This window comes from Macadamia integrifolia, chromosome 7 (assembly GCF_013358625.1).
Source record: "Macadamia integrifolia cultivar HAES 741 chromosome 7, SCU_Mint_v3, whole genome shotgun sequence".
NCBI classification, from domain to species: Eukaryota; Viridiplantae; Streptophyta; class Magnoliopsida; order Proteales; family Proteaceae; genus Macadamia; species Macadamia integrifolia.
Window position 1 is genome coordinate 6,543,667 of NC_056563.1, and position 72,089 is coordinate 6,615,755.

General features: G+C 37.8%; 3 protein-coding genes, 1 long non-coding RNA gene and 2 other non-coding genes across 7 annotated transcripts; 3 read left to right on the top strand and 3 right to left on the bottom strand.

The window, feature by feature from the left end:
- Nucleotides 1-26,690: 26,690 nt before the first annotated feature.
- LOC122085092 lies at nt 26,691-28,954 on the top strand. The gene is made up of 2 exons (XM_042653534.1): nt 26,691-27,022; nt 27,747-28,954. Exons 1-2 carry the CDS (start codon nt 26,938-26,940, stop codon nt 28,616-28,618), a joined length of 957 nt encoding a protein of 318 aa, XP_042509468.1. The 5' UTR covers nt 26,691-26,937; the 3' UTR covers nt 28,619-28,954.
- Nucleotides 28,955-34,998: 6,044 nt separating this feature from the next.
- TRNAN-GUU lies at nt 34,999-35,072 on the top strand. Its single transcript has one exon. It is a non-coding gene; the product is annotated as a tRNA-Asn (tRNA).
- Nucleotides 35,073-37,068: 1,996 nt separating this feature from the next.
- On the top strand, nt 37,069-37,141 carry TRNAE-CUC. The gene has a single exon. It is a non-coding gene; the product is annotated as a tRNA-Glu (tRNA).
- Nucleotides 37,142-37,212: 71 nt separating this feature from the next.
- Nucleotides 37,213-47,064, bottom strand: LOC122085091 (protein BREAST CANCER SUSCEPTIBILITY 1 homolog). Of its 2 annotated transcripts, XR_006142006.1 has the most exons (15): nt 46,798-47,064; nt 46,347-46,400; nt 46,160-46,230; nt 45,113-45,226; nt 42,633-43,123; nt 41,777-41,902; nt 40,527-41,693; nt 40,339-40,439; nt 39,451-39,637; nt 39,243-39,343; nt 38,985-39,111; nt 38,744-38,909; nt 38,521-38,639; nt 37,941-38,157; nt 37,517-37,649 (listed from the first exon to the last, which is right to left on the bottom strand). XR_006142006.1 is itself a non-coding variant. In XM_042653532.1 (14 exons), exons 1-14 carry the CDS (start codon nt 46,848-46,850, stop codon nt 37,302-37,304), a joined length of 3,225 nt encoding a protein of 1,074 aa, XP_042509466.1. In that variant the 5' UTR covers nt 46,851-47,060; the 3' UTR covers nt 37,213-37,301. The 2 variants fall into 2 exon arrangements, 1 of the variants encoding a protein (XP_042509466.1); XM_042653532.1 differs by lacking the exon at nt 37,941-38,157 and having other exon boundaries at nt 37,213-37,649; nt 46,798-47,060.
- A 4,066-nt stretch (nt 47,065-51,130) lies between these two features.
- Nucleotides 51,131-54,977, bottom strand: LOC122083641 (BAG family molecular chaperone regulator 2-like). The gene is made up of 4 exons (XM_042651510.1): nt 54,644-54,977; nt 54,279-54,535; nt 53,747-53,893; nt 51,131-51,386 (listed from the first exon to the last, which is right to left on the bottom strand). Exons 1-4 carry the CDS (start codon nt 54,906-54,908, stop codon nt 51,249-51,251), a joined length of 807 nt encoding a protein of 268 aa, XP_042507444.1. The 5' UTR covers nt 54,909-54,977; the 3' UTR covers nt 51,131-51,248.
- A 7,683-nt stretch (nt 54,978-62,660) lies between these two features.
- On the bottom strand, nt 62,661-64,952 carry LOC122083573. Its single transcript, XR_006141679.1, has 3 exons — nt 64,788-64,952; nt 64,532-64,713; nt 62,661-63,175 (listed from the first exon to the last, which is right to left on the bottom strand). It is a non-coding gene; the product is annotated as an uncharacterized LOC122083573 (long non-coding RNA).
- Between the last annotated feature and the right edge of the window lie 7,137 nt (nt 64,953-72,089).

Here is a 72,089-nt window from a genome sequence, read left to right on the forward strand (position 1 = left end):
AATATCTATTCTGGGCTCAAGACCAGGTAGAAAGTGCTAGAATACCTAACCAGCTACTACGATTTAGCCATCCCAAATTTGGGTCATAATATCGTTGACATGTGAGTTCACACACAATCCACACCACCACAAAAGAATTAGGCTAAGCAGGCCTTATGGTCTCATAGGTTCATAGTGACCCTTCAACATGTCCTATGATTTGGGGTCCTTTCCCCAGGTATGTCTACCTAGTGAACATCCACGTGGCTAAACCTTGCAACTTGAATGTTAAGAATTTAACTGACCAAATTACCCTTACCAAGTGAGCTCTGACCATATTAAATGCCATATAAAGAGACAGAAGAGCCGTGTGGAGAAATGACCCACGTAGGGACGTAGGGTACTTGAGCTATATATGATCAGCCATTAATGGTGTTGATAGACCCACAGATACATATATAGAGGTGTGTAGAGCCCAGAGGACACAGAACACCAAGGACACTTAAAACCCCATAAGGGCTAGATTTAGAGGCCGTAGGGTATTAGGCACAAGTTACGGTGTGTGTTGTGTATTATCACGATCACGGCCACGTGATTAACCATTGCTTTCCCCACTTTCTTCCGCGTGGGAAGCCGACTTTGCCAGAGATCCTTTAAGCTTTCCCAACTCGTGGTTCTGCTCTGACGTTACCCTACGTGACCGTAGATCTGACGCACATTGACGGTACCACCTCCACGGTGACAACCACCGCCGCACACCGCACACCGCACCACCACCGTCCTCCGGGCATCACTTTATCTTATAGCTATTTAGAGTTGACTAGTTGATTAAACATCTCTGCGGCTCTGCCCGAGGTGGTGTGGTGGAGATGCTACGTTGACAAATGAGATGGGATTACGTAAGAAGGGTATGGGTTATAAGCTTAAGCAATTCTTTTCCACAGTATTTCAAGTTCCCATATTTCGGACTTTGGGTGCACCATGCACAGTTTGCTTTCTCGTGGATAGATGATAAACTAACATGCTACATTAAAAAAAGGTTTTAAACTTGGACCAAATTTCTTCCGCCATCGACAGTGAGGATTATATAGAATCTTTCAGGCTATTACATCTAACCATTGGATTGGGCTAAGGTAAGGAACTTTCCAGAACGAATAATAGGTTCAACTTCCCAATAAAAGAGGAGGAAAAAAAAAAAACAACAACAAAATTTTGAATTTGAAATTTGTTTTATTATTTTCTTTTCTTTTCTTTTCTTGATTACCAAACATAATCTTTAGGATCGATCTCTATGGATTTTGATTCAATTTTATTTAAAAAATCAGTTGATGTCAATCAAATTCGATCAAAATCATTCAAATGTGTTTGGACCCAGTCTGACTCAATTGGTCTTAGTAAAAGTAGATATAGAGTTAATCGGAATCAGTCTATCTGCTTCGATTCCCCAATTCTCTTAAATGAACATGTCATCTGCTAAGTCATATGATGAAAAAATGTCATCACGTGATGATTAATAAAAGAAAAGAAAAGGAAAGGAAGGCAAACATTGTAGGGAGAAGGAGGAGGAATGGGAGCCAGACAATTACAAAGAGGAGGGGGAGGGAAATGATGCAAAAAACACAATCACACAATACGCACAAGGATTATGTGAGTCAGAAAGATTGTCTAGTTACGCCCACAGTGGGAAGAGTGGGATGACATCTGTTTCACTATCAATAGAGAATAAGATTACAATCATTCGTCCTCACACCTATCTTAGATTGATTAAAGAGAAAGAACCCTTGCTACATATATATATATATATATATAGAATTCCCTACGCACATCAAGCCACTTGTACAAGAACAGAATACGAGACATCATACCCCCAACAAGAGAGAGCTGCAACAATGAGGTCCATTACTGTAATTGGATGACAAGAGATGAAGAAGAATTACATAGCAATCGACATGATTTATTGAGTGATTGTTTTACCCTCTAATAGGGGAGCCTGGTGCATTGGGTTTGCTCACCCTTTACTTTGCAAGAGAGGTTGTTGCCAAATTTCAAACCTATGAGTATCATGTTACGCAATAATGCAACTTAACCGTTGGGCTAGAGGTTCGCCCACAGGAGTTTCTCTCCTTCCAGAGGTAGAAAGGAATAAGAATAATTTCTTTGAGCGCAAGGAGGCGTTGGTTTCTCTTTCTAGAAACCCGACTTATCCCTCTCCGAAAGTCTCGCCCCTATCTAGCGAGTCTTGTTTTGAGAGATGAAGAACTGAAGAGGGCTATGGAGGTTAAAAAAAAATTGTAGAGAGTCAGAGACGAGTGAGATAGAAGGAAGGTGGAGGTGGGGGGTTTTGAACAAGAATAGGAGAGATGTCTGAAGAAAGTGGTGATGGGCTTGCATCTTGCTCTGAAAACCTCACTGGCCGGCCACTGGATAGAGGGAAACATAACCTGATTACAGATTTTTGGAGGATGGAAAGAAGGGAAGATGGTGAGGGTGCTGGTTTGGATGCTGATGTTCCTCCACCCACTCAGAATGCTAATGGTGTGGATTTCATCGTTATAACATTTCTTGTAGTAAGGGGCCTTCTGTGGCTCCAGGTCCAAAGAAATCTTATGCCAAAGCTGTCAGAAGTTCTTTCCCTAAGGTTAGCGAACTCCCTGGTCCAGCTCATGCGGGGAATTCCACCAAGGTGATCATCCCTCAGGATGCCTATGAGAATCGGCTTGGAAGATATCGATTCACCTTGATTGGTAGAATCAACTTTAGATATGTTTCTTTGGACGACGTTCGAAGGGAGGCTTGCGCAACTTGGAATCTGAAGGGAATCATGAAAATGGTGCCCATGGGTAAGGGCTACACTATCTTTCAGTTTGATACTGAGAGTGATATGCTTTCAATGTGGAGGAGAAGTCCTATGAAGGTTAGAGGTCAGCTGGTGCACTTTCAACGATGGCATTTTGATATCAGTATTCATGAAAAACCTGTAAATAAGGCTCTCAATGGGTGAGATTTCCAGAGTTGCCGCTGGAGTACTGGCACGAAAAAGTGTTGTTGACCATGGCAAAAGCTGTTGGTCGTCCTCTTGCTCTTGATCAACGCACGAAAAATGTCATGTATGGTAACTTTGCTTCTGTTCTCTTCGAGATGGAAGTTGGGGGTGTGCGGCCATATGAGATTCAGGTTGAACGAAAGAAGCCTGGGACTGAGAATCTATTTTGGTTCAAATAGAAATTATTTTATGAGGACTCGATGGGAAGTGTGGTCTTTAAGAAGGTGGGTCACACCATTAAAGACTGCCGAGAGAAAAAAATTAGTAGACTCTAAGGCTGCTTGGCAAGAGGACGATGGTGGTGTCCCAGGTGCAATTTATGTTGACGATTCGCCAAAGGGGATCGGTGGTTCTTGAGGCTATCTCTTCGTCACGTCGATCGCAGCAGCCTATCGGCATTGCATCCACACATGGAGGCGGCTTGGCAGTGCACGGTGGTGGGGTAACTGCCCAGGGAGGCGGTAAATCTGATAAGGAAGATGAATATGATAAGGAAACAAATCCCTTGGAATCAATAACGCCTCAATCAAGGAGGCCTTTGGACACTGAGGTGGATTTCTTTCTGACCAATAAAGATGTTAATTCAAATTTTGAATTAGAATCAAATATGGAAGCAAATGCAGGGTTAGAGATCATGTTGGGCTTAGACAATGAGCTGGATGGTTTGGATTTGGATTTGGAGCAAAACAATGATGACCCACATGGGCCAGCCGACCCATCCCAGGTGCATAGTGTTGGGGATATTGATCAAGCCATGAAAAAAATTATTATTCCTATGCCCCTCGATCAAGATGGTAACCACTTTGACTCTCTTATGGTGGATAACCCACTTGGTAGCGGGTGCCGAGTATGGGTCTGGATCTGATCTAAGTAATTCAAAATACTTCTCCTTAGAGAAAGAATCACAGTCCTTTGCGTAGGAAATGGAAGAAATGCTAGAGGGTGGTAAGGCAATGAACGAGGTTGAAGAATTGGCCCAGATAACCCATGCCTTGCGCCCTCGAAAGAATAGAGTGATGTACGCTGGTATTCACAGTGGTCGGCATCATGCTAGGGGTGGTATCAGTGGCCGTGGTCAACAATGGGGTAGTGAAGACCATGTGATCTTTGGAATGCAATCTTCCCACAATGAGGGTGGAAGAGTGATAATTAAGCACAAATAAGTTGTCAAACTTGACAATGCAATTGCCAGGACAAAGGGTGATATTAGAAGGAAGGGAAAGTATGCAGCAGAGAAGGGTCAGACTGCTAAGCCGACCACCAAGTTGCCTAAAAAAAGTGATCTTATGCAGATTCTCTTCTAGAATATCAGAGGAATTAAGAAGGCGGTTGGTAGACATGCCCTGAGCGATTTAATTAAGAAGAAAAATCCTAATCTTCTATGCATTGCAGAACCGATGGTGCCTGTGAGTGACTTCCCGAATTTATTTTTCAATAAGTTGGGTTTCTTTAATAATTTCATTTATAATACTAGACCTGGTAGAGTTTCTAATCTTTGGATTATGTGGAAAAGAAATATGGATATTCTTGTGGTGGTTTCTGATTCTGAACTGCATATTTTGATATCTCTGAAATGGGATCTCAGCCCTATGCAAGTTACATTTGGCCATGCTAGCTGCTTCAGAGCAGAGAGAAGATCTCTTTGGATGAACTTGGTTGCAGACTCCCCTCACTCCCCTACTCTTTGGGCTATGATTAGCGATTTTTAATGCCATCTTATACTCCCATGAAAAGCGCAGGCCTGGTGCATTCAATATGGGATTTGCAGCGGAATTTAGTGCTATGGTGGACGTTTGCTTCATGGCTCAAGTGCCCTCAGTTGAAAGAAATATATATGGAGCAACAATAGGAGAGCAGGAAATGTTAGCGCGGTGCTTGACAGGGGCTTTTGCAATGAGGAATGGTTGTCTAAATTTCAAGACTGCTCGCAGAAGGTTCTGCCTAGAATAGCTTCTGGCCATACCCCTCTGGTGTTATCTTCTGAGGTAAGCCAGCGCCCTTACAACTGCCCTTTCCGTTTCCATCAGTTTTGGATGGAGCACGAAGATTTCAACAGGGTGGTGATGTCTTCTTGGTCTGAATGGATCTCGGGGTCTCCCATCTTTGTTCTAACATCCAAGCTAAAGAAGTTAAAAGAGGTCCTAAAGACCTAGGCGAGATCCTCCTTTCCCCATCTTGACAAGGTGCTGGATGATGCAAAGAATGCTCTTTCTCTGATTCAAGGCCAGATTGAGAGAGAGGGTATGAATGAGCACCTTTTTTCTCTGGAAGCTGATGTGAAGACGACCTTAATCAAGACCCTGGAGAATCATGAGCGCATATGGGCTGAAAGGCAAAAATTAGATGGTTAAATTTTAGGGACAGAAATTCTAATTTTTTTCATCTTTCTACTAAGATGAGAAGAAATAAAAATATGATTAGATCTCTCAAAAATCCGGATGGGGATATTGGGGAAAGGCAAAATCAGCTGGGAGAAGTTATTGTTGATCATATGCAATTATTGGACTGTATTCCAAGGACTTTAAACCAAGCTGACTGCTATAGCTTGGACTTGTTCCCAGGGAATGCGAAAATTAGGAGGGCGGTGTGGGAGCTTAACCCAGACAGCTCTCCCGGCCCCGATGGATTCTCTGGAGCATTTTTTCAAAAATGCTGGGATATGGTTGAAAACGATGTGTGTAATGTTGTCAGACAGTTCTTTAGCATGAGTTCTATGCCTAACAGGGTGAACAATAATTTTTTGGTTTTAATTCCCAAAGTTGACAGTGCAGATACTTTGGATAAATACCATCCACTTTGTATGGAGAATTTTTTCTACAAAAATAATTTTTAAAGTGATGGAGCTGTACCTGGAGTCTCTCCTCCCTAGACTAATATCAGAAGAGCATGGAGCTTTCCAAAAAGGAAAATTGATCCACGATTGGAAAATTTAATGTTCTCAGCGACTAGAGGGGCGGCCTTGGTCTGAAAATAGATATCAGAAAAGCTTACTACACAATTTCTTGGAACTTCATCTTCCAAGTTCCACGTAGGTTTGGATTCTTTGAACAATGAATTCGTTGGCTTCACCAGCTTATGATTTCAACTAAAATATCAATTCTGCTGAATGGAGGCCCTCAGGGTTTTTTTGGGGTGGAACGTGGTCTTCGTCAAGGAGACCCCATATCCCCAATGATATTTATTATTATGGAGGAAGTGCTTTCTAGGGGATTGTCGCGGTTGGTTCAAAGCAAAGAGTTGAAGGCAATTAATGGACCGAGAGGAGCTCCTATGCCTAGTCATATCCTCTTCATTGACAACATATTCATCTTCACCAACGCCTCTCTAAGGTATGTTAGAAATTTAAAAAAATTTCTGATTCAGTATCAGGACTTCTCTGGTCAGTGCATTAGTTTAGAAAAAAGCAAGCTCTTATTTGGCAAAATTTCTCCTACTCGAAAGCAAAACATAATAGACACTCTGGGAATTCAGATATGCTCCTTCCCTACTTGATATTTGGGGGTCGAGATTTTTAAGGGTAGAGTGAAGAAGGAGGCACTTTTACCTGTGATAGATAAGGTGAAGGGGCGGCTGGCTGGCTGGAAAGGCAACCTTCTATCAATGGCAGGGAGAACGGAGCTAGTTCGTTCTGTTATCTCTGGCATTCCAAACCACAGCTTTGCTATATATTGGTGGCCCTCCTCGCTTCTCGCAATGATGGAGAGGTGGATGCGGAACTTTATCTGGATAGGAGACGTGGATACTGTCAGAAAAATTACTGTGAAATGGGACTCTCTTTGCAAGCCTAAGGAGGAAGGGGGCTGGGAATCAGGAGGCTTAGAGACACAAATAAGATGACGTTGAGCAAGCTAGTGTGGTGAATCAAGAATGAAAAATCTGTGGCCAGCAATTTTCTAAGGGCTCGATTTATCAAGAAGGACTGCAGCTTCCATAAAGGAGGTCGCTCTTCTTCTATTGCCTTAGGTGTGAAGAAGATGTAGAATTTTGTGGAAGAGCGTGAGTGTTGGATCATTGGCAATGACAACCTTGCTAATTTTTGGAAGGATAAGTGGTGGGCTCCAACATCTGTGATAGATAAAATTCAGACATTGCTTGTTCCTCCTCTCAGTTTTAATGCCAAGGTGGGGGAGTTTATTAGAAATGGGGAATGGGCCCTCCCTAGGGTGAATTCGGAAGAACTGAGCAACATTTTAAGCAAATCTAGAAGGTGATGCTCCCTATAGATACAGCTGAAGATAAGTATATTTGGAAATTGATGCCTTTGGGTTCTTTCTCTACTACCTCGGCATGGGAAGACATTAGAAAAAAAGGGTCAAAAATTCAATTGTGTTCGTTGGTGTGGCAAAAAAACATGCCTCCTAGGTACTCTACCCTGGGGTGGCGATTAGGCCATGGGAAGCTCCCTACGGACGAGCAGATCAAAGGGAAGGGGGTATCCCTCACCTCCAGGTGTGTGCTCTGCAAGCAGGCTAAAGAGAGTGCTGATCACATCTTTCTTAGCTATGCTTTCTCTTGCTTGGTATGGAAAAAGTTTGTTGACTGTTTTGATGTAGGCTGGCAGCAACATCAAGTGATGGAGGATTTGTTTTCTTGGTGGAAAGACGATGCCTGTGTAAATCTAAAAAATCCATTGCTTATGGGTTTTTCTATTTTTGCTGCAAATATTTGGTGGGAGAGGAATATAAGATTCCATGAGGACTCATCCAGAAGTGCAGGGCAGATTTTTTATTTTAGCCGCCAAGAGCTTGTGCTCTACATTGGGCAGTCAAAGGGGGAAGTTAAAATGCCCAACGATGTTATTTACTGTAGGAGGTTGCATCTGCCTATGGAAAATCCAAGGTTTATCCTGCCCCTGGAAATTCACTGGTGTAAACATCTGAGAAACTAGATAAAGATTAATGTTGACGGTAGTTCTCTGGGAAACCCAAGCAGGGCAGGTGCAGGGGGCATTGCCGAGACAGTGAAGGGCAGGTCTGTGACTCTTTTAGCATTTTTCTAGGCATTAAAAAAATTTATGAGGCGGAATTTGAGGTGGTCATGGAAGGGATCTTGATGGCCAGGTTGCTAGGAGTTAGTGGTCTGTGGATTGAATCGGACTCGTCCACGGTGGTAGCTGCTATTCAAAAGAATCATATCCCGTGGTTCATTCTCCAAAGATGGCTCCACGCTTCCCCCTTATTGAAGTCTATCCCTTGGAAGATTTCTCACTATTTTCGTGAAGCTAACTCAATAGCGGATTTTCTGGCTAAAAATGCGTCAAAGTCTGGGATCTTTGAATCTTCGATGTCCTTCCCAAGACACATTGCTGAGGACTTGGAAAATGACGTTTTGGACAGGCATAAATATCGGTTCTGTTAGAGCACTGCTTGCTCCCTCTGTTGATGGCCATGCCGAAGGTGGAGGGTTTAAGTTGTTGTAATGGTCCTAGCCAGTCTTTATGTAATTTTACTTTTTCTATTATCATTTAATGAAATAATCTTCTAGCAAAAAAAAAAAATGAGGCTCGCCCACTAGGGCCTTGGTTAGGAGATTAACTGATATATCTCGAATTAAATTAAGCCCAAATTCGATCTGATCTATCTTAGTTTGGCTTCAGTTGAGAGTTCCACACCTAGGTGGCACAGTCTTATTATCACTACATCATTACCGTTCATCAACTATCACATGTAGGGAGTCCTAGGGGTGTCAGTGGGCCGGGCTCTTAAAACCCCAGCACAGCCCAACCTGGGATACCTCAGCCCAATTGGGGTGGTCTTTAGTATTTAACATGGCTTTGATTCTTGGAAAAAAAATTCATAATTATTAGTGGATCCTGTATGTCGGTGATTGGAATAATAGATGGCCCATTCGGCCCATACCAGTTTTAAGTTGACCCTAACAAGGTTAGGTAAGGCCCAGCTCAATCATATCTTTGTAGACTTGGATGAGACGCCCAGTGCAGTCTAGAGCTAGGCAGGACAAGCCCACACCTATAGCAGACAAAGCTTGGATGTAGGATGATATTCTACTTCACCCTCCGCGGAGATGTAAGTTGGACAATAGGGTCTCAAAATCTAGTCCGAATCGGCAAAACCAATCGAACTGAACTGGAAATAGTTCAGACTGAATCGAACCGAAGTCTTATGGGTTTGTTTCGGTTTGGGATATTATGATCTCAAAATCAAATCATACCACATCAAAAAGCGAATGAACCCAAAACCAAATTGAAACCAGTTCAAAACCTGAAATGAAACCAAAAGCAAACCGGTAAGAAATCGAAATTATCCCAAAACTCATCAAAAAACTAGGTTTTTGCCACCCGATTGCAAACTAATACAAGAAACTAAACCAAAAATTCTTATTGGTTTGATTTTGATTTCACCATTTTTACATCAAAACCAACTCAACCCAGCCGAAACTGAACCAAATTGACTGATCGACAACCCTATATGGGCTAGGTTGAGTTACTTTAACCCTGGGTAGTACAAACATGGTTTAAGTGCACAGTATGTGATCGGGATCGGTCACCTTTGAAGCCAATGTCATATCAATACAGATCAGCTTGGATCGGATAGTTTTGCTGTTGGTTTTTCAAATCATGTATTGACAATTTTACCCCTAATCTGTACCATTCCACCAATACAGGATCAACCAGTGTCAATATTGATTAGGATCTCCCATACAACTGATTCGTCTCCAGTACCTCAAATTATGAGTACAAACGATATAAACCTAGCCTATTTAGATTTCAAATAAGGGTAGAAGATGAACCTAACCTTTTTATCTTCCACAGGTTATAGTTAATTAGAAGAAATATCACTCTCCTCTTCTGAACTATGGCGAAATATCAACTTGACCCCACATATTACCGAAAATATCACTCACATATTGATTAGGATCAACCAGTCCCGATATTGATTAGGATCTCCCATACAGTTGATCTGTGTCCAATACCTCCAATTATGGGTACAACTGGGACAACACAAACCTAGCCTACTCAGATTTCAAGTAGGGGTATAATTAATGACCTACAACCATATTATCTTCCATAGATTATAGTTAATTAGAGGAAATATCATTCTCCACTCTTGAACTATGGTGAAATATCAACTTGACCCCACACCTTTCCGAAAATATCACTCACCTCCCCTCCAAGAAAAACATTCTATCTAACGGCCCCAATTGTTAGAAATCGCTGTTAAGTCAGCTGTTTTTTTTCTCTAAATGCCTAAAATACCCTCTTAAACATGAAACACCCAATATGCCCTTAATGAGAAAAAAAACCCATCTTCTCCCATACGGGTGATGAAGTAGTGGAGACCATCACGGCTTCCCAGTTCCCCCATAGTAAACAGAAGAGAGCGGAGCGAGCCAGAGTGTTGGGCTACTCGCAACAAGACGCCATCTGCAATAGTCCTACAAGTTTGGAGCTCCAATCTTGGAGACCAGGCAAGCATCAGACGAAGGAGGAGAAGGCAGTGCCATCACCGGTGCCTTCACAGCTGCGCAACTGCAACCTGCGGAGCTTGGTACAACTCCTCCACAGCCAACCGAGGCCACAATCGTCGGCCCTGATTTTAGATAAGCAGAGGCTCTCCAAGGGTAAGTCCAAATCTTATTCCGATTCGGATTCGTAGTCATTGGAGGAGTCGACGCCGCAATCAACGAGGGAGAGGTCCTTCTGGGCAAGGAAGAAGGTGAGCCAGCGGAAAAAGTGAGAACGGATAGAGGTGAGGCTGAGGTAGGAGAGGTGCTTGCAAGAAGAAGAAAAAGAGAGAAGCGCAGTTGGGGGAGACCGGACCTGCCAAGTATCGGAAGTGGCGAAGATGGGGCCAATTGGAGGCCACCACGAGAAGGATTTGATCGGACAAGAGAGAAGAATTGGTTTCTTCTTCGTTGTGGTCATAATCAGGAACAACATGGAAGGAAACAAGGATAGAGGATTTGTCGGAAGGAGGGACGAGGACGACAGTGAGAGAACGAGTAGAGAATCTAAACAATGAAAAATTGAAGCCTTCACAGATCAAACCCACTAAAACCCAACCCAGAAGATGATCCCACGACCAACCCTAATTAATTATCTGTATCACAACCTCATAAACAGACTCTGAAAACCCTAAAAATTACATGTTCATTGGAAACCACGCATACTCAATATGACTATAATCACAGATTCAAGATTTTTTTTTTTTTCTTTTTTTTTTGGTAAGAACAAATTCAAGATTCACACAAAACAATGTTGGAAGCCACGAATACAAGTGTGACGAAACGAAGCAAGCAATACCCTTGTTATCCTTTCTACCTATATATTCTCCGAAATCTTCTCTGGAGAGAAAACCATCATTAGCCAACTGATCGAATCGTGACTCAACAATACGCCAGAGTTCATTAGCATCCTCTATTTTGGTGTTTTTACTGATGAATCTGAGACCCTTAAGTGCTCGTTGAGCACTGGATCTTGTCCTATCGAGCTTCGTTTTGATTTTCCGGGCATCACGAGCAGTGATCGTGAGCTCATTCGTCTCCGATACTGATGTTCATGCTCACGCCTATGAAGAACTGAGCCACAAAAATTTTCAGCGAAGCATAGACGTAGCAGACAATCTCCGGCTAAGGAGACCGTTCAGCGAAGCTTAGACGTAGCAGACAATCTCTGGCTTAGGAGATCGCCAATCCCATTGAAAACAGTTGGATTGGCTCCGCCAGTGGGAGTAACACTGCATATGACGATGGAGTCATCCTCCAGCTCCAACGTCAGTTGCACGTAATCATCATCATTGTTGTCACTGAGATCAATGAGGAAGATAGGCAACATTGCTCCTCTGAAGCCATACTAGCTGGAAAAAGGCAAATCCTTATTAGGAAGATGGGTTTTTTCAATCAAGGGTATACTGGGTGTTTCATGTTTAGGAGGGTATTTTGGGCATTAAGAGAAAAAATCAGTTGATTTAACAGTGATTTCTAACTGTTGGGGTCATTAGATAAATTTTTTTTTTTTTGGAAGGGAGGTGAGTGATATTTTTAGAAAGGTGAGGGATCAAGTTGAAATTTCGCCATAGTTCAGGGGAGCGGAGTGATATTTCCTCTACTTAATTATTATACATAGACAAATTTCATGCATTATATGACATTGTGTGGGAGCATCCTTAGTGCAGGATTGGATAATACGATCTTTTTACACCTACTATGTTGAAGGATGGGAAAACAAGAACAAGCAATTACATAACACACATAGATTTCTGAGATTCGACAAGATTTCCTATGTCCTCGGTAAAATAAAATCCTACTTCACTATAGAGAATAGAGTGATAAAGCTCGTCCTCACACCTCTTTTAGATTGCTCACAAAAAAAGGAAACCTTGCTATCGTCCTCACACCTCTTTCAGATTCCTCATAGAAAAAGAAAATCTAGTTACAAATGTATAGTGAAACCCAAAATAGATAATTTACAAAAATACTCTACGGTCCTCTTGAATTAGCCCACCTTTACCAAAGATTGACTTTAAAACATCATATCACCAACATGTGTCTAGGCATAGACACAAACTAGCAGATAGCGTTCTTTCTTCCTTATATTGGAAGTAGAGTTGCAAATAGATAGAACATAATTTGGAAATTGACAAATCTTAAACCAAATAAGAAGAAAGACCCAGAGAAGAGAAATGGCATTAAAGCATGCCCAGTGCCAAGAAGTCAGTGAAAAAATAACAAGAGAGAGTCAATGACTGAAGCCCTAGTGAATGAAGATTAATTTCAGATTTATAAAAATTAAAATTAATATTTATATATTGAACTCAATTAATTGCTGCCATTAATCTTCATAATTTTTTTTAAGTATGCTATAAATCTATTCAAATTGGATCAGTTATAAGTTTTTAGATTTCATTGTAAATCTAATTAATTAGTTTTAATAAGATAAATTTATGGAATGATCTATGAAACAAAGATAGAAAGCATATTATGAATACCCAACTAATTTAAGCACCTCAAGAGTCCACTTCTTACCTACACTATGAGCGATTATAAAATGATAAATAAGTAAATAGAATACTCTTCTACCCCAAAAAAAATAATGAAGGGAGTACCATCAAGTCAGGTCCGAACCTCCAGGTAGTCGGGTCAGGTCTGGGTCGACCCTATTCAGGCCGATTGGCTTAAATCGATTTTTTTTAATTGGGTTCAATTTGGTTTAGTCTGAGTTGGATTAAAAAAAATTTCCCCTTTTTTTTTTGGGTAAAAAAAAATTCCCCTTTATGAGCTTCATTAATGGGTTCAAGTCTTTTTTTTTTTTTTTACATTACATAAGCTAAGCCCATAATCGGGAAAAAAAAAAAAGCCAATAAATAGTGTTCCATTATCAATTTTTGTAGTTTTTTCTTTGGGTGAAGAATTTTTCTTTGCACTTGGTATGTCTTCACCCATGAGAAAATTCCCCTTTTCAAATTCAAAATTCCCCTTGGGAGTTGTAAAATTTTCTTTTGTTCCGTCAAAAATTTTATTGTCAAAAACACAAGAAAACATGAGAAAATATGAAAACATAAGACAAAAAATAAATGATTACACAATGATTTCCTATGTGTCTATCTCTCTCTTAAAATTCAAATTTTTTTGAATTTTTTTCTTTTCTTTTCTTTTCTTCTCTTGGTAACCAAACATACATACTCTTTTTATTTTCTCACAATTTCTTCTCTTTTCTTCTCTTTTCTTTTCTTTTCTTTTCTAGATTATTTTTTCTTTTCTTTTCTTCTCTTGGCTACCAAACATAGCCCTACATACAAGAGGAATTAAAAGTTCATAAGCAAAAGCAATAATGACATTTAGATCCCTGTCATCTTCCATAAGCCAATGAATAGAACATAACAAAATGGTACGGGTTCTGTCATTCTTTCAAATGGTTAATTTTAAACTATGACATAGCTAATTTCAACCTCTTAATGGTTAATCTCATTCATATATAATATGATTTCATTCCAAACTCAAAATACCTAAATCAAAATCCTCTTTAATGAGGATTTGATTTTTTTGAAGAAATGATCTAGAGCCTATTGATAAACCCAACCTCTGGTACCACTGAGGAATTCAAAATATGATGATTCTCAAATTATAATAGCGATCTTGCCAATATACTATGAATCTTTGCAATACAAAAAGGCAAATAACATATCGTTCATCGTTGATGACATGTTGTTTCTCATGGAGTTTGACGTAGCCATTGATTGTTCCTCGTATGAAAGAGCAATCTTCTTCTTCTTCATTAGAGATAGGTTTATTTCTTTAGTATTTTCTCAATGCACTCCTCTAATGGGTAAAATCAGTACTTAATCATACAATGGGGGACCTAGTATTTTTAATAAAATAATATACATCTCCCATTAAAGTAGGCCAATCAATTAGAGAATAAGACTTTCTTATTTAAACCCAAACTATTATGGTGGGAACCCCTAATAGAATTCAAGAAATTTTGCAATCAAATCAAATACTGTGTTTCCATAATGGAACCTAATCCATGGTTATGCAAAAAATTTACAATTAAATCCACACAGAGCACTTGAACAAATGTGCATGTCAGTGCAGGCAAATAAAAAGTGGCACAACTGCCTTCCACAACCCACCCCCGCTTGTAGCCATAGAAATGAAATAATTCACCTTCCCTCTTGATTTCACAAATAACCTCCTAGGTTGTATCTAAATTCCATTTTTTGGCTGCGAGTAGAGGTTGCGACAATTTGCAACATGGGTAGTGTTGCAGTAAGAAATCATCCTAGATTTCTCGTAGAACATGCAAAGAGGAACAAGCAAAAGAGAGTGAGCATTTGGCTGATCCCACGAAGAGTTCTCTAATGCCCAAGTCAGATCTCTCTACTAACAACGTAAATCAAAAGTAATAAAAATGGTTGATCCCTCTAAAAGGGGGTTTACATAGTATTTATAGTAGTAGCAAGGTGGTGATAGAGAATCCCAATTTAGTAACCGGTCATAAAGTTGATAAGAGTCCATAGGAGTCCATACATAGTAAGAGTTCAACTTATCCTTGGAGAGTGCAAGATATCCCACGATGCGAGGGATTTGACTTCCTTTTAGGGATGATTATGAGTCCTTTGTAAATGATATTTCCTAATTATGATTGGTTGCTCTTTGTTGAAGGTCACGTCTTTTACTAGGAGTGAACTTCTTTATAGTGAGCAAATTTCCTTCAATGATTCTCCACATGATGGTGGCTAGGCAGCTCGAAAGCCCGATTGCTGAGCTATAATGGATTCCTATCGCTTGAGGCCAAGTTCTCTAAGCATCTCAATAGCCTAGGTTGGTTTCTCAGTTTTTCTTTTAAGTGGTTCAGTCACTTGGTTGTGCCTGTGGGTGGTTCGGCAGTCGATGATTATGCCACAGATGTCATCCAGTAGCTCAGTCGACGAGCTACAGTCATGATGATCTTCAGTCTGAGGCCTCCTGAGCACCCTTGAGTAGCTCAGTCACTTGGTTACACCTTTGAGTGGCTCGGCTACAAAATTGATCTACGGACTACTCTTGGTCTATCTGTCCTGATTCCTGACTGGTCCAATGGTTTAGGTCTAGTGATCCAGCCTTCCATCATCTAGTTCCGACCCTAGTTCTACGTGTCGTGATGGCATTGGTGCATATATTTTTACCATAATAGGTAGTTACCAATTTTTGACCTTCTCAGCCTAGTGATTATAAGAGATACGGATGCCACACATGCCATATGTTGATGGCACAAGCATTAATGAATCAATTTCAATTGGTCAAATCAAGGAACAAGGAGATAAGAACTATCAAAGATCCTTCGTGTCATGTATAACTCTTTCAGGTGATAATGTCTTCAATATTCTTGAAGAAATGAGGAGGATGGAAAAAACATGAGAGATTATGAACGCAATTCCTATAATTGGAAAACCCATACGAGATACAGAGGAATAATTTTTGTAATTATGTTGATTGAAGGTGAAAAAAGAGAATTCTTGGTTTAATTCTCCACTTTAACGATGAAAAAAACTTATAGATCCTATTAAGTCTAACTAATGGTGATAATTTATTGAAGAATGACTGATATCAAATGATTTAACAACCAGGATCCATTAACTTGAAGAAAAGAAGAAAAAAAATCAGGATCCATTTACTTATGGTACTTAGTTGATATTCATAAAAAGTATCTAATAGGGGAGAAAGAGAGCTAAGAATTTACATTTGAGGGGAGGGACCATATGTAAAACTTGGGTAAGATAATTTGAATAAATAGAAGGTAAGCACATATCACATAAAAAAAAAAAGAGGTAAAGTACTGGGGAGTGATAGAAACTTTCTATAAAGAAAAATATCCAATAGCAGTGATTGCTACATAGACCTATGTAGTTACCTTGAATAGAAAATAAATTGTTCTTTTCATAAGCTAAGCAGTTAAAAAAATATGTTAGGCCTAGAAGTCCTTTCCCCCCCCCCCCCGCCAATTAAAGATCACATACTTTGTTAAAAGGAAATTAAAAAGAGAACATCAACCTTATTTCTAAGCAATTCGTTATCGAGATTTTTTTTTTTTATGGAACAAATTTGCAAGAAACTTTTGATACTATTATGATATTCTTTAGGGTAAGTGTTTTCTGTCCGCAAGAGGCCCTGTACCCTCACACAGGGGGAAGCACAACCCCAGGTAGGGGTACGGTGGTCATTTCAAAGTAATTCATTATTTGAGATTTTTTTTTTTGAACAAATGCTTTTGCAAGAAACTTTTGATACTAGTATTATATATTATTTTAGGGCAAGTATTTTCTACCCACGAGAGACCCCCTGTACAACACACAGTACGGTGGTCTTTAGCATAGAGGCCTCTCACGGACAGAAAATTGTGTCCCATTCTTTTATACTCTCCTTGCACATGCCCATGACCTATTAACATTACATCTTTCTTTGCCTCTACCTGTTTCATTAAATGTGCACATGATATTAACTATTTTATGTTTTTAAGAAAATTTGGTGATTTCACTAACCCTTGAGTTTCTTATGGATACGAACTTGGGAGAACTCAACCCCATAAATCGACTTACAATGTGAGAAAACCCAAGATCATATCAATCCACATCAAATCTCTTTTGAATCAGATGTGGGATCAACCCTCATTTGACTGATATGGTATTGCAATATTTATACCTTAGTTTTCTAGTATTGTTGTCATAAATAGTTGAGATAGCATAGCATCACAAGAAATATATATTGTTCTGTTCACATGAAATAGCATCGGAGGCTATTTAATCAAATTTTGGATTCTTTGGCCTATATGTCACATACATGGTTTTACATTTCTTCTATTGTTTATACATTTATTGCAAACCCCTAAATGCAGACAATTGGGTATAGTTTATTAGAGAACATCATTTGGAAAACTGTGATGTAGTTATCACATTGCCATAAGTTGAGTTGAATTTATGAAACTGAAATCAGGACATGAAAAGCCATCAATTGCATATATTTTTAAATCTAATTAGTGAAAGAGCGAGTTTCATTCCTTTGTTCTATTCATATCTTCCAATTACGGGGTTACGATACTGATCCAATGTTTGGGTGCTCGATTAAAATGCCAATATGGAAGCTCTTGTATTCCAGCATTTGTTGATATGGGTGTAATCCAAGGGGTTTCCTATTTATCTAATGGGTGAGGTAGGACAAAACAATTCCCTACGTGGCAGAGAGAGTATGGATTCTTCTCTAAATGTGAATGTATGGTTAAGGGTTCTTCATTTTTTATTTATATATTTATTTTGTTAAGAAAAAGGGGTCCTGCATCATCTTGAATCAAATATCTGCCACATGAAAGATCCGATGTTCAAATTTGTGGTTGGATTGACCTTAATGTCCTTTACTCACATGATAAGCTTCAGCCTAAATCAAATTAACCATCAGGAAAAATAATCATATTACAAAGGGGATGTGAAATTGTACATGGACATACATACCTTAGGGCTATGTCATTATAAGGAAACGTATATTATTGGGTTTTTTAGGCTGAAATGTGACATGTGGTTCATTTAGGTTTTTAGCCCATCTATCCAACAGTCAAGATTGTTGATGTTATCCATACTATCCCCGAAGTAGCAGAAAGTTTTCAATTTTGTAGCAAAAATTTGGAAATTGTTAAGAATTAAATGTTTGGGAAGAGTGAACAACTAACAAAAAAGAGGAAAAAATCTTATGCATGATGGACGATATGATAGATTAAGTTGGATCATCAAATTTGGCATATAGTTATCTTGAGATTAACATATCTATCCAATGAACATTAAGAAGAGGAAATTCAGTAGAATGATGCAGCATATGAGATGCTCACTTTCCTAGTTTGGTTATGTCGCTAGTTGCATGACAAGTTAATGTACAAGATTAGAATTAAATAGAGGAAAGGAAATAAATTACATGAAATAAAAAATTATTGAGGAAAAAATAGTGGACTGAAAATACAAGAGACAAATTCAAATAGGATAAAGTTTTCCTTCTAGTGGCTAAATGATGAGATGATCCAGATGTGACCCCTATCATTCACCACCTCTCCCCCTATTGTGTACATGCTTGTGATTCCATTCACTACAGCCTTAAGAAAATTTAGTCCATTCAAATATATGATTAAATTTGAGTAGGTGAGTTTGTTCCCACGGGGTCCCTTTTTTGGTCTCATTCTGATTATTATGCTTGGTTAAATCTAGACCGGTACCCAAAGATTAAAGTATCGGTATCGGTCACTATATCGATCGACCAAAATTAAGATATGTATCGGAGGGTATCGTATCGTATCGGAGATACACTAAGATACGCTAAAGATACACACATAAATGGATAGGAAATATTTTTTTAAACACTTTTGCATAAAGAATTTGTTAAAAAAAACTATTGATAACATGTATTATGCATAAACACTAAATTGAGGGTATCGTACTAAGAATTCAAGGTCTGTAGTTGTCCCATAAATGTAAAATCCTTGTTCCCAACCTTGATTTCCACTTTAGTTAGAGAGAAATATGGCTAACAGCAACTTTGGAACAAAAACCCTTCAAAAAATCGTTTTTTTCTGAAAAATTACCCATATTGGCCATTTTATGATCGTGGCGCCGATACGTATCGATACTCACCGATACGTACTGATATATATATATATCGATACTCATCGATACGTGCTGATATATACCAATACGTATCGATCGATACATACCGATACGTACCAATACATACCGAAACGTAGATTTTACCTCAATTTTATATTTTTCATAGAGTCGTATCGAGGCATGTCGTATCGTATCGATGTGTATTAGTGGTGTATTGATGCATATCGGTATGTATTGTAGGATATATATCGATACGAAATGATATAAAAAATTCAATGTATCGTATCGGTGTGTATCGTATCGATCGACTAAATTTAAGATACGTATCGGAAGGTATCGTATCGATATCGGAGATACTTAAAACCATGCCGGTACCTTTCCTTGTGATTATTCTTGGGATTAGTAACTATGGCAAATGAAGACTCTGGGACTTCAACCCTTCAGTGGGTGGGACTCATGGTTCTAATGTCAATTACCCAACCTTTCCTATAGCTCCATTAAGTTGGATGGGACAACTATTTGATTTTGTCCCTCTCCTACTACATGTCTATTGTTGGTCGTGGCTATGCCGGCTATCTTAGAGGTATTTTTGTTCGCCCTACTACTATTGGTGCCACTCAGGAAAAGTTGGACACTGCCACATGGTAATATCTTACCTTATCAATTCTATGACCCCCTCTACTATTAGGGGCTATTTATTGTTTAATGTTGTTGCCCACATTTGAAAGGTTGTTAAGGGAATGTATTCTTAAGTGGATGTTATTGCCCACTGCTTTGAATTGAGGGGAAAAAAAAAATTATAGGGGCTACCAAGAAGGAACTCACAGTATCCCAATACTATTTTGAACTGTATGGTATGTAGAATGAAATTGACTATTATGAGACTATCAGCATGTGTGTGATGTTGATGTTGTAGGATTTAAGTAGTGTGAGGAGATGCTTCGTGTCTATGATGTTTTGGCAGGTTTTAATGTGCATAGAGTACGATTAGATCGAGACAAATTTGCTCAATCATGATCCCTTCCCTAGTCTCAAACACGCTTTTTCTCTAATCATGTAGAAAAAAATCATCGATTTAAGATTCTCTAGCCTGTATTTCAGGATTGCTCTGGCTTACTCTGTGCACAAAGTTCTATTGGTTCCGGTGCTAGGCCCACTGCTCCTCCCTCCACTGACAAATCAACTGTCAAATATAACTATTGTGACAAGGAATGCCACAGTAGGGAGACTTGTTGGAAACTCCAAGGGCAACCTGCAAATATATGTGGCTGTAATCAAGGTCGTGGAAAGTCCTACTAATAACACTGATTATTCAGGTGCCACAAATTCCTCCTCTAACAGATGACTATGTTATGTCGTATAATGTCTCATATGGGATCCTCCTATTGCTACTACTGCCTTTTCTCATGTAGGCACTGTTGCCTCTCACTTTGCCTATTTAGGTACTACCTTTTGTGGTCATAGTGCATCTGTTGCATCCCAGTATTGGATACTTGATCACTCCAAGGCTATTGATCACATAATCGGGTTGCCCACTTTTTTTCTATACATATTGGCCTTCTCCCTACACCCACTGATGCCTTCCCATTAAAACCTCAAACACCTGCTCCACCCCCCCCCCAAAAATAAAGTAAATAAATAAAATTATTTTCAGGCTTCACACTGACCCTACTGTCGTCGTTTGCTATTGCACTATATATGGGTTTAGGCAAGGCGCTGATTTTTGGAGTGCCTTGAGTAGTAAGGGACATCTCTACCCTTAACCTCTTTATTTTATTTTGGACTATTTTTATTTTCTTTAACCCTGGGAAGTTTGAACATGTAGCTGCTTTTGACTACTCTATTTTTGTCTCTGTTCTTGGTGTGCGCATGCTATGCTATAGGTGGGTAGTATCATATATGTTTTGCAGGCATATTGTGTCGACTAGTTGCATGTTTGATTCTTAGTACTAATTATTCTAGTATCTAAATATATCTATATTTGCATCTCTACTACTGGTGCGTTAGGTAAACAATCGGCATCGTATCTATTTATACATAGTCAATCATTCTTGCACGGATCCTATTTCTATTTTAATACATCTCTTTTAACCGCTTAATTCTATTACATGCCTTGTGGGCCTAATCCTGGGGGTAAGCGTAGATTTAGATTTGCATCATGGAACATTGGATCTTTAACGGGTAAGAGTATGGAGTCAATTGATGTTATGCGGAAAAGAAGGATTAATGTTGCATGTATTCAAGGAACGAGATGGAAAGGTAGTAAAGCTAAAGGGTTGGATGACTTCAAGCTATGATACTTGGGAAATGGAAGTGGGAGGGGGGGAGTGGGCATAGCAGTTGCCAAAGACCTTAAAGATGACGTTGTGGATGTTAAGAGACTTGGAGATCGGATCATCGCCATTAAACTGGTGCTTGGTGATGAGATTGTTGACATAGTTTGTACTTACGGTCTCAGTCCGAGGGAGAAAGTTATTATTGGTGGAGACCGTAATGGTCATGTGGGTAAGGACCATAGAGGCTACAAAGAGGTGCATAGAAGATACGGAGTTGGGGAGAGGAACACGGAGAGGACCTCCGTGTTAGACCTTGCTATAGCATATGACCTCTGCATTGCAAATATATTTAAAAAGAAAAAGAAAAGAAACACAGTTAGTCACTTATAAGAGTGGAGTGCATGCAGAAATGAGAATGTTGAGAGGTATGTATGGCAAGACAAAGATATATAGGGTACGGAATGAGAATATTAGAAATGAGGTGGGGGTTGCACCGATCCAAGACAAACTCCACGAGAGCTGATTGAGGTGGTATGGTCATATCCAACGGAGACCTATGGAGGCCTCAGTACGGAAGATTGACTAAATTGTTGTAACCCGGCAGTCACTGAGAGGGGGGGTGAATCAGTGAGTGCAATTCTGATACCTAAAAACCTGTCCGATGTCTGGCCAAGAAGAACCTGATATACCTGTCCCTGTTTACACACAGTCGTATGCACACTCAGCTTCTCATAGACACTTCCAAGTATGCACACCCATTCCACATTCCACGCACTTCAATATCAAATGCAAACAACAAGCACCCACAACACAGGGTTTTTACGAGGTTCGGCAATTTGCCTACATCCCCGGAGTAGTGCCTGTAAAGGCTTCGTACCTACTCAATGCACTACTTTTGACTGCACCCACAGTCGGGAGCACCCACACCCAATTTTCTCAAGCCGAAGCTGAGATGGCACTCGTAGTGCCGATACAATGTGTAGCACCCACTACACGGGAGCACCCACTCCCGGTGCTTAGCACCCACTAAGCACACAATAAATAATACAATTAAATTGGGCTTATATCAATGCCCTACAGTCAAGCTCTGCCTAGCATATGCATCCACAACTAGCTAGCATGCTTACAGTTCATCCACAACTAACCTAGCATGTATACATTCATCCACAACTAACCCTAACATACATACATACATGTAATGTAAAATCCAAGGTTAGAAAATCTCACAACCGATTGCCTGGGATGACTGGAAACTTGTACTGACAAGTTTGGTGCTCACACCTTCTCTCTCCTTGGCTTCTTGCTCTTCAAAGCAAACACATCCTTGCTTTCTTCTCTTCTTCCTTGGCTTTGAGTTAATGTACCATTAACACACTTCAACCACCTCTTTTACCTTCTTTAATGGCCTAAGAACATTTATCATCAAGAATGTATGTTCATTCAAGGACCAACAAAGAGGGGGAAGCTTCTCCTACCAAAACCGTAGCTTTCTTTCACTCAAAACCCATTTTTCTTGCTTCCATGGTGTAGGGCTTGAAAAAACAAAGAAGCTGCAACTTGGTTCACCCAAATCCGACTTAAAATGAGGGAGATATGACCTTTTGAAGTTGGAGCAATGAGATAGCCCGAAATGGAATCTTCGTACGGGTGGCGTAGGCTACACCGGCGGCGCGCGCAACAGGGGCGAAATCTGACCGTAGATCTCATATAAGAGATCTTATAATCCAAGCCGTCCGATTAAACCAACGGACAACAGATCCAAACCGTTAGATTTGAATCTCGATGATGTCATCATGACGTAGGCACTGACATCGTCAGAAGTGTTGTCGATCTATGATTGGTTGCTTTTCCGGATTTTAAGGGAGTTTGTCTCCCATTCACAAAAGTGAAAATGCATATTGACCGTTGGATCCGAATCTTCCATAATGGCTTTAATCAGATTTCATGAGATCATTAAGATCATAATCTTTTTTATACCTTCTATACACGCGCGAAACACAATAACATACCTTGATATAGTGTAGCGCCAGTGCATCAAGAATTATGCATCTAACCAGTCAAATCCCACGCGCAAGCATCTATCTCGTCCATATCACACCAAAATCTCAGCAGCCTTTGGATGGGCATCAAGCCTACGTGGTCGAATCTTGGCCGTCCATTTCACTTCCCTTTACTTCTCTTTATTACAATCAAGCCCCTGCCTCCATATGTTTCAGTGCTTAAAGATCCCTTGCAACTCAGACCTTCAAAATATTTAAATTACACAAAAGCCCCTCTAATTTCAAAAATAAATTCCGAAAAATCTACCCAACACCGAGAGCAACTGATGGATTTTCGGTTTGGATTTTCGAACCGATTTTACGGAAACACTTATAACTTTTTCATACGATATCCGATCGAGATGAAACGAAGTGAGTTGGAATCGTAACTGGATGCTCTACGACTTTTCAGAAGATTAAATCATCTGAATCATCCATGTAAAAAGACCAAAATGCCCCTACTCATTTCCAATGACGTATCTTTCTCATACGGAATCGGAATGAGATGAAATTAGAACCGTTGGAAATATTGTATTTTTGTCGTATTGTTACATGTAGAACGCTTCCTTTAAAAAATTCATCTTCAATGCCGAAACTGCCCTTGACTGCCATAAATGCCGTAACTTCTTCATACAGTATCGGAATGTGACGAAATCAAATGCACTGGACTAGGAAAATTACAATCTATCTTTTTCATGAAGAACCGATCTTCCAAAAATGTCATTTTCATTGCCGAAAATGCCCTCGATCGTAAATAGACCAATTTTGCCAGTTTTGACCCAGAAACCCGCACCACCTATTAATGATGTATTAAACCACTCCATGCATACCAAGCTGCTCTGTTATCTCATCGGTGACACTGGATACTGTCATGTCATCATTTTCATCCACGTCACCCAAACTGGCCACGTCATCACCGCCACATGGCCGAGTTGCCAACAAGGACAACCATAAAACAACATAGATTTGTTGGGAATGAGCTAGAAAAGGTAAGGGCAGGCCTAAGATGACTATTAACGAAGTGGTCCGAAAAGATATGCAATTAGTAGGGCTCGACCCTAGTATGGCTTCGAATAGAGTTTTGTGGAGGACAAAAACCCGCGTTGCTAACCCCATATAAGGGATGTTTTCATGATGCATATCTTTTTTCTGCGATACCCTCTTAACTTATCCCCACGTTTCTCTTTTTAACTTATCATGTATACTTCCTTACTTTCTATTTTCCTGCATTGGATTCATATAGCCGACCCCATTCAGTTGGGATAAGGTTATTGGTTGTTGTTGTTGTTGTTGTTGTATTGCCCTTCCTTAAGGTAACACTAACTAAGGTTTGCATTGCTGATGGTTCCCTTTCTTCTATTGCTAGAATGGGTTCCGTTAGATGCTCACCTATTATGTCTCTTTCCTTTGTCTTATATGTTCCTCAAATCTCTACTAATTTATTATCAATTCATAGTATTACTAAAGATTTAACTATAAGGTACCTTCTTTCCTACTCATTGTTTGTTTTAAGACTTGGTGACGTGGGCAAGAATTGGCAATGATAGAATGGAAGGTGGTCTCTATTACCTGGACATTGGACCTCCACGGGCACTTCACACATCTTTTGATCTAACATCTCGGAGCTCCTTAGTTTTGCATTGTCATCTAAGACACCCCTATGTGACACTTTATCTAGATTATTTCATGCTTTAGTTAAACATTGTACTTAAGCCTAGTTTCCTTGTGATGCTAGTAAAAAAAAACTTGGAATATTTTTATCTTATTTTTTATAATAGCAGTATTATTCCCTATGCTTTAATTCATTCTACCATTTGGGGCCTGCTATTTGTATCTCTGTATATGGATAGATGGTTTATCACTTTTATTGATTATAATACTTGTGCTACTTGCATTTATTGCATCATAAGAGTGAGGTGTTTAAGTGCTTCTGAGAATTCCATTACATGGTGAGGACTCTTTAATGCTAATAAAGGTTAGAAACTTGCTACTGATAATGGAATATATGGATGGTTCCTTTCGGTCCTATTTGGTTGATCATAGGATCATCAATCAAACTAATTGTATGGTTACCCCAGAGTAGAATGGGGTGGCAAAGCATAAAAATAGATACTTGCTCGAGGTTGGTCACTCCTTGATATTTGAAATGCAGGTGCCTGCCCTTATTGGAGTGAAGTTGTCTTTACTGCTTCCTATCTCATTAATAAGATGCCCTCACGTATGTTGGAGATGATTCGGTGTCATGTTAATATGTTATCTGGTTCATGCACCTTTGTTGTTCCACCTGAGGTATTTTACAAGAGTCTTTGGATGAAGAGATTATCTCCTCACCTTGGTGGTGGAAAAACTATCCCCCTTTATAAATTATTAAAGAGAGGGTTTTATACATTTGGATTTCTTGACTTGATTTGTCCGATGAGAAATGTGAAACGAAAGAAGGATCCTCCTACTGGGAATTAGATCCTACTCTTTATCCCCCCTCCCCTCTTCACAAAAAAATGGAGAAATGAATTGATCAATTCATCGGATCCTAGGTCGGGACTGATGGGGCTCGAACCTATAGCTTCCGCCTTGATAGGGCGATGCTCTGACTGATTAAACTACGATCCCAGAAAATTAGGTGACACATGAGTGCATTTTTGCACCAATGGGAGGAGAGATCCAATAAGAGTGGACATTTATTGAGAAAAAAGAATGTGGGACTCATGGGTGAGATGTGATGGTATCATGCACTTTTTTTTTTCTATTATTAAAATATTAAAAATAATTAAAAATAATAAGAAAAATAAATCACTGGAAAGAAATCCAAACCAAAGCAAAGTTTACAATTATCATCCAAAAAATGTAGGGTGGTGAATTGGTGATGGATTATCATCCCAACCCCGCTCCCCACCCACCAGCACCCCAAAGAAACCGAAAACAAAATAAAATAAAATAAAAATTGTAAGGTGGAATATAAAGGATAAATCATGATTGGGCCACAGCCTCAGCATTGAGAGCCACCTGAAAAAATGGGGTCCATAGCTAGATAGCCAGCAAATGTATTTTCCAAATATAATTTGTGATTTGATGGTCAAAAATCAACCCCATCTAGATGTGGGGTGCCTGCCGTTGTGTGTGAATGTGAAGGAACCCAACTGCCAATGAAAGGGTCAAACCATCACCCACGGTTTCAGGTGAACTTCACAATCCTAAATCAATCCCTTACTCCCCAAATGGGTAAAACACTAAAAAAACAAAGAAAACAATGGGAAGAGAAAGATATAGAAGAAGGTTGAGGCAAAGTATGCAAACACCAGAGAAGGAGAGGAACGACTTTCCTCTCTCTTGGGTATCTCTCTCAATAACAGAAAAAGAATATTCAAGAATTTTCACTGATCAATCAATACTATATAAATAAAACCCTTTTTCTTTTATTTCTGCTCCTCCTTGTTCCTGAAGGTGTTTGCCTCTCCTTGAGGCACCAAAGTTTTCTTTCTTCTTCTTCTTCTTCTTCTCATCTCTCCATTTTCGTGATTATTATGAGCAATATCCGTGCGAATTCATCTCCTGAATTACTCCGTCCATCAGCTCCTATCATTTGCCACGAAGATCACGCTTTAGAAGGTAAATTCATCTATCTATGATATTGTGATTCGTAATTTTGAATATCAATTTCTCTCTGTATCTTTCAATCTCTATATAGAGTCTTGATAGATCTTCTCTTCACATGGGATTTCATCGTCCATTAGGTATTAAATCAAAATTCAATAGTATATTAAGGCACCGTTTGACAACGTTTCATTTCTATGTTTTCTTGTTCCCATAAACGGAGAAACAGTCTAAAAAGCGTTTGATAAAACTATTTCGTTTCCTCCGTTTCTAGAAACATAAATCAAAATTTATGCTTATTTACAATTCTAGAAACGACTTTAACAAAACAAGCGTTTCTAAAAACGAATTTGAGAGAAAAAAAAACAAGTTGTTGTGTCTAATTAATCTCTCAACTATTTAAACCTAAAAATAGGCAACCGATCCCTCTCTCCCTTTTAGGCATCCGATGATACTAGTGGATTTTTTAGTGACATTATCTCTGCAAAAAACGTTTTAAGAAATAGGTTTATTAAATACCAAAAAATCTATTTTTGTTTCAAAAAAAGTGAAAAGCAATTTCTGCTATTTCTAGACACAGAACTACAGAAACATTATCAAGCGATGCCTAAATGCTCTAACTCATGGTTTAAATACCCTTTGAACAGTGAGATCCATATGAGGAGTTGGTCCATACTCCCCACTACTTATGTCCTTTACCCAAGTTTTTTCTTTTTTCGGAAATTATTGTGTTTGTTAGGTGTTGCAACAAATATAAAGCTGCTACTGAAACTATTCCAAGATCATAATGAGGTGGGTCATAAAGATGATGGCCGGAGAATGCAAAGAGTTGCAGGGATGATGTCCATCCTTGATGATATTAAACATCGGATCCAGAAATCTGAGTCTTTTGGAAAGAAAAGGGCAGCTGAATTGCGGCGGTGCAGTACTGACATTCGCCGGAACGAGACTCATGAGTTCAAGTCTAACCATATACCAAAGGATCACAAGAGGCAAGCACCACCGGAACCGATAACCAACGAGGAACAAAAGCTAAGGAAAGAGCTCAATGCAAGCTTGGCAGCTCGAAAGAGCCTTGAAATGATGTTCTCAAGCTTGGGGAAGGAGAAAGAGATCATTGCTGCTGAATTAGCTAGAAAGGTTCAAGAATTGAATGATACTGAAGAACACCTTAATGATGTTAAAGCACAGAATGAGAAGTTGTTAGCAAAGGTGAAGTTTTGTGCTACCGAACATAAGGAGAGAAGTAGTGAAGCTCTCCAAGAGAGAAACAAAATGCTTTCAGAGAAACTCCTCAAGTCCCTTGATGGGTATCGATCATTGAAGAGGAAATTAAAGGATGCACAAGAGGAGAATACAACAATTTATACAAAGATGGCTGAGATGGGTGGAGATGTTAGAGCTGGGCTTAAGAAGATTCATGAGTTTCAAGAGAGGATCTCTGAAGAGAAGGAAGAAGCAATGGAGATTGAGGAGGAGGTATCTGCATTGGAACATATGTTACAATGTTTTGAGTTGAAGATTTCAAACGATAATTGGGAGAAGAGAAGGGAATGTGTTAAACCGAAAGCCGAAATTAATGTCGGAAATCCTTCAGTCGTTCTTGCCTGAGCAAGCGGTGTGAAAATCGTCTGCAGCCACTGCACCGCTGCAGTGAACATCGGGTGGCTGAGAGTTCCTTGGAGTATTGCCCTGATTCTCTCAGCCGTTCGATACTTATCGCACCTCACCACTGCAGAGGATGTGGATTCGAACAAGCGAGCAAGGAGCTGTAGTGATTCTAGTATAGTGCATTATCTCCCATGTGCCTTGTTATCCCGGATCAGGATTTCTTGTTTGATCCGTCAAGGCCAAACAAAACACAATAGTTTTGCTGTTTGGGAGTACTATTATTTGTAATGTATCGAATTAACAGTTTAACCTATATGGTTTTACTTTTCTCTCTCTTTCTCCCTCCAAAAGATTGTTGGGATGCGTGGCCTCTACATCAATGCGAGCTAATGAGAGCGTATAAAACATATCAATATTAATGAGATTTTTTTTTCATAAGAAATGAGATAGTAATTTTACATATCCTTATATCAAGGTGCAGGGACCATGTGAACAGGTAGCATTTTTTTTCAGTAACTTCAATTAACTTTAGGGTAATTTACAATGCCACCCCCTGGAGAATGCCAGTATTATTGGAACACCCCCTCTCTTTTCCCAAATTAGACTTAGATCCCCTATCGTTAGTCTACGTTAAAGAATATACCTTATATGCTGATGTCAACTATTATATTTTATTTTAAATACCAAAATGCCCTTACTAAATGTAAAATACCTAAAATGTCTATGTAATAAGTCCCTCTAGGAACTTGCGACGAGGAGGTGACCCATGATGGTGGCATCGTTGGAGAGGCTGACGGTGACAATGAAGGCATGGGCATGTTTGTTTCCAGCACCGACAACAACGGCAGTAGCGATGGACGGCGACAACAGGCTCGTGGCAACTAGCAGCAGACTTAATCAAGTCTCGATTTGTTTAATCCAAGCAAGATTTTTTTTGTTCTGCAGCAGTTATTCTTTGTGGATCTGCCTTAAAATGTTCAAATCGGTGATTTATTAGGGCAATTCTCTGGGGCAATTCTCTACTCGAGGAAGTAGAGATATACCCTCAGAACCAGAAAATCGACATGACAAAAAAGGAAATCAGAATCTCTCACTTCTCACATCTGAGTGAGAGGTGTCCACCACTCGCAGTTCTTCATACTATTGCTGGAGTCGTGAGTGCTATCGAGTGAGAAATTTGCACACCTCTTGTTTAAGAGAGAACAAGGTACAACCAAACTCAAAGCGAAAATCAGCTCATCGGAAGAAACTCGCAGTAACAAACCCGAGAGGATTTTGAACTTCACTGGAACTGTAAACCCTCAAATTAACATATGAGTTCTGACAGTTCTAGTGAATTAAGAAGTTGCTTCTGGATTAGCTGTATCAGAAGAAACTCATTGTAATTTAACTCTTTCAATCGGCGTCTGGATTTATCGGTGTTTGTATAAAATCGAGGGTTTCTTTACGGTGGGAAATATGTTGGATCCTCTTGGTGTATGCGGATTTCATCAGTGCAGACCTTCAATTTTCATACCTGAGTTCTTTGGTATGGACACAATTGATAATCAGTTTCACTTCACCAAATATGCAGATTTCATCCGTGCGGCACTGGAATATCTCTGAATTTGAGTTGCAATCAGTTCTCCGGTGAAATCCCACCTGAGTTCTTTGGTCTTGACAAGCTCGACATTCTAGACTTTTTTTTTTTAAAACACCCAAGTTGGCCTCACGGTTCAGACTTCTGTGAGAGAGAGAGAGAGACTCCACTGGAGAAGAAGCTAGAACCACCGACAGTAGCTGCTATTGCGAACGGTCAGTGCGAAGTAACTTAGGTAAAATATGTTTTATTATTTATTTTAATTAAAAAGGTAAAAATGTCATTTTAAATCATTACTTAATGGATACTGACGGTAGAAGGTCTGAGTCTAATTTGGTGAAAGAGAATGAATGTTCCTATAATATTGACTTTCTCTAATAGTGGCGCTATAAATTACCCTTAACTTTATTACATTATTTTAAATAATATTAAGATGCAACTGACAGCAGAGTTGGTGTCATTGAGCTGAGCATCAAATCCCAAATTATTATTTTTTTTGCCAATTGATAGTGAGTGGATCCATGTGATAACATACACCACCAATCACAAATCTCATTGGTCAAACCCCAACTCCAAACAAGTACAAGATTTGATTATGAAGTAAAGATAAAGTCTCTTAATATATTTTTACCAAAAAAAAAAAAGAAAGTCTCCTAATATTAAAAAAAATAAATATCATTCAATGTCATTTTATATTTATTTTTTCATAACGAATGTTATTTCATATTCACAACACTCATAGTGAGGTAGGGGTGTCAATCCCAAGCAAGCATCGGTTGGATCGATTGGGTCCGATTGTTTAAAGACCGATTCGATTTGCATCGATATGATTATTAAACGTGTTGGATCTAAGTCTGGCCCATTTATAAATAGGTAATATACGGTGCAAGGGCTAAGCCCGATGGGCCTCCTGAACAACCTGACCCTTTAATAAGCCCAACTCGGATAGACAAGTTTTGCCTGACCATTTATATATATATTTTGATTTTTTTTTTTTTTTATAGAATAGGGTATATATTGATATTCTTATCAATATTGAATGTAATTAAATGTAATATCTTTTCAAATTTGTTGATGATTTAACAAAATAGATTAAAATATCTTAAATCTAAGAAAATTAAAGACCATTTAAGGCTTTATGGTACATTACCCTGATTATGGTCCAATTAGCCCGATTAAGAGAAGCCCGATTAAAGCTCGAAACCCAATCAAACCCGACACAAGACCGATCGAAAATGACTTATTCCTTAAATAGGTAGGTCATGATCCGAAGACATAGACTCAACCGAGACCGACCCAACCCAACTGATTGACATCCCTGATGCTATGTAGTGTGTACTCTAATTTTGAAGCTTAAAAAGAACATGTATATCCCCACCAGCACAAAAGGAAAACCATATGAGCAAACCTATATGCTTTCGTAAACAAGATCACCGGTATGCTTTCTCATTCAGCAAGTCCCTTCCAATCCACTTTGGAGTTGGCTCGTCTCCAATTCTTTACCAACTCCTTAGTTACAAGTGCAACACATGTTCTATTCCAATCTAACGCCTGTGGATCAAACCACTTTTTCAAAGCACTTTTCCCCTCAAACAACCATTTCAAAAATTCGAATGCCTCTGGCTTCTTCCTTCTCATTCCTCTTCTCCACCTTCCCTCTTCTACCCCATTGCCTGTGAACTCCATCCCTGCTTCTTCTTGCAATCATCGTCCATTTGCACCCCACCCTAGATTCTTAGCTCCTATTAACACCTATGCTGTGAGAACCAAATTGGAACTCAGACCTGGTTCTCCCTCTTCCGCTGCCGGGTTAATTTTAAGTTTTTTTTTTTTTTTCTATAATTGATTGTTTGATATGATTTAAAAAAAAAAAAAAATTATAGGCACAACTCAGGAGTCCCCCACACATACATGACAAAGGGAAAATGTCTCTCCAAAAGACTTGTGCCCTTAAGTAACAAATCCATATATATATATATATATATATATATCCGCACTTCCACTCTTCTACTTCCAATGTGGGACTAAACAACTTGTCCTAAAAGACAAGTCTTTGATTTTTGCTTTTGTGTTTTTAAAATTTTTCATTTAAAAACTTCACTCCAACACTTTTGAGCTCAAGACCCAAAGGTTAAAGTGAAAGTAAAAGTGAAAAATAAAACAAGGGGACATGTCACAATTTTGAAATTTTATGCTATAAAATAAATACTTATATTAATACAACAGGAAGGGAAATCCGACAATGAGGTCAGTGTGACAGAAATGAAAAGCCCTATGGTGAATGCTTCCGAAGACGACATGTTGATGATCGCTTTGTGATTTCAAAGTCGACTTGGATGCCGCAGTCCACGAAGTTGATGGAGAATCCCTACTTCCCTAACTTTCTTCTCCCTTCTTCTTCATTTCAAGTTGAACACCTTCTTTCGAGTTGAGATGGAGGAAATGAGGATGAAGGGTAGAATCGGGTCACATCCTGATTTTTTGTTAGCCAAATGGTTGTTTTGGGGGGAAAAAAAAAAAAGAGTTTAAAAAAGGGGTTCGATCCATAGCCGTTGGATTAAGATAGGACACACGTCCCACATAGGCAAGGAAATGGTAGAGAATCGAAGGATGAAGAATGGGAGATGAGCCAAATCCACCACATACGGATATTACTATCCTAGGAGTAGTGAAATGTTATCCTTTAATGCCACATTACAATCCTACATTCTCTCGATTTTGCACCCTCCCACATACCATGATATATATCAGCCACTATAACCATCTAATTGAATGTGCACATCCCCATCCCTTGATTTTCTCCATGGAACATACAAATATATTAACTCGGCTGCTTTTCTTGATTGATTTGATATTTTATTCTTTTTAAGTTACAATTTACAACTACTTAATACACACTATGTAGTTCATTACTTCATTTGGAGGGAAAAAAAAGTAATATATGCTTGAATTGATCAATAATTGAAAATTTATGTGAATTAAGATAATAATATTAGACAAAAATGTTCAAAAAATTTAAATCCAAAATAGTTTGATTAGATATTTTCTTTGTCAGTCACCTAACAATTGCCTTGCTTACACTAAAGATATTAGATCCCATAATTGTATGGCCCTTATTACGAAATTACCAGAAATCTCAAGCACTATCTATCCCCACAAAAGCAAAGCCCACAGAAAAATTACTAGCATATATATATATGTGTGTTTGTGTGTGTGTGTATGTAAAAGCAATCAGAGGGGAGGGACTCTTCCTTCTATCATGAGTCAGGGGTCTGTGGTGCTTATATACTCCACTACTCATTGTTATTTACTGCTTTTATTTTTTTCACAGTTCTTATTAGTTGAATTTTTACCTATTTATGATTAATTAAGTTTTACTAGACAGGAAAGACATTGTGTGCTAGGCTTCACACAGTGTGAGTCCTTGCTGACTTCGGTGATTTGGTAGCACATTTGATACTCAAGTTTTGTATTAGGCAGGAGAAAAAATTCCCCTATCTACCTAAAATGTTTAAAATTTTTCAAATTAATCTTAGTCTAACATGTGGTGAAAACTGTTAAAATTGCTAAACAATGTCAAGTTATTGGTCAACACAAACATGATATGATAAAGAAACCCATAATCTAACTAGAGAGAGGCTTCTCAGCGCATGCCGGGTACTCTATATTCTCTCACATTGATTATTTTAATTTTTATTTTTCTTCCTTAAAAAAAATTATATAATAATCCATGTCATGAGGTGCAGTGTATGCCTTAGATTTAGAGAGCCTTTTCTCATCTAACTATATGACACTGAATAACAAATGGATCATACTTTTTTGCTAGCACAAGGCATCTCAAAACAACATGAAATGACACAAAAAGGACTGAGTTTTCCGGAATCCTTTGACCAAAGGATTCGGAAGGTGTTGAGAGAAAATCCGGGAATATTGGGAGGATATTATCGACTTTATACAGTAGGGGGATAATAATGACCTGAAAAGGTAGATAAATCATATTCTATAGGTTAAGGAAGACTTTCGCCGACACAAAAATGTTAAAACAAGGAGAAAGTTTCTAATAAAAACAAGGGAAAAGGATCAATTGCATTTCCTAGGGATGGGGCGATAATTCGACATGCCCCTATGTCGGACGCAATGGCCACGCAACCAAACAGCTCTCTTTTACCCGAAAAATAAAAAACAAAAAAAGTAGTAAATGGGTCAGATGGTCTTTTCTTGGGTTTTCATTGGTTAAACATGAAAATAAAATATTTGATAGATGCATTCGTATAAACTCAAAGCTATCTTGAACAGGTTTGATTGTAATCACCAATTAAATTGGTTTGAGCTGTGACATGGTATCTATCATAAGTACTAAATAAGTCATATGGAACAATTTTTTTCATGTTCTACATTCCTTTAGATTTGGTAGTAGACCTTCCTACACTGCTTTAATATTTGCCAAGTGGCAGTTTCAATAGAGCCTTAAAAGAGCAAATAATTTTAGGGCCAAGCGTAATTATCTACATGACAAAATAAAACTTTCAAAATACAATAAGAAAATGGAATTGTGAGAATTTATTGTAAACAAACGAATAATCATCCAAATTACAATGAAAAATATATACCATGAATATAAAAGACAGAATTTTGAAAATTGATATCTCACCTTCAAGCTTTGTTTCAATTTAGAAACACATTAGTGTTATACTATAATAATAAAATTTACCAAAAAAAAAAATTACTAAAATAGTAATGGTAGGGTAGTAATGCTATGAATAAGAATTTTTACTTAATTTTGCTTAATATGCTACCACTGGCTGGAGTAGCTCAGTTGGTTAGAGCGTGTGGCTGTTAACCACAAGGTCGAAGGTTCAACCCCTTCCTCTAGCGATTTCCAAATTTGTCAGCTTTTGGATTTTTGTTTTTCAAGTTTGTTTGTCTACTCAAATTCTGCAATAATGAGAATGGAGACTTTTTTTTTTCCCTTAAGTAATTCACTATTTATTACACATGATACACCCCAAGGTTAGACTATACCATGTGTTTTACAAATGCAAAAAAAATGTTTAAAAAAGTGAAAAACTTTATCTGGGGCTTGAAATTTGATTGGTCATGTGGCCATTGTGCCCAAACGTTTTGGGGCTTATGAAATTACAGGTCCTGTAGAATAAAAAATTTGATTCATTTTTTTTTTTCAAACAAAGAAAATATATTACTGAAAACTAGGAATATTACATAGCATATCCAATTTATATATATATATTGTCTTTTCGCTAATGCCTCTCTGGCTAGCAATTTTAGTTTCCCTAGGTAGCTAGTATTAGTTATCTTACAAAATTTGGGGTAAATAGCTTGATTATCAAGTTCTACATCTAATGATATCAAAGTTCTTGGCCATAAATTTAGAATAGTTTTGTATTTTTTCTCTATGGCCCATCCTTTTTCTTTAGCATCACTTCAGTCTGATTCAATCTTCAATTGTCCTGCTCTTGCCTTGGTTAGTGCACATAGCAGTCCTATAGCCACCGCCTCACCATCCTCTCCTGTCAAGCAGTAATTAGATTCCATTAGTGCACATTGTCCATTCATGATAAAACATAAAGCCCATGCACCAAATTTTGATGTTATGTCCCTAACACTAGTAATTATTATGGATGATGTATATGTGGGTGGGGATTCAGGTTTATATGGATGGGATGAGTTTGATATCTCCTATGATATGGTGTTAGCCTTGTGTAATCCAAGGAGATCCAAAATTCAATCTGCTTGATTGTGTGTATGATATCCGATTTTATATCAGAAAAAATAAATCGGTTTCTATGTTTCCAAATATAGTAGCTAGTGATCATGAATATTGTGAAAAACCACCTCAAATCCTAAATTTGATTCATGTTAATGCCTCATGTGTGTGCTTTTTCATTGGCCCCCCTCGGTGCTAAGCCACAAGATCAAGTAGCAATCTCTTGCCTATTTTTATATTGAAAAAATGTTCTCTAAACCTAAGGTATTTCTTGCACCTATATGCATAAATATTTATTACTAGGTTTATCAAGCAAAGAAAAAATAATAATAAATAGGGATGTGAGTAGACATAAGATACGCCTTAGGTTCGGAGGCTTTTCCCACTTAAATTGATCTAAAATCTATCTATACCTAATTTTTAGAGGGTGGACCTCGAGACAACAAAAAGTTTGCTCCATTGCAACTTAATAATCGCAGATTCAAGTTGAGAAACAACCTCTCAACGAAACTGGGGTAAAACTATGTACATTGTGTAAACCACAACCACATATATATTACATTCCATATGTTGGTGATAACCTTAGTAAAAGTAGGGAGTTATTTGGGAAGGGGAGGGGGTGGGGAGGGTTATGCTTTTGAATAAGTCAAGTGGATGATGAATCTATTAAGCTTTTTTAATTATTGAAGGTTGGTTCCCTCGAAGAACCCTATCTCTTCTTATCTTGTTCATTCTACATCAAAATAAGGAAGAACAAGCACATGAGTAAGAGTAGAGAGTTGAGATGATTGACTCAAGAGAAATATCTTGGACCATTGTGAGTCATTCATTCGTTACACTAGATCCACTGACCAAATACGTAACATACACCCTCTCCAAATTTTGCAATAGTAAGAGCCTCATGAACTAACTATGGACTTTTATTTATGCTTATTTTTTGTATATTGCACATAGAACTTATACAAATTAAGCATGTACGAAATAATTTGAGGAAAATTTTTATTTCCTAATTTTATTTGTTTCATGGCTAAGAATATCATCATAAGGTCAATCACTTTTTTGGTTTTTGGTGAAATTGAATATATAATTAATGGAATATATTAATATTGACAATAACTATTTTAGTGTTCACAAATACAGCACCAATCCGTTGTAGTCTAGTTGGTTAGGATACTCGGCTCTCACCCGAGAGACCCAGGTTCAAGTCCCGGCAACGGAATTTTCCTTTTTAATTTTTTTTTTTTTAAATATACTCTTCCAGCGACAAATCAATGCTTCTTTTCAACCCGATTTAAAAGAAAGTTCTTGAGGATCATAACAATATTTTTACATGATATTCCTTTATAATACAGATTAGTTTGAAGAGCTTAAATCAGCTATCATGGAAGGTTCTGCAACTTACAGGCAGCAATGGAGTCCAAGACCCATGAGTTGGTGGCCACTTTGGCTCCAGTTGAATTGGCCAAAGCCTCTGCATCACCCCTTCTACGATTCCAGATCTCAGTCTTGTTTATAGGATCACATTTATCTGCTAGCTCAAGGCTGTAAATCACTAAAGTAGTTGATTTAGAGGACTCAGATAATTGTCCTCCCTGATCTCTTGAAATGGGTTTCCTCTGTAGAACTGTTCCGCCAGCTGCAACAACTAGATCTTGCAGATATCCTTTGTATGAAGGCACAAATTCTCCCATGAAATAGAATGTGAACCCATTGAAAAGCTTTGGTTGCTGCATCACAGATCACATTGGAACATGAACAACAACTACTTTAGAAGGGAACATTTAAGAGAATTTGTTAAGAAACCCAACCAAAAAGGAAAGAAACTGGCAGTTTAATCTTAAATCTGAGAGGTGGTCAGCTTTGCTAGAGCAGCCAAAACAACCTATATTCCTTTGGGTCCTAGATTTTTTTTACATACTCCATTCAAGTCAGACCCGAGAACAATATCAGAATCCATGACCAAAATAATTCTTACGGGAAGAGAGGTCAATCATAAAAGGAATGAAATTCCAGACCACCTTATGAATCTTGCTTCCTCACTCATGCCCCAGTGGAAAAATCTTGAGGGAGAATGAGTTTAACAAAAATGTTTCAACCTCAGCTAAGATCTCATGTACAAGAAAACTTTCCCCCTTCAGTCAATTGTGGCCTTCTTGAAGCTTTATCTTTTATATTTCATACCAGCAATTGCAATAGACAAAACTAAGGGCCCGTTTGATAACGTTTCTGTCGTCTCTGTTTCAAGAAATGGCAGAAACATAAATTTTCGTTTTTAGAAACAGAAACTGAATTGAAGGTGTTTGATAAGTCATGTTTTTAGAAGTCGATAGTAACCAATGAAAGAATCACAAGTCGTTTCTAGAAACAAGTTGAACTTGTTTCGCCGGGGTCGTTTCTTGAACCATAAATAAGTAAAAATTTCTATTTCTATTTCTGAAAATAAGTGAAACGGAACAGTTTTATCAAACGCTTTTTATTCCGCTTTTGCTGTTTCTGGAAACAGAAACGGCAGAAACGCGTTTCTTGAAACGTTATCAAACGGGCCCTAAGTTCTAGCATTTCAAAGTTTTGCCAGTAGTTTCTCTACAAGAAAAATACCTTGTTAAGGACCCGTAGCCTGCCTAACTGAGGACCATTCCTGATTCCATGTATGTCCTTATTGATTTCGTATTGGACCTCGTCAACAGGTTCCATGGCATCCATGCAAGCCTTAATCCCTGTTTTATACAAAATCAGTTACATTCAAGTATCAAACTGTTCAAAGCATAAAAGTAGAATGGTGAAGCTTGATAAGTCCTTGTATATGAATGATGTTGCTTACAGTCGATCTTCAATATCCATTTTCCCTTCAAAACACCCATCAAAAATTTTAAAGTTCTCTTGCAAGCTCCATTCTCATCGGTAGATGCAATGATGTGGGTGACACTTGAACACCATGTCTTAGACACGGAAAGACCGGCCAATTTTGCAAACTCAGAGACAGTATCCTGTGGTTCCAGTTTAAAAATTTCTTAGTGACACTTTAGTTTCCCATCGAAGGCTACTCAAGTTGTTTGGCTTACCTTCTCTGCTACTGTGAGAGCTGAGCAACAAAGAACCCACTTGATAGAAGATCGAGGATATCTCCATTGCTGGTAGACAGTCAAACAATCTTCAACCAGTACTTGTGTTTTTTGGGCATGTGATTCCCTGGACATATCATTCAGACAACCAAACTATACAATAAACAAATAAATAAATAAAACACCATAAATTAAGCCTAAATTTCAGATGTACTTCAAGATCATACCCCCACAACAAGAACTATGAGTCAAACATACCCTTTTGGTATTGATCTCTTTCGTCTTTTCTGTTGATGTCCAGAAATTTCAAAAGGCAATTTAGAAGAAGCATGATAAGGGCAAAGAATCACAAAGTTCTCCTGTTGGGGAAAAAAACATGCATAATTCAATACATATTAATCCTATGAGATCTCAATTACAATAGTTTCAAAATGAATACAACTGCAGTCAATCAAAGAGAACTTACAGCATCCCATCGACATTGTGGAACTAACTTGGCACAAGGAACGTGGAAGCTCTTGCGGCAGCTTTTCTCATAACACCCAAGAGCTGCCCCTTTGATTCCACAATAACTGCACTTAATCCTTCTACTTCTCGCTAATTCAGTTTCAAGATTGACAGCAGTATCATCTTCAAAATACACATTAGGTGCCCTGTGATTAAAGTTTCAAAAAAGTACACATTTAATACTGAGATTGAATAACCGAAACTGGACTTGCAGTAAAAAGTGATTTGAGTCCATTCAGTCAAATTCAGTCAGTAGATTCATGAAACTCAGATATTAAAATAATAGGAAAATACATTATTCTTTATGGAATAACAAAAAAAATATGTATGTATATCTGTATGTGTGTTACACATATGAAGATCACAATACAAAACAAAATCAATTATGGCAAAAGAACAGGAATTTATCAAGAATAAACCCCAAGATAGACCACATTGAAGCAATTTTAATTCCTAACCTAGATAAAGTAATTTGCTTTAATTGATATCAGAGCTCTAGAATTAGTCTAGCCAGTTAAACCAGTTTGAACTGGAACAAGGCAACATAGAAGTCTGATCCAAGTCAAAACCAAATTTGGTCCTCACTTGTCAAATTGTGGAGAATAATGGAAGGTTTTCATGGAAACAGGTCAAAATCATCAACTGTTATCAAGTTTTTGGCTTGGAGCAAAAGAAAAAGGGTTGGACCAGTTTGCCAAGAGCTTGCCACTTTGACAATTAAGTGGTTAGTCTGGCCTTCAGCAGTATGATCAGAATAGAATTCAATTCACCCAAGTTAAAAGTTCACTCTGCAGACTATCCAACAAGGGTAAGACTATGAGCAAAAAAGACTGAAAGGATTTCATACCATTCAGTACAGTTCTTGTGTGAATGCATTACATTTGATCCCCCATCATAATCCGAAGCAACTGGCTTGCCTCTAAAATAGTGCATCATCTCTCCTGAAGCCTGTAATTGATTTATGTTGTCATTAAATCTCTTAGGAAAGAAAAAAAAAGTTCCAAATCCATAATACATGTAAAGAAGTTGGAATACCTTTGAGTCCTCAAAAGACTGACAGAAACCACACTGAATTTTATTAGGAAGAGTCTCACATTTACGCAGAAACCTTCCATTAGCAACTGCAAGAATCTTCTTATCTGTATCTGATCTTCTGTTAGCTTTAAGCTCAGGAGTTTCTTTAAGGTTTTTAATGCTCTCAGTCTCCTTTGCAGCATCCTTGTTAGAATTATCAAAAGCTTCATCAACCGATCCATCCTTTGACATAACATCAATAGGATTTTTCAACCTCTGCTTTCCTCCCTTTGCCGTTTGATCTTGGATCTCTACCTTCTGAGTCACTGTGTCAGTTTTCTCGTCCCAGCCATACATAGCATCAGCAGAGTTATTCAACCTCTCCTTCCCTCTCTTTTCTCTTTGAACTTTGGTCTTTATTATTTTAGGCACTGTGTCAGTTTTCTCACCCAAATTAGGGGTCTCACTAGTTTTGTCTTTCAGAAAAGATGAGATAGGTACTCGGGTATTCATGTTCTCAAATCCTTGGTTTTGATTCATAGGAACTTCATTAAGCAGCATGGTTATTGCATCACCAACTCTCTGGCTATTTGATGTTTTAGGAGGCTTCTTTTCATGATGAGCATTGATGATATCACTGCCTTTTCTGGGTTTACACCTCAAAGTTACATTTTCATCATTTGATGGAACAGCTAAGTCTGCACTCAAATTGTCAGCCCCTTGACTCATAATTTTTGCTTCAATTAATTTGGTTGGAACATCTGGTGTTTTCTCTGAAACAGTAGAGGTAGAACTAGTCTTTTTAGCCCTCTTACTGGTTTTCCCCACCAAATTTAGAGAATTACCTTTACTGTTACGCTTGCTCCCTTCATTCTCTATTTCGTTTGAATTGATAGGCACTTCTCCAAGAACACCATCTAATGATAGTTTAACACGCTTGCTTTGGGATCTTCCAATGGTTCTCACAGCTGTCTTAGTAGATTTCCTTTTTGGATTTTGGGCCATGGGACTTTTGTTTGTTGTGGGTACAGAAATAGGCAAATCCACGTTTTTGTTTTCAGTTCCATGCTTGGCATTAATGATTCTCAAATTTTCTGAAATGACCCCTTCATGAGTAGATGCAGTGCAAATCTGTGGAATTTCATCCCTTTCCTCTTGAATGACACTTGGTTCATCTTTATTTATTTCCTGGTATATCATTTCATTTCCAATAAATAGCAGTAGAGCTAATTGAAATATTAGAAAAAGAAAAAGTCATAAAGAAAATTAACCCGAGTTCCTGGTGGCACATTTACGCCTGGTGTTGAACAAAGTTCAGGAGAGCAAGCCCTTTGAGTCCATTCGAACATCTCACTGTCAAAAGCATGTACAACTTTGGATTCCTTCTGCACTTCACCCTTCAAAAAGTAAGAAAAGAATAAGCTTTTTTTTGTGAAAGTAAGAAAAGAATAAGCAAAACAAGAAAAGGTGGAAAGGCCATGATTTTTCCCTGATTGAACTGTGCTAAAGTCATTTTGGCCCAGACTGGACACACTGTACAGAATGTCAAAATGGGTTGCAGAGTAAAGCAAACCAGACTTTATAGAATGTTGAAATAGTTAAAGAGTCCAAATATAAATCAGAAAGGCCGGGTCCAGCTTGGAACATTTTTTAAAAAGTAAGCAAGTTATTACATAAAAATGAGGGGAAAAAGGGAATCCCATAACTTTACCTGACTGAGGTGTATAAGAAATTTTCTTTTCTTTTCTTTTCTTTTTTTTTTTTCCAGAATGGACACAGTTTACAGAATGTTGAAATAGGTATAGTTCTAAAATAAATCACAACGGTTAGGGCAGATTTTAACATTCTTCCAAGAATTCGTGGATATAGTTAAAGAGTTCTAAAACAAGTCACAAGGGCTAGAGGTCAGATTTTAAATTACTCAACAAAGTGAGCAAGTTGATAGAGGAGTCCTCTACCACCAACCAAATATGCCGTATGTACTTGTTTGACTCAACCCACTCAACCCATTCAGATTTTAAAGGTATTCCCAGCTTGTGCATCTGATTAAACACCCAAGCCAAGAGGTAGTCAACTAAACCAGCCCTATGGATGAGTTTGACTTTGTGATTTTAATGGAATACTTACATTGACTGTCATTTTAGTGGGAGTCTCATCATCTGAATCCTTTAGATCACTAAACGAAGGACCCTTCACAGGCGTATCCGTGACAATATCACCTTCAGTGTGCTGACTGCAAAACTCATCCTCCCTATCATCATATTCCTTTAGCCAGAAGAAAGGAGAGAGCTTGGGCTCTCCCATTTCAGTAAAAATCGGTTTCTTATTTTGTTGTACTGAACTGTCCATTGGCTCTTTTTCAACAGATTCACCCAATCCAGCAACAAACTTCTCAGGCCTAGTTGGGGCCTCAGACAGAGGATACTGTGGCACTTGTACCCTTTTCTTCGCTGGAAAGGAACGTTTCAACAGGAGAGGGCCAGAATTCTTGGAATTGGTTTTCACTTGCTCTGTACTTTTTCTTTTGAACTTTCTCTGCTTCTTGGATTTTCTAGAGGAAGTTCCACCAATCTCTGGATTACCTAAATCGTTTTTGTCTTCACCTTGGTCCTGCCCATCTTTCAGAAACAAAAACACACCAGAAACAGGACAGAACACATAAGATGACACTAGGATGTATTTCCCCAACAAAATGAATAGGCAAATCCATAGTTATGCACTAAATATTAGACATAGGTTCCGGATTACCATAGTGACTATATTTATAATACAAACAAATACACGTAACGTCTAAGCTTGAGTGGGGCATTCCAACAGTGAAACATGACCTTGTGAATTTTAGGATGCCAATAATAGAAGAACGAATTCACTTTAGAACTATTACAACCAAATATTTTCCCTTAAGCAATCACCTAAGTGCAACTATAATCATGTTTCCTCTCTATGTGAATATATTGTAAGTATGCCCGTCTATACAGATTGTCATTTCCTTCCTTTCTTTCCTCATATTTTTCCTCTAAAGGAAAACTTTAGCAAGTGTCAAGCAATGTCGATACAAATGTCAAAGTGTGACAATGAGGATAGGGTCGGAAATGACAAATAGATGTGTACTTGTTACACAGATTTATAGCACACAATTCATAATTGAAATCCAAACACAATTCATAATTGACATCCAAACTATCTATTGTGTAGATTTGACCATAAGGTATAACATAAGCAATTCCTGCACGTGTTCATGGGACAAATGGATCTGAGGAAGACCATGGATGTCAAGATTGTCTCAGAAACAAGGGGGGAATTGTTGCTCAAGGCAACAAATTGCCTCATGCATTGAGCATCCAAACCTAGAAAATTTAGGGTAAAAACCAGGAATATGATGCTTGTATTGGGTGCCCCTGCCTTGCTTGGGTAGACAGTGACATTCATGAATTTATGCCTAACAATCCAATTCCAAAACTTGGGCTAGATTTCAAATTCTGCACCTTGAATTGTGCCGCAAACATTATTGGGAAATTGGGATTCCAAACCCCAACCTTAAAAAAACTGAATTAGAAATGGCATTTGTCAATTCCAGACTTCATTTTTACTTCTGAACAGATTTGCCAGGGCTACCACTGTCATTACCTTGGCAATGTCCACATTATCACAGGCACTCCAAGGGGGGTCTGAGTGCCAATGTCTAGGCAGTGGCTAACTAGGAAAATGCCTATGCACATAGATGTAAACAGGCAACCAAGTTGCACCTTATTTGGCAAGGTGATAACCAGATCAATAATATATCCAAATGCTCCTAAACTCATTGTGTTTCATGGTTGTATATATTAAATATTCAGTCATGTTTTAGTAACTATCATCTTGTTTTGTCATGCATTAAAAAAAAGGACAGAATTAAGTCATGCCCCTTCACAATATTTGAATGCATGTCCTATATGGTTATCATGAAACATAAATTAGTAAATATGCCAAGTACTTAAAATGATTGAAAGAACAATCTCAGGATTCGTAGATAAGACAGCCAAGTAATCTATCTAAAACATATACATAAATTTACAATTCTTCCCCTCACATCAAGATTAAAATGTTAAAGGAGCTGCGAGCACTGGGCCAAAGTTTGACCTGCCAAGTAAATTCCCATATGAGGCCTAGTCTCAAACTACCCTATCTCCAGAGTTTCCTGTTCATTGATAACTCTGGATTTGAATTATAAAAATTATTTTGCACAATTGTCAGGTATCTCTTTAGAAAAGCAGCATGAAATAAGTCATACACATCAACGAATAATAATTTGTTTTCTTCATTTTTGTAGTTGTTGCATAGATACAAAGCAGGTCAGTGGTTGGTCATTGGATAATGTAATCATGAAACAGACAGCAGTTCTTTTGGGTCAAGAAACACACAGCATTCAAATGAATGAATACAGAACGTAAACACCAATAAGAAAGTTCCCTATAAGCTTGAACCTGTGTATAGTGTGTTCAGATATATTTATTTATGTTTCTGTCACCAAGTTCCTAAAATTTATTTTACATTCAATGTGACTTCCTGGCAGTTCTACAAGCTCAATGAAGCAACTGCGTTTCAGTAGAATGTTTCTTAAGACTTACCTGATATTTTGGTTGAAGGTGCAGTCTGGGTGGTGAATATGCTGATCCCTGAAGCAACTTCCATGCTTTTACAAATGTTTACCAAGTTATCCATGTGAGGAGCAGGGCGAACCTCTGAAGTCAGAACAGCTAATTATAAGAGATCTGAAGAGTGGGGATACATGTGATTCAAAATGCATAAAATCTAGAGAAACTCCATTTGAACCAAGGTAAATAATCCCTTGTTAGAATCTCTATACCCGTGATAAGGAATTGGAAGCAAAATAAGCAAATCAGGACTCTTTCTTTAGTACCTGCTCGGGAAACATGAAGCACCACAATAGAAGACTAAAACTATGAAGGCATACAAAGATTAGCAATTGTTTGGACATTCAATTTGTATTTGTAAAGTGTGGTCTTCACAAGGGATGGTTTTGCTGACAATCCTAAGTTGAGAAAATTAAAGAATTTTCAGACCTAGCACCTGTAGCATTCCAGTTTATCTCACAAAATTAGGAATTGGTCAAAAGGTAATAATTTATCTGTTAAACTTTCTAGAGTAGTATTGGAGCCTTTTTGTGTGTTCCAGAATTTTCTTGGTTAACAGAATGCTCCAATTTTTTAGCGAGGGAAAATAATGAATTAGGAACTTCCCTTTCTGGAGGGTGTAGCAGTTTTGCAGAATAAACCACTAAAGAGCAATTTGCCCCTAGTTGCTATATTTGTTTCTTGTTGTTCATAGATGGTGCAAATTCAGCAGGTTGTATACATCCCCTAGTTGATTAAGGTAATAAAGTTAGGAAGACTTGCATTTTTTAAAGCCTCAAACTAAAAGATATTGTTTCATCCTTTGCATTGTCAAATCACCCACCTTCATAAATCTACACAACATAAAAAGTATATTTTGGTGATTATATGCTAATGACAATCAGTTTTACATACATGAATCATTTATTAATCCAAAAAAGTGAGGAATTCCTGTCCATGATAAAAACTGTTAATACTATCAATATTATTTGATGTCATGATTCTTTTTTCCTCTGTGCATAAAGTTGTCAATCCATATACCTCTCCGCCGAAAAGGAACTTTACAAACCGGGCAGCTTGATCCTGACTTCATGAATTTCAAAATACATGAACTGCAAAGAACAGATTTACAAACAAATAAATAGTGCAAAATCATATTTCATTTAAAAAAAAAAAAAACAAACAAACAAAGACCACAAAGGGACATCCATTGAATCACGGAGCTTACTTGCAGAACACATGATTGCAAGTGAGTGAAATTGCTGAATCCAGCAGGCTCAAGCTGCAAAACGGATATCACAGAAAATCAGATTATCAAACCATTTCATCTCTTGATACTATGTTTTCCCTTTAACTGAATTTACAAAAAAAGGGCAGGAAAAGAAAAATATGAAACAGTGAATAGAAGAAACAATATCTCAAGAAATGTAAACTGAAAATGAAATAATTGACCAGAGGGGGAGGAAGATAGTAGCATTCAGGAAAAAGTTAATGATGACTGAAATTAATCGATGAACCCAACAAAATTTAAGCACGATTTCAGATCTCAATAGCTTTGTGGTGAAAATAATGTGGAACTAGGAAAGACATAAAAATGAAACTGGAAAATTCAAAAGAAATGGAATTTTTGGGTTGAGATTGGTGGGAGGGGGGGTGTTTTGATTTCATGCGGAGATTACCAAATGGGGCACTCCAGCTCTCTACCCATCTTTTCTAGATGAGCAATATCCATAATTTTTTAAGCCTTTCCCTGCTGATATTGCTGTTCCGATTGAAAGGTAAAAGGAAAATGTCAGAAGGAGGAACTCAGACTAAGAAAGATCACCAAGAGCTTAAACGATGACAAGGAACAAAACTGAAGATGAACTAATGAGAATATGAACTCGGGTGGGACGAAATTTGTAATATGCCGCGGGAATTTGATTTCAAATGATCAAAATCATATGAAACTTCTAAAAGTTTACCGCGAAACTTTTCATGTTAATCTTTCGCGGTTCCCTTGCCTCGAGTTCTGAATTTATGCTGCGCAAAAGATTCCTACCCGGTCGTGCGTCCCTATGCCAGGGCATAGTGGGTGGCAGAAAAATCATCCTACACCTTGATTGGATGCATGTGCACCATCCTTTGGTTGGTCTCTACATTAACGCGATGGCATGACCAAGAAGCAATACCCGGAGCATTTTTATGTTAGTTTTGGAGAAGTAAGGAGAGCATGGCTCCTACATTTGTGCAAGACCCCGAGTCAATGACCCCCTTTGATTCGATCTAAGGGAGGCAACCAAGTCATTATACAAGGAAGAGGAGAGAGACAGTCACAAGGGTGAAGGCGTGAAACCTCCTGGATAGGATATTTTCTTCATTTAGTTTTACAAGTTTTCACTTTTGGGAGCATAGCTCTAGTGTGGGATATCGATTTGGCCAATTTCAAAATCGATAGGTAGCTAGTCATATTGGACAAATTTTCCCTTAAATATACTGATGTTGCATCATATTTTGACTATTTTACCTTCTATTTGTATCATATCACCATCTAGTATTGGTCAGATATCAATATCATGTCTATTGATATGAATTACGATACAAATTGGATGTATCAACGAATCCAATATTGATTCCTAAAACCTTAGTAGCGAGGAGTAGAGACTTCGTCTTAATTTTCACAAAATTACCAACATATCCTATGTTACGGTTTGCTATTTGGCATGCTAGGTTTTGTCATGATTTGAACGGTTCAATTGGGATTGGTTCATATTGTAATTGAGAGAAATCAATCATTAATCAATTCGTGATTAGTTCTGGTTACAGAACATATTAACAATTCGATTTGATTTGTTGTGGTTCTTCATCTAGGAGTGTGGCCTATGTCTATACTCCCTTTGTCTCTCTCTTTTCTCCCAAAATGAGGGACAAAGATATCTTTTCACATGAGAAAAAGAGAGATGGATACATGAGAGGGAGTGCTGGTTTAAGCCATGCTCCTGATCAAAACAATGGCAAGGAACTTAAACTGACAATCCTGAAAGCCTCATCTAATAGCTTTTGGAACTCAACAGGAGATGGCTCACCGCACTTCACTAAACTTAAGGAGATCGAAGACTGGTCTGAATTGAAATATTGTTGAACCTATGCTTAGATAAGCTAATTACTTTCTTATCAAAAGGATCATTTTGGCAATACTCATCCACACCAATCCCCATTTACTTACCCTAGATTGTTGGAAAATATCATTATTAGGGAACTATGTCCCTTTCAAAATTCAATAATGAGCAGTTACCACATTAATGTCAATAATGAAGCCTTATTATGTATAGAAAGCAATATAAACCCTAAACCCGGGCCCATACAGATTTTTTGTTGACACAATGTGTGCCTAGGACTCGATTTCATTTTCATTGTCTAAGCTCATTCCCCTTCCAAAAATTTAAACTAATATAGAATCCAACTTTTTAGGAAACTAAATATTGATCTTCCTGCTTGATTTAATAGAGGAATCTTCCATCAAATCACTCCGCTCTTGACTAAAGCCTAAGAGTTACCATTTGCAAGCTGACCTTTGAATATTTTTACGATCAAGGTGTCATTGGAAATGTCTTAAAATGTATGAGGATAATTTAGCGTCATCCTCTAGAAAATCCTACTATTGTAGAGACACTCCCTGCTTAATATCAAATTGTGTTTACACATTTTGTCGTCAGTCTCTGTTAAGTAAAGCTTTGAAGTGACGATTTAACCATTTTGAGTAAAATACATATTTCCATCTTATTTTACACTAACCCATCAATACCCCTCACATTCACTATGCGTTTGAGGAAAACCTCTATCCCCTTCTCCTCTTCTCCATCCTTGCGAGAGTTGTACTCTCTTCCGGTTGGAATAAAAGTCTTACCATAGTAGACATTGGAAAGAAACTCCAACCCGCCTCCTGTACCAACACTGCTTCTGCCGGTAAGAACACGGATGGGCGATTATGCGATAACCTACTGAAACTCGGAAGGGGCACTTCTCGCTGATCTCATTGTAGCTGGATGGGGTGATGAGCGTGTCATAGATGCATATGGTGATATGGGTGTTATTGCACCTCAAAATTTTGTTTTGTAACTAACATCTCCTCTTCTTTGTACATGTATTATTTTATTTGGAAGGGGGGAGGGAGACTTTATTTATCGAATTCCTCAGCATAAATTCTAGTAAATCAGCTCGCCCAACATCTCGGGTTATACCACACAGTTGTAAGGTGGATGGTTATCAGTTCAATGGTGGTTATGGTGATCAGGGTTTTTGGTGACACAAGGGCAATTAAAAACGTTTTCTGCCCAGTGGACACTTAGTGGTTCCATGGAACTTTGATGAAAATGACAATAAGGATGCAAAAAGAACCAAGAGACCCACACTAAAAAAACCAAATGTATTGTACTTGCATTGAAGAACATCACATTGTAGTCGTTGTCTCCAAAGATTTCAATTCTCTATCTATTGTTCCACTTATAACTCAATTCCAAAACCATGAAATTTCATATGAAATTCCACAAGACTCCTTTGACAAATGTCTACACATAATGTTAGAGCAGACACCAACAAATATGAAAATAAATAAATATAAATTCGTACAACACACAGAGATTAAACGAGGTTCATATGCTGATGTGGTGTGCTACGTTTTCGGGCGAATAAGAAGTTTTATTATGTAGAAAAGTGGTAGGGGTGTCAAACCCAAGACCACTCAACTAAACCGATCGGAACCTACCGTTTATAGACCGGTCCAGCCTAGACTATTTATTAAACGTGTCTGGCTTAAGCCCGGCCCGTTTATAAATAGTCGGTCTCGGTTTTTCTACTTGGACCGTCGGGTGCCCGACCGAGACTGACCGAATAACACACGACCGAGACCGGCCTAATGTACATCGTCTTGGCCTGACCCTTTAATGAGTGTAGAATGCCTATTTTATCCCCCATATTAAAGAGTAAAAAGTAAAGAAAGAAAAGCTCGATTAGTATATGTCAAATTGCCAAAAGGTTTTACAAATATTTGATTTCTCGTTTAGTCAAAGGGAAGTAGCTAAAAAAAAAAAAAATGAAATGGTTGGGATTGCAATTCTTGTCATTTTTTTGGGCTTGCATGAATAGAATTAAGTGGACTGTAATATAAGAGCACATTTTAAAGAGGCTCTGTTTAAAGACCGATTAAAGCCTAAACATGTTCATAGCCCGATTAAATCCCGACTAAAGCCTGAATAAGGCTTGATTTTAGTAGCCAGATTATAGCCCAAGGCCGACCAACCGAATATAAAATGTACCATGCCCTCACTAACTAAGCCCGATTAGTTAAATAGGCCGACACGGTGCAGCCTTTGAAAGTCTTCAAGCCCAATTAAGCTCGACCAAGACCGGACTGGCCCGATCGATTGACACCCCTAGTTACAGTGGAGACCGCTCATGAACACCCAAACAACACCAAGAGAACTCGCTATAAAACCCTAACTCGTAAAACCCCCGAAATTACAATGTTTGCTCAGCAAGACAATAGTACATTATATATATTGGGTCAAATCATACCGCTCAACCCAAGCCCGGAGCCCAGCACTGTTCTCAGAAGAAATCCCATTCGAATCACCACCAAAATATGTCGGAACAGATCATTCTTGAAAACGGGTAAAAAATGCTAGACAAACTCAACAATATACAATCCCATCCAACCCAACAGTCCCCTCATTTTTGCTTTTACCCTACAGAAATCTACTTAGAAAGCCTCCAAGGAGTTTGAAGTGGGCTATCGAGTGACATTAACTTAAAATCTTCATAACATCTAAATACAATAGGCTAACATAGCGCCAGTGTGTGCATGCTCTAGTGATTAGGAAGGTAAATAATTCCCAAAGCCATGACTGGTTGTTCCCACTGCTTATTAACTAAAGCACTAATTGCGTAAGGTAATTGTTATTGCACAATTCCTATCAAAATTGCAAATGCTGAGCGTTCATCAAAACTCCCATTTTTTTTTTAACCAATCAAACAGATAATAAGCTTATTTGGTGAGTTTATTAAGAGAATTTACTCTAGAACTAGAATAACTTGTTTATGTTTTCACATATCAAGTACATGAAAAATGAATGCAAAAGAAAAGAAGAGAATTTCAATTGAAAAATTCCCATCGAGGTGTAATTGGGGACTCAAAGGTCTCCCAATTGGTTGTGACAACCACAGGCTTTATCCTTGCATTTGAGACTTTGAGCACATCTAGGGACTCAACACATTTTTGCACCCTTTTGCCCTGCAAAGTACCATCAAATTTTAGTTTAGCAAACTTTCATAAATTTTGTTATATTTATACAAACACTAATAAAAGAAACAAATTTGCTAAATTAATGAAAGTAAGTATTATATCTTTCATAAGTCATAAAAAGACTAGATAGAAGACAATGGAAAACACATATCTTTCCACTGAGGGATTGTTTGTTTCATGGTAAGATATTTTTAAGAAAAATATGTAATATTTGGGAAAATATTTCATGTGGGGAAGTGTGTTCTTGCATCCAGACACATGTAGTAAAATGACTAGCCTGCTCATGAAAGGGAGAATGATTTTTCTATGAATGCTTCCACGTGCGTTCCATTGGCCCCAACACACTCACAAGAACCACACTCCCCGAAAAGAAACACTTCCCCTTCTTATTTAGAGGGAAAAATAAGCATAAAGGCAACATAGCCCCTACACCTAGATAAAATGGAGGGCGAAATGATCACCTCACCCCTCATGCAAGTCAGATTTTTCACCCTTTGTTGATGATTCTACTAGTGCTCCTTTTAGCCCATGCACTAATGTAGGGGTCATACTGCCTTTTACAAAGCCCTCTTCCTTATTTATTCATACCTTTGGATTTTTTATTACCGATAATCACTTTTAATACCATTGAATGAGAGAATGAGTCTAACCGTATGAAAAAGGTGGAGCCCCTCATTCGTGCCAATGAATAAATGAACAAGATACCATTACTAATTTAGGAAAAATAACATCCTCAATTTTGAAATAGATCGACGTTCTTTTATAACTTTTTGTACTATATTTCACTAAAATATTTCCCCCTTTCTAATTCTTATATTTTTTTATTAATTTCGAAAACTCTTTTAAGCTTCATTATCTACCATGTGGGAGATAGTGAAATGTAGCACTTCACCACCATTCTTAGTGAAGCATAGTTTTCCTCTTTTATTTATGTATTTTAAGTTAAGTTTTTTTTTTTTATGATGTCTAGAGCAAGTAGACAAGGTACGGGCTACTTCGTACCTCTAGGGTAGTTGGGGGCTGGGGGTGTTTAAAACCTGGTCCATGAAATATTAATAACAACAAAACCTTACCAACTCCTTAACTCCTCCAAGCTAACATCAGTTTATGCTTTCTTGGTTGTTTAAAGAGTGCAAGTTTTAGGTAAGGTGAGTTGACCTCCTCTTGGGCACTTGCCAGCCTTAAGAGGCTTTTTAACATATGTTTACTAATTCAAATATTGTCTCTTATTGTCAGCTGGAAGGTTATTAGGTTACCACCTCCTCATAGATTAATTTATGAAAGGGTACCCCACCTGGATTTTAGGAGACATGTATATACAGTAGCCTATGTAGGACCCAAAACAGACAGACTCAAACCACTTGATATAAAATAACTATCCTTATGGATCGTGCCTAATTTTAGTAGGTTTCACCAGGTTGTCATGCATCACTCATAGGACACGAATACCAAATACCATATCATGAAATAAGTTTCTTTGGAATTCATGGTCCTTCCCATGTGGGCAACCAAATCCAGTGGTCCTTCCATGTGGACTAGATCAACTTATTTACTATCACACTGCACATTCTTTATTAGGAAAAAAATGACTTTGTACGGGAGTGTGGCCTCTACTCCTAGACTTGGGATGAAGCAAAATGATCACCCCACCCTAATAAGAAGTCCAAATCCCTTCCATTTTAATGCTTCTAGATGCAATCCACATCAATAGGGACAACAGGACCATGCTTCCCAATAGAACACTTTCCCATTATTTTCCTTATTTATTACTATTATATTAAAAAAGAAAAAATCTAAAAGTCAGTGTGACTTTTACACCAAGACACAAGAAGTATTGAAATGATTGCCCCATTTTTATGAAAATAGAAATCTTGATACTTCCACTTGTGGTCTCCGTGCTGATGCAGGCCACACTGCCCCCTTAGGAAACTCCCTCATTAATTATTTATTTATCTTTTCTAATATAGTAGCTCGATGATCAATTATTTGGGCAGATGAAGACAGGTTTAAACAGAAAATCTAGGTTGGACCTTACTAGGCTTTACCAATTTAGGTTCTCATATATTAAGTAGCATAATTTCAAAAAACCCGGATTGGGTTTATCCTAACTGCCTATTTTTCTAACACATTTTTTGGTTTGAATCCGGTTTTTTAATGAGAACCAATGATCAAACCAGAAAATACAAAATAAACCGTGTCCGGTTCAACATCCAATTTAACACTATGTTACAAATTGTAAAGCTATAATCAACTTTCCATCATGAGAATTAGATAATTTGGAAGGCAAACAAAATGATAAGGGAAGAAGAAGCCAAGAAGGCAAGAAATGGGTGAGGGGAAATGCATACCTGCAAGTTCTTTTGTGCAGAAACATCTCCTTCTGCTGGTATACTATCTAGCTTGATTGCTTGTCTCATCAGCATCTCTATCAATGTTGTTATTTGAACTTCTGGCACCTTATTCCCATTTGCTATAGACTTCTCAATTGCAGAAACCTTCTCAAACAGAACAAATTTAACCCCAAAAGAATCGGTGATTTGTAATTTCGGAAGGAAAAAAAAAAAGACATTGAAACTTCCAGAATCAATCAAACGGAAGCACATGCGAGAGGTGCCTAACGTCAGTATTGAAAACTGAACCGATCTTAATCCCTATGTAAATCCTTGTAACCCCAATGGTTTTAATATGATCCACGAGGACCACTGTACTGGTCACCTTTCCCGGAACCCCCACAGCTTCGAAAAGCCCAACCATCACACCGGCCACCCCACCGACACAACAGTAGCCATAAATTCCCAAAACCCAAAGAAAAAGGCCATTACTGTCCAAAATTAGCATCACCGGAGAGAGAGAGAGAGAGAGAGAGAGAGAGAGATTCACCTGATCATCCAACTTGTCAACTTCCAGGGCAACGTCGGAGATGGCACAACGAGCGCTCTGGATCTTCGCATTCCGACGCATCTCGAGGAATCTCTTCTCTGTACTGGCCGGATCTTCCACCAACACCAATTTCGATCGGTCCTTCACACCAGACATGTCCAAGTACTCTCCGTTCTCTCTCTCCTTCCCTCTGTACAACAGCCTCTGCTCCGCCGGTTGCAAACCCGTCTCCGCCGCTAGAAGCTTCTTCAGCTCCCCTACTCAACACAACACACGGAAAATTACCAAAAATGCCCCCAACAATCACAAAATGCCAGATCTGTATCGAATATCAGATCGATCGGTAAAACTAATAACAAACTTACCAAAAGTGGATTGGGAATTAATGGATATCTCATAACGGAGAGCACCGTAGGAGATTCGTAACCTTAGGATCGGTGCTGAAGAAGACTTGGATTTCTCATTCTCGCATCGTTTCTGGACGAGCATTCCACCTGGTCGCATCTCCCACTCTACTTCTTCTTCTTTGTATGTTGATGACGATGTTGTTGGCGTTGTTGACGTTTTTGAGCTCTCGCTGCTTAATCCGCCATTAAAGCTCATCTTCTTCTTCTTCCTCATCATCATCATCTTCTTCTTCCTTCTAACTGAAATTTCGAAATTCGACTGGAGTAAGATTTTCTCAGCTTCTATGTGGGCGGGAGTGTCTATATTTATAGTCCTGGAACTCCACAGTCCACACTGTCTTAGTTATCCATAGCATACAGGATTTAAATAATTTAGGAATTATTTACACCAATGGGGGGTTGCCAAGTGGATTTAAAGGTCTATTCGGGGACAGCTAAGCATTGGCTGCCGACAGGTTACGGTACGCATTAGAGAAGATCCACTTCCAACACTAGCCACGTGGACAGAAATGAATGGTGGGTTGGAAGTCGTTATTAGGGTTTTGTAATTTTGATCCTTTTGGAGTTGGATATTTTCTGTGGTTGGTTCATTATTTTGTTTGAATTTACCATGATACCCTTATTTCCTTCGTATATTTTCTGTTTGCCAATTAGGTAATCAGGTCTCATAAATCAAAATATATATAGACAAGTTTCTATTTGATCAATTACTTATCTATCCATAATTGTGCTCAAGTAACTAGGTTAATCGAGTTTTAAACAATCAATTATATTATTCAACTAATACCAATTGGATGATCACCATTGGGCCACACCTTAAATCAAAAACACCAACTTATTAATTAATTTGTACTCAATCTTGACACATTTAATAATTGGCCGAACCAATGTTGAGCCTCAACCAATTGATTCATGTCAGATCTATCAATGTGGGCCAACTTTTGAGATTTTGTTCCTCTCTAGTCATGCTAGGTGTCCAGCTACATTCGATGGCTTGGAACATTCCAAATATACACCCCACACATGTGAGTGCATCCCAAGAGATTTCTAGCCGTCGAATGCATGTTTAGCGATTAACCACATCGGACGACTAGGAATATCTCAAACACGCATCTTAATATATAAGAGTGCATCCATAAAGGACTTTTAGTCATCCGATGCACGGTAGACGCTGATGGAGAGAACCTGAATTCCAACGGTTGACATCCCTTAATTAATACACACCCTTAGATGATGATGATGATGATGATGATGATGATGGGGTTGGTAAGCTAGCAACTCAACCACAGGTGATCCAATCAGTGTCAAAAATCAAAATCATCACAGCTATGAATTTATTGGATCAATCAAAGAACGACAGAGAAGTAAGGATTGTCATGCATCACTCATCCAAGAATGGTATTATAAAAAATTCAAGACGTTCCATGTGAGTTATGTACGTGTTCGCTCATATGCAGCCATAGGTAACAAGTCACACCCCATTGGATAATCACTTTCATGTGAATGATAGAATACTTTTTTGAAAAAATGGAGTAGTTAAAGAAGAGCATTGGTTGGTCTCTTTTTTTGTTTTTTTTTTTTTTTTTTTTTTTTTTTTTTTTTTTTTTTTTTTTTTTTTTTTTTTTTTTTTTGTTTTTGTGGCCGATCGTGGCCTTGTACACAAACTCATGAGGGGGGAAATGACCTTCCAACCCCTATAATGCAAAAATGACATCCCTATCGATGCTTTTTCGTGCTCTCCACTTGCACAGGGTAACATTCTAGACATGAAACATCAATAGGGATGAAATTTCCACCTTTTCATAAAAGGGTGAGATAGTAATTTTATCCATTGTGTTTAGGTGCAATTTGCTTGGGCCACGTTGCCTTCGACTAGGGTCTTGTAAAATGACCCTTATCGTAATGGATATCAATGTCTATTCTCTCCGTTGGTTCTCACCTTTTTATGATTGTGTTATACAAAAATGACCACTCTACCTTTATGAAATGTAAAATTGACATCCCTATTGATGCTTTCATGTGTCTCCACTTGCACAGGGCAATATGTATTCTCGATAAGAAACAAAATAAGGACGAAATTTTTATCTTTTCATAAAGGGTGAGATAGTCATTTTATTCCATTGTATCTAAGTGCAAGAACCACATTGTCTTCTAGGGTCTTGTGAAATGACTCTTACCTTAATGGATGCCCATATCTGCTCTCTTCATTGAAAGGTGTAGAAAAGATGACCGATTACCATTCCTTCTCCTTAAAATAAAAAGGGTGAGGCCTTTTTGTTGTCGTCCTCTTCCATTTTCATTTTTGCTGTAAGTCGTTCTTTCCCAATCAGAAACAGTGTAGGTTTTCACAACGGCCACCACAATTCGAAACTTAAAAACCAATTGCTTTCCCAGTGGACCATGATTGCATGGATCATTGCTTTTAGCCAACTCATATTCACGTGTCAATCATACACACCATATAATAATTGATATGGTGGGACCAGTGTCGCTAAGGTTGCTGGATGATTGACACGTGAGTTTGTTGGCGGCCAGCAATCATTCTTAACTGTCTGACGTAAGCAAAGTTATTTATAAAACTCAAAAGTGACATGTTGACCACTGAACAGGTGGCAACTGGATCCACATGGACCCACCAACCATCACTGAGTGTCTAACGTATGCAAAGTTGTCTAATACGTATATATCATACATACTCATATAGATATAAAATATTATGGGAAAGAAAATGCTACCCTATTGGCATAACTACATTTCAAATGGATCGGTCAATGAGAGGATATGTGCAGTATTTTTACAAACTGTCTTGTAGTAGACACACACTAAGAGATTATTCTTTCTTCCATATATTATTTATATTGATATAGATATAATATATAATTATTATACATGTGTATTCTCCGTTTGATTCGAGAATAGGTAATTCGGTATAGTTTGATTTGTACTAAATGATTTTGCCTTGGATACCGATATTGTATCGTACCAAGAAAGATTCTTTTTTATAGATTCTAAAACCATATTGATCCTTCCTCTACAATCAATTTTGATTTTGATATTCGATATTCAATTTCAATTCTAAATTAACACCCTTATTTACTAATCACTCGATGTGGTCTTTGCTATTGCTTAACTGATTTTGACTTTGTCTGTTGTATATCTAATCTTCTTTTCTATTTTAATATATTTTTCATTCACCCAAAAAATTCACTCTTATAGCGCTGCTAAGAGGGACTAATGGGATTGTCTAGGAAATTGGACAATAAATAAAACTGCAAAACTTAATATATTTTTACTATTAACTAACTCTAAATAAATAAAGAGAAAAAGTTCTCCGGTATGCTAGTGCGCTCTCTCCTACATATGCGCATACACACACACATACACATGGTTATGGGTGAGTTAAAACTTAAAATCTGCTTGGAGGAACAAATGCAAGCCCAACACTGCACGTTGATCAGTGCAAGACACTGCCCTGGTCCCATGCAGTGTGAGGTGGGGGAACTTAATCATGTTTGAGTTATCCACAAGTTGAATGGATTCTACACTTAAATAATGATGATACTTCTTCCTTTCTCCAAATAAAAAAGTTAAGCTTTTGGTCAATTAATATAATCTTTTTGATTTGTTAAAGTGGATAATGGAAATCTCTAAACACTTTCTTAGAACAAAAGATATTAAAACTATAAGGAATACTAGAAATGCTTGTGCTTCTCACCTAAATGATTTTGATTAATTGAATTATGACTTAAGCATCCCTCCTTCTCATCAGCAAGCAAGCTCTTAGATATTCTGTCAGTGGCCATTGTAGGGTGGGTCCAATTAATTAGGCCAGAATTTAAGGGTAGACAACATAGCCAGGCCAATGTACTGAGCTGGGCTGAATTTGGGCTTCTATGAATTGTTCTACTGTTCACCCATACTCACAACTTCTCTCTATCTGAGATTGCATTTTCTCACAGGCCCATAGCTAAAGATGACAATTGGATGACAAAAACTTTTGCGTATGCAAATGTCCTCACTTTTATTTTTTGGGATCAAATGTCCTCATTTCAAAGTTCTAGAAATTAACCCCACACACACAAACAAAAAGATAAAGGTCACTTACTGACTGCTTTAGATGATACCAGATAAACTAAAGAGTAATGATGCTAAGTTAAAATTTTAAAGTAAAAAGCTACTCAAGACCTAACCAAAAGTTATAAAAACTTTTAATCAAGATTGTTCTAACAATAATCCACATTGATAGATATAAACAGATCCGAATTATTTGGGTAAGGCTACACACCATGGGCTCATAAAAAAATAAAAAACTTGTTTGGGTTTTCAAGAAAGAAAGAAAAGCTTTTCTTTTCATTATTATTATTATTTTGATAATTTTCATTATTTATTTTATGATTCCATATTTGTTTTAATGATTAACAGTGACAATCGAGGGCATGTATATTTCATAGTCAGAGGTGAAGTTCTTGGATTTATAAAAAACAAACCACTGCGAAAGCAAGGCTATCGAGCTTTCTTCTACAAAATCCTTATTATATTGTAGTAGGTCTAGTGGTGGATTGTGTCGGTGGAGGACATAATGCAAATGAGTGACAAATTGGTTTGCTTATTGTGGTGGGCTTTATGCTGGTGCATTGAACTGCTATTCATAGATTCCTTTGGCTCTAATAGGTACTGCTTATCTAGTTTTTAATGCGTAGTTGTGTGTTCGAGTTGTTACTTTCGTGCTTGGCGGGGCTGTCAAGAATTTGTATCTCATTCTTCCTTTCATAAAGGCAGGTTGGGTGATAGATTATCTTGGTGATGGACGTAATGCATGTAGAACGCTTCGGCTTGATCGATTTATATGTTACGTTAAGTAGACAACCAGTACCTATTATATAGTCAGTTGTTATAAGTTTGTTGCTGATTTGTAATGGTGTGTCAGGTTGATAACTCGACACTTGTTATAATTGGGCATAACCCGTCAATCTTTTTGCATGGATCCTAATGTTCATCCTTACTTGGAATCTCCATGTACCCAACCCTTATTAAGTTGGGATAAGGTTTTGAATGTTGTTGTTATTGTATATTTCTCCGATGCCTATATTTTTGCAACTAAAACTAATATTAACCAACAATTATACCTTGGTTTTGCATGAATTATGTTTATTTAATTATTTTGAGAAGAAAAAAAAAAGCTTTCAAAGGATATACCAGTATAAAGATTGACTTTTGCTTCCAAATAGGAGTGATTTGGGTTTATTTATTTATTTATAAGTAAATCAATTTATTGCAAAAGAGAGGAAAATAATTACAACAGTAAGGCTCACGACTAGAATCTAAGGCTCAAGAGGCTCTAAGACCTCCACCTTAGAAGGCACTACAAAAATCAACGAACATCATCTACAAAACAAGTAGAAGGACCAACCACAAGGATAGACTCAATAGGACCAATGTAGGACCAATGGCCTCTTACTCTTACACACATATACATTCACTCAGAGAATTCAATCCCACAATCTTTTTCCCTAGATGCGGATTCTTCAACTGAAATTGCCACCACACTTAGGCTAAGCTAACCTCAACGTCCACTTTGATTTCAAGATTTTGGCCCAATCTCGATCCCACAATCTTTTCCCCTTGACGGGGATTCTTCAAACTGAAACTGCCACCACATAGGCTAAGCTAACCTCAACGTCCACTTTGATTTCAAGCCTTTGGCCCAATCTCGGAACCAGGGAAATTTGGACTGTGTTGGGCCTACCAGAACCTGGCAGCTGCTACGACTTAGGCTAGGATAAGTGCATAAGACTGGCCCCACTTTAAAGTTGGATCTCCATCATGCATGTGTGTTCATTAATCCAGATTTTGGAATAGGTTCTACACTTAATCATGTTCATCTTTTCCATAAATTGTAGTTACATTTTGATAAACTTTTCCCACTATCTTTGATTTGTTTAGAAAGCAAATCTCCGGAAGATTCCAATATAGAACCTTATTAGAAAACTCAAGACACTTCAAAAAATATAACCACAAGGCAAAGCTAATCCCTAATTACTTCCCACCTAAATTGACTATGGACTTGTTGGACTAGTGGTTAAGTACTCCTGGCCAGTGGGTCTTAGGTCAAAATTTTCCTCTGTAACCTTTTGTTTTTTGGGTCCAATTAGGGTTAACATGTTGAACCCAGACAAAGTGCCAACATAACCAACCTAATGTGTTGGGCTGGGCTGAAGGCCCCCCCCCTCCCCTCTTTTATTTATTGGCCAATCTACTATTTTACTATTAAAAGTAATTTGGCTTGCTCAAACCTTTGATAGATTTATTTAAAAAAAAAAAAAAAAAAAAAAAGGCTGACAATATCTAATTGTACCCCAATATGTAGGCTTGAAGTCCTTTTCTCAATTGGTTGCAAGGGAAGTGAAAGGAAATATTTGTATTTCTTTTTATAAAATATATTTTATTTAAAAAAAAAATTTGCATTTCCCTTGCAATCACGTGCCCAAAATGATTTTTTTTTCTATGACAAATGGAGCCTTTTAATTGTAATGTGAAATAGTATAATTTATTTGAAGCCCATGGCCACACCTTACTCATTTGACCATTGGGCTGGGCTCTTAAAAATCCAATAGTAGCCCATCTATTAATCTTCAGATTCAGGCTGCAGGTTAGGTTGGCAAGACTAAGAATTGCTAACCCTACTTGGGATAGTTCAATTGGAAAGGACCAACATCTCATAATTAAGAGATCATGAATGAATCACCCTCTTCATCTGCTTTTCATCCTTATTTTCTTGCTTAGATGTGGTTAGAATGACTCATTATGTGGCATTCTATGTTCTTTGTTTCATTAGGGACTGTTTATGTTTGTTGAAATGATTCTTTTCCTTCTTGGTTGGTGAACTAGTTCTTGTCTTTGTAGTTTTACTTTTGTCATAGTGAAAGTTTCTTTACCACTTTAAGTGGAATCTCATGTCATGATTATACACACATAGTAAATATTTAACTATTCTCATAATTTGTTCAACTTGCACGTTATCTATCATAAAGCAAGTCCAAAACTAAGATTCTAATGGCATCATTTTATTGGAATCTTTTTGGTCAAATACTAAAAGTTAGAACATTAAGTATTCCAAAACCTACTTTATTCTGCTTAATAGCATCCCTTAGTCATTAAGTATTCCTTTTATAGGAAGACTTAGGTCCAATTGCATAACGCAATCTTTGAATTACTTTTGGGTAGACATAATTTTTAAGTGATCCCAACAAGCTTAGATTGAATTTTTTTTTCTTTTTTCTTTCCTTTCCCTTCTCCGTACTTATGATTACTTAATCTCACCATGATACCATGGTTGAATTCAGATATACAAAAAATATAATAGGAAAAAGAATGCTATTCGTCTAGCGTTCCACACGCCCATATACATTACCCTGTTTTCCAGGGGCTAAGAGAACGTGCTTCTGTCCTCCTGAGAACAGAGGACTGTGTGTGGGCGTGGGGAACATAGACAGGTAGCATTCTTCCTCTCAAATATAATCTATGGAGACATAATAGTTATATATCGGCCCATAAATGCCACCAAGTCTTATTATGCCCTTAACTAATTAATGATATCACATATGGTGGGATCAATCTACATGAAAAATGAAATAGTATAGGACAAAGAAAATGAGAGTTACCATTTCATGCATTGTAAGTGGCAAAGAATACAAATTGGTTTTAGTGCATTAGCTTTCTTGATCCCCCTACTAAGTTCTTTCAGGACAAGCTAAAGCCATGCATGATAGCCAAGAATCATGTAGGCTGTGTTGGAGAAATCCATTGAGAAATGGCTGCATTTGATTTGAAGTGTTGGGAGGCAATGCATAAGAATATATGCTCCACTCTTCCAATGTCCCCTTCAAACTCACACAATAGAGAGAGAGAGAGAGAGAGAGAGAGAGAGAGAGAGAGAGAGAGAGAGAGAGTTTAGTGAATGAAATGCTCTCATCTCTTTGCCATTCCAATCTGTAGCTATAATAATTTGTTGGGATTCATCAGTCAGGTAAAAACAATAACTCTCCTCCATTATTGTAGAATCACCTAATGCCTATAGGGTTTAGTAGCAAAAAGAGTTGAAAAAGGCAAAAAGAAAGGCCCTAAGGATTTGTTCCCAAGCATAGGAATCACATCTCTAATATATTTCTTTAGCCTAAAGATACGGTTCTCTATAGAGAGGAACAACTTTTCTATATTTATAGCAGGACAACTCATTATTTGGATATTAGGCAGAGCCATCATAACAGTTTTTTATCTTAGTTTGCTTAAGAATCTCAATATGGCCTTCGCAAATCACTTCAAGCTCTAGGGAACCAACTTGATTTGGACCATACACCCGACAATATCAAACATGACATTCCCATTTTGGTTTGTTTACCAATCCATTTTGCCTCATAGAGCCATCAGTGTTCATACAACATCATCTCTCTTTGAGGAGATTCCATAAGGACCAATTGTATCGCGGAGTCACTACAAAAAAAAAAAGGGTCAATAGGGCAGATTTAGTTACAGTTATTTATATCCGCCGCAAATGACATAGAAATAGAGGCGGCTTAATTTATCCACCACTAAAGATCAAGTAATATGGGCAGTTTTATTTTTTTGCCTCTAAAGATGGGCAATTGTATTTATCTGCCTCTAAAGGTTAGGCAATAGGAGCAGTAAATAGTGTCCACTGCAATAGATCACATTTTCGACGTTAAAATATAAGGGATCACATATCTTATAGGGGTGGTTTTTGTTTACGCTGCTAAAAGTTAAGACATAGGGGCAGTAAATTATGTCTGCCACAATAGATCACATTTCCCTTGTTAAAATTCATCTGAAGACACCTTTTAAGTAATGAGTAGAACTAAAGAGAGACCATAGGAGTTGGAGACTATGTGATCAATCATGCATAGCAAGCAAGGCTTGCATCGTTGTATAAATACTCATGTTATTCTGATCACATAATCAATGAAAACCATTCATGAATCATACCATAAAGGGGATTTGATTCATACATGTATGATTTAGGGGAAGATTAGTTAATGACTCCTATATGGAAAGGCCATATCACCAATATTTTAAATGTAATTTTTAGTAATAAAGTAGAAACATTATTAGGAGGAGATATTAGAAAATCTCGTCTCAATTAATCTCCATTGATTCTCACACTCTCCCAATCGACTCCCTCTCCCTCTCCCTCTCCCTCTCCCTCTCCCTTGTGTGTGAGTGTGAACTTTATTGCTGGTTTTGCTTAATATGTTACAAAAGCTGTGGCTGTTCATATGGATATTTAGTTAGCTGGGTCTTGAAATCTTTCACATATTATCATTGAAAGCGATTGATTTGGTTTCACAAAAGCTATGGCTGTTCAAATTCTTAGACTAAAATAGCCACAGTTATATTTGGTTTCTTTCTATGAGTACAACTCTATACATGGGAAGTAGAGTAAGAGTAGAAAATATACTTTGAGCGATTGATTCATTAGAGGAATTTCTCAAACCTGAAGTGAAACAATAAATTTACTCCGAATTGAATAGAAAATCTAACATTCATATCAGATCAAAGATTCTTTCGGAAATTTATCAAAAATTCAGAACAGATAACCTCATTTCCAACACATTACAACAGTGCAACACATCTCTCTTGAATGTTTAGTCCAGAAAAACTAACTAAACAGTCCAGAAAAACCAACCAGGAGGTAAACTTCCCTCTCTCTCTCTCTCTCTCTCTTCTCTCTCTATCTTAAACAACAGAGTTTCAAGTTCCAACCAGAAGTAGAGCCAAAGAAGCATAAATATTGTAGGAAAAGATAAAGAAAAGGGGGGAAGAGGTACTTACCGACAGAGTTGCGAACAATGGGGCTGATACGAGAACCGTTGGAGGGTAATCCAGAAATGCGATGGGTTTTGGTAATCCAGAACTGTTGGAGCGAAAGGAGCGAACAATGGGTTTTGTTACTCCAGAAATGCGAAACCCTAACTTTGTATATTCCTTTCCCTTCCAAAATGAAGCCTTTGTTCCTGTGTCCACCGAAAATACCTCTTAGAGACTAAAAACACAAAAACCCTAAAAATAAAAATATCGATTACAAAACCTGCGGGTGAGATTGAGAAGATGAGGAAGTCCAATACTCAGAAAGCCGAAACTTGAGCTCCAAATCCAAAGAACAATGAAGCCAAGGGGAGAGGAAGGAGGTTTGGTCCTGGTCGTGGCCGGTGTTGAGGTCTGGCCATGGCGGTCTTCAGTGTCGATGAGAGGAAGAAAGTTTGTCCCGATAAAGATAATTCTCTTGAATGACTATTTAACAACAACTATTTATATGAGGGTTACAAATATGTGTGTCAAAAGTGAGTTTTCCTATTTACCCTAATTCTTCTATGAACAACAATTTAGCTTTAATAGGTGTTTCACAGGAATTAGTATGTTTAAATAGAAACACCTTTTAAAACAACCAAACGATTTAAAAAACAGAGAACCGTGTTTCACTGGAAAGACTCTCCAACGAATTATGCAACCAAACACAACCTTATGGTTCTTAAGCTTATCAACCAATTGGCTAAATCCATGCCATGGTGGAGGATTTCTTTAGTGATCTTACACCATTTAATGTTATGCAATCACTTTTAAGAGCCTCGATTTTAGCTCATGTTTACTATAGGAATAATGTTATCTGCTTAAGAGTGTAGCGTGTGCCAATGCTTTCTTGTGTATATCACTCTCCTTCCTTCTTATTAAATGATGTATTTACCTCATGTTGGGGAGGAGAGAGATAGACCCATAGAACACTAGTGTATATGATATGCTCCCTGACAGAGAACTGAACTCCTTTGTTAAACTACCTTTAGGATACTTCTTCTTAGGTAAGTACGTGAGTGTAGATAACATTTTTAGAGAGCGATACCTTTTGAGTAAATTTTACTTTGGTTTAGGCAAGGTCGTACATGCTTCAAGAACCCCAATATAACTATATATTTTATTTTGATAGGACACCCCCAATATTGAGTCACCAACGAGGAACTCAGTACTCAATCCAAGAGCCCCTACAATTGAAAGCCTCTTGGAAAAATCACAAGAAAAAAATAAATGCCAAATAGTTTCTTTAATTGGTTACAAATTGCACACAAATCATCTCTCTTCCCCCAAGTAGCCTGTTTGAATTTACAAGGCAACCCATCAAAGTAACATCCTCCGCATGAAAATTTAAAATTATAATAAATTTTTAACTTTCACACAAAATTTCACCTTCTACCATTATTCAAAGTCACTCTGGTAGTAACAATCATGTTAATTTTTCTTGATGGCTCAAACATATTGAAGCATCTACAACTATATTTAACCATATAAAACTATATTCAACCAACCCATTCTTATTATTATTATTATTTTTCCATAAAAACTCAACCTACTTGACTAAAATATATCTAGAGCTTATATTACCAATTAGGGTTGATGGTCGGGTCAAAATATCACGGACCTTACATAACAACAAACCACATAATTAATAGGAAACAAGAACCCTGTCCAGTTGGTGTAGGAAAAGCTCATAGACAGGGCATGTGAAAGGATGATGTTGTCCCCATATGCAAGGGTGCTGAAGATGCTAGCATGCATCAGAAAGACAATTTTTTTTTTTCACTCTAATTAATAAAACATAACAACAACAACAACTACTATTACTCAGCCCTCTCCCAAATACATGGGGTCAGTTACATGGATCATTACCTTCTAATAAACTCTATTCAATGTCATATTTGATACAATCTCTAAAATTTCAAGGGACCTGCATATCCAAAATTCACTTAAAATTCTATTGCAAGAATAGATGAATGATAAATGAAAAAATTTCAAAACCAAGAAAAAAGAAAAGTATCTTTTATAATCATTATCCATACCTAATATTTAAAATTGTAGAATACAAGTTAATGAGATTAGCATGAACCAGCTATATAATTTTTTTTTGGGAAAATTACATGATTACACACTTATGGGTTTTTCTTTACAAAATTACCCATCAAAAGTTTCAGTTAACAAAAATACCCAAAATTAGGTTTCCTTTACAAAATTACCCATTTAAAGTTTAAGTTAACAAAAATACCCAAAATTGAGTTTGTGTTTACAAAACTACCCACTCAAAGTTTTAGTAATAAAAAAATACATGTTAATATGTGGAAGATGAAGAATCACTATTTTGGGTCGTTTTGTAAACTCAAACCTGATTTTGGGTATTTTTGTTAACTGAAACTTTGGGTGAGTAGTTTTGTAAACTCAAACCTAATTTTGGGTATTTTTGTTAATCAAAACCTTTTATGGGTAATTTTGTAAAGAAAACACAAAAGTGGGTTTTTTTTTTTTTTTTTTTTTTTTATGTATGAGAGTCGTTGTTCAAAATCTTTTGCCTCTCATGGGGGCTTTGGATTGTCGTTTTTTTTTTTTTTTTTAAAATGCTATGATGGATGCACCTCAAACAAAAAACTGGCCATGCTGGGAGTTCATAAGGTACCCTCGCGTATGAAAAACAAGAAAGAGTAGGTCCCACTCTAAATATTAAAAGCCATTTTTTCAACGGTGGAGATGAGCTAATGGGTGAAAATACAATCAAGACGACGTCCGGGACTTCGGAATACGAATCTCCAAGTGGGACCCATCTATCCACGACCATTTATTGTCTCCCAAATCCACCATACACCCGATAATTCCCGAGTTTCAATTGAAAGTTTGAAACCGAAAAATGTTAATAACAGACCTCTCTCTGACTCCCCCCTCTCTCTCTTCCTTCCTTCCTTGATCGTCTCGCCCATCCCTTGATCGTATCGCTCATTCTTTCGTCTTTCACCTGATGAGAACTTGGATCACCCCATTCATGAGACAGCCTTTTTCTGGATTGAAGAAAGAGCTACCTCTGTAACATTAAGAGAGGCGGGAAAAAGGTAATGTTTTCCAGGGCTTCTGAGGGCTGGGATTCGCTTCGTCAAGTTTTGGGTTAAGGGTTTTTTGGCTATTTTGTATATAATTCTTAATGGGTCCCTGGTTTTGATATCATTTTATGTATTTTATGTTTCTTAACTAAGCAGAATTGCGGAAAGGCTCTCTCTTTGTTAATATTATTTTTCTATTTATTCTTTTTTTGATTACTAAGATGGCTATGGTGGAGTGATTGAGTTTATGACATTGTTTAATAATTTTTGGTACTGATTTATAAAAACAAGAATGATATCCAGATTTGTGATTACTATAGAAGAATAAAGCGTATGAACTATATTATGAAATTTTGTGAGAGAGTAATTGAAACCTATCGAAGACAAGAAACTAATATTTCAGATACCAATATAGAGGACAGAAGTTATTTAATTCCTCAGGAGACTAATGGAATGAGCTAGAGAATGTAAGCTTGATCACTTTATGATTTTTATTGAATTAGAAAAAGCTTATGAGGAGTCTCTAGAGAGTTAATTTGGAAGGTGTGAGAAGAAGTAAAAATGTGGACATAATCAGAGATAAACAGATATTGTAGTGACTAGTGTAAGAATGGTGGGCGTGCAACAGAGTAGTAAATTCCCAATTACAATTAGATTACATCAAGAATCAGCTTTTAGCCCATGTTTGTTTGCACTAATCATAGATGATCTGACTAGAGGCATTCATGATCAGGTTCCTTGGTGTATGTTTTTTGCTCATGATTTATTGTTTTGGTGGGTGAAACGAATCATGGAAACGAATCATGAATAAGGGCCAAGTTGGAGTTATGGAAATCCACCTAAGAGTAAAAAAGGTTTTACGATAATTAAAACAGAAACATAGTATATTGTGAATAACTTCAGCAAAAACTGGATTGAAAGTGGGTTAGTGAAATTGATGATAGGGAGATACCACAAATGATGATTTTAGGTCCTTAGGAATCATAAAAAAAAGGAGAAATAGAGGATGTTATTGCACAAAGAATTTGAGTAGGGTGGATGAAGTGGAAAGGTGCTCCTGAAGTATTTTGTGATCTGCATATTCCTTTAGAACACAATAGAAAATTTATGGGACAATTACAGAATCAACAATGATTTATGGAGCTGGATATTGGGAAGCGAGGAACCAACATAAAGTAGACCTAGTGTAGTTGAAATAAGGATGTTGATAGACATGAGTGGTAAAACTAGAAAAGATAGATTAAAGAATAGACAAGTTAGAGCTAATTAAGGAGTACCGTTACATGATAAGTTGAGAAAGCCATTTGATGTGGTATGGGAAAGGATTAAAGTATCGGTATCGGTCAGCTAAATTTAAGATGCATATCGGAGATACGCTAAAATATGTAACGGACCTTGTTTCGGTCGGCTAAATCTAAGATATGTATTGGAGTATATTGTATTGGTATTGGAGATACTTTAAACCATGGGTATGGACATGTGTTATGGAGGCCTTTGTATGCTCCAATAAGGAGGGGTGATAAGATTCATATTGGAGGAACTAAAAGAGTTTGGGGTAAGCCCAAAATGATTATAGGAGAGCTGGTGACGAAAGACATGAATAATTTAGGACTAGTAACAAGTATGACCTTGAATAGGGTTGATTGGAGAAAAAATATTTATGTACCCGACAGACCGACACCATTTAGTTGGGATAATTCTGAGTTGATTTGAGAAGGTGGAATAAATGTTAATTATGATAAACAAATCAGTGGGTTTTCCGTGTTTTTATTGTTGCATGTTGGGTCCTTCTCTCTACTGAGCTGTTTTGTTGATTTTTTAAAGAGAACTTTGTTTTGTTTTGCTTTCATTTTGGCGGTATAGAGTTTCAGTAATGTATTTTGCGGGATAACTCTTGGACAAATTCAAACCCAACCCATATAATGATCAACTCGGGTGTGACTCTTTTCTGCTGGTTTGCTTCTGTATCAGTTCATTGATTTTTTTCCTCTCCATTTGTTATTATGACAAGGCGTAGGAATTAACCATGTTTTCTTCTTCTTCTTGTAACAGAGAGTATCATTGTCACGCAGGGCACCGTTTGGAATCCCCTTAGACCATGTAGAAAGGCATAATCATCTGCTTCATGCAAGTACTAATTTGGATCTGCAATAAAAAAAATGTCTGGTGGAGAGGTCAGAAGGGTTTCACGCCAAGATATACAACTGGTAAGGAAGTTTTCGAGCTTGCGACTTCTTTTAAGGAATATCTTCTGATATTCTGCTTAGTTTTACTATCACATGTTAAGTTGTTTTGCTTCCCTTGTCAATTGCCTATTGGATATTTGGATGGACATGCTTGGGGCTTCTTGCATATGTTTTTTGATTTTTTTTTTCCTTGTGAAACACAAATGTATTGTACTATCTACTAGCTTCATTGCAGCAACAATGACTGATGCAGATACGGCTGCCCTTTCTTGGTTGGACCAGCATGACCGGCTTTGGAAGCCAAGAGCCAAGAAGAACCGGTCCAGCCCAGGGTTTTGGTCCAACAAGAGTTGGAAATAAAATTAGTAGTTTACCCAGTATTTTATTTCATGCTTTTAGTTTCCAAACTTGAACGTAGGAGTAGGATTTATTTCCTTGCTTTGGTTTCCTTTTATAGTTGTTTCCTAATTTAGGCTAGTTTCCATTTCAGTTAAGTTTCTAATTTCATGTTCCTATTTTTCTATATATTGGTTGTAATCGACTGAAGATTTAGAGAGCAATTTGATTATTGAATGAATATTTGAGTGTGATCCTCCTTTTCCCCATCTCTACTCTGATTTTCCTTCCCTTCCCTAAGGGTTCTCCATCAACTTGGTATCAGAGCCGAAGGATCCTATTCTTTCCCCATCTTTCTTCTTCCCTTCCCATTCTCTGTGTCGGATTCCACCGATACTGAGAACACTGAAAATTNAAAAAAAAAAAAAAGAATCGAGGTCGAAGTCGGAGAAGCAGCAGAGAGAGTGATCGCAGAGAAAAAAAAAAAACCCAAACCCTCCTTGCCCTCGGCCTTCTCTGTTCCTTCCGGCAGCAGCCAAAAAAAAAAAAAAAAAGAAAAGGAACAGCAAGAAGAAGAACAGAAAAAAAAAAAAAAACCGAGAAGAAAGAAAAGTCGAGAAGAGGGAGAGATAGAAGCAAGAAGAAAAGAAGAAGAAGAAGTAGAAGGAGAGAGAGAAGACGAAGAGAAATACCTGGTTCCCAGCTTCTCGCCTCCCGCTGCACGTCGACCTTCGTCGTTGCGAAGCCCCCGCAGCTGATTGAAGTCACCACCGCTGATCACAACCCCATGTAAGTCACGATCCATTGTTGGAGTCGGCGATCCCTGGTTTCCGCCTCTACTTGCCGTAGCCGCCACAATTTCAGTTGGCCACCTCACCGGATCTCAGTTGATCACCTGGATTCTCTCTTTCTCCTTCCTCCTCACTGCCCCTTCAGTCGGCCACAGTAACCTTTGTTTTTCTACTATACGAATTCTTTTTTTTTTCTTCACTTAATTCTTCTAATTTTCTAGAATTACCCCTCTTTTATCTATTAATTCCTTCTACCCCTCATTTTTTTTCTTATTTACAATTAGACCCCTGCCCATATGTGATACACCCTTTTGTTGTTTACTTGAATCTCAAGTAATTACAATTCTGCCCTTCCCAAAAAAAAAAAAGAGTTATTTCCTATTCTACCATATATTCTTGAGTGCTATTTTGTTAATCATCACCATGGTTGCCAATAGTGAAGTTGTTCAGCAGTTGAATTCTTATAAAGGAGAAACTGATACAAAATTTGATGCCCTCACTAACATGGTCACGTTCCTAAAGACAATGGTGGAATCTATGCAAGTTTCTATTGATCGTTTGGTGACAGCAGATAAAGGAAAGAGTCCCATTCAGTCTGGGGATTCTTCCAACACCACTCCACAGGATCTGCCAGTAACACCACCACCACCACCACATCATACACCACCACCACCACCTCCTCCACCATATGGGACCGGTAGACATGATGATGGAGCAGAAAGAGCAGCAAAACTGGATGTCCTTGATTTTTATGAAGACAATAATCCAGAATTGTACCTTGACTGGATTCACAGTTTAGATACATTCTTCAGATGGTATGGGTTGACTGAGGCTCGAAAGATCCTATTTGCAGAGGCCAAACTGAAAGGCACGGCTAGAGTTTGGTGGATTAAGCAACAACAATAGAACCGAACTCGAGGCATTGGTTTGGTCACTACTTGGGCTGAAATGTATGAAGTCATGAATCGACGATTCTTGCCTTCTGATTACAAGCAACGCATGCATCTCAGGTTTGCATAGTTGAAACAAGAGAATTTAACCGTTGAAGAGTATGTTGCTAGATTTTATTATTTGGCCACTCGTTCTGACTTTGAGTGGGATGAAGAAGTCTTAGTGGCCCAATTTCGCAATGGTCTGCACCCTCAACTTAGTGCTGCCCTTGCATCTA

Excerpts from the sequence above, each read along its gene's own strand:
- LOC122085092 (XM_042653534.1), top strand. The coding sequence starts at position 26,938 with ATGAGCAATATCCGTGCGAATTCATCTCCTGAATTACTCCGTCCATCA. Across the intron at positions 27,023-27,746 it reads CGAAGATCACGCTTTAGAAG|GTGTTGCAACAAATATAAAG; the intron begins GTAAATTCATCT and ends TGTGTTTGTTAG.
- LOC122085091 (XM_042653532.1), bottom strand. The coding sequence starts at position 46,850 with ATGGATATTGCTCATCTAGAAAAGATGGGTAGAGAGCTGGAGTGCCCC. Across the intron at positions 39,638-40,338 it reads CACAAGAACTGTACTGAATG|GGCACCTAATGTGTATTTTG; the intron begins GTATGAAATCCT and ends CTTTAATCACAG. Across the intron at positions 38,910-38,984 it reads CTCTCACAGTAGCAGAGAAG|GATACTGTCTCTGAGTTTGC; the intron begins GTAAGCCAAACA and ends CTGGAACCACAG.
- LOC122083641 (XM_042651510.1), bottom strand. The coding sequence starts at position 54,908 with ATGATGATGATGAGGAAGAAGAAGAAGATGAGCTTTAATGGCGGATTA. Across the intron at positions 53,894-54,278 it reads TTGACAAGTTGGATGATCAG|GTTTCTGCAATTGAGAAGTC; the intron begins GTGAATCTCTCT and ends CTGTTTGAGAAG. Across the intron at positions 51,387-53,746 it reads CTGCACAAAAGAACTTGCAG|GGCAAAAGGGTGCAAAAATG; the intron begins GTATGCATTTCC and ends GGTACTTTGCAG.